The sequence below is a fragment of the Homarus americanus genome, unplaced genomic scaffold (genome assembly GCF_018991925.1).
Source record: "Homarus americanus isolate GMGI-L3 unplaced genomic scaffold, GMGI_Hamer_2.0 scaffold31427, whole genome shotgun sequence".
In the NCBI taxonomy this organism is placed as follows: domain Eukaryota; kingdom Metazoa; phylum Arthropoda; class Malacostraca; order Decapoda; family Nephropidae; genus Homarus; species Homarus americanus.
Window position 1 is genome coordinate 15,324 of NW_024747261.1, and position 72,089 is coordinate 87,412.

At 40.3% G+C, this 72,089-nt stretch overlaps 1 protein-coding gene across 1 annotated transcript; it reads left to right on the forward strand.

The window, feature by feature from the left end:
- The first annotated feature begins 16,563 nt into the window (after positions 1-16,563).
- On the forward strand, positions 16,564-47,385 carry LOC121879537 (PAS domain-containing serine/threonine-protein kinase-like). Its single transcript, XM_042386194.1, has 26 exons — positions 16,564-16,632; positions 22,920-23,017; positions 23,202-23,320; positions 24,363-24,550; positions 26,711-26,944; positions 27,294-27,422; positions 27,770-27,919; positions 28,131-28,262; positions 28,390-28,506; positions 28,811-28,945; positions 29,094-29,212; positions 29,664-29,811; positions 30,213-30,314; positions 30,634-30,802; positions 31,027-31,187; positions 31,451-31,615; positions 32,073-32,201; positions 32,540-32,662; positions 32,943-33,083; positions 33,311-33,510; positions 33,972-34,105; positions 34,695-34,832; positions 35,401-35,563; positions 36,020-36,160; positions 36,599-36,711; positions 41,939-47,385. Exons 3-26 carry the CDS (start codon positions 23,248-23,250, stop codon positions 42,616-42,618), a joined length of 3,984 nt encoding a protein of 1,327 aa, XP_042242128.1. The 5' UTR covers positions 16,564-16,632; positions 22,920-23,017; positions 23,202-23,247; the 3' UTR covers positions 42,619-47,385.
- The last annotated feature ends 24,704 nt before the right edge of the window (positions 47,386-72,089 follow it).

Below are 72,089 nucleotides of genomic sequence, written 5' to 3' on the forward strand. Positions count from 1 at the left end.
GGGCCAGATATTATGTAAATAACATTGATTATGTGTTAAAGGAATATCCTTCCTTCCTTAGGCTTTAGTAAGCCCCTTTATAATATTTATACTGTATATACTTGTCACACTTGCCAGATGCTTCTGGTGTCATTGTACAGGGGTACCTAGTGACAGCACTAGGATCCCGCTTCCTCTATCAAGGAATAAACAATTGAAATTGAGGTTGTAGGTCACCCGGCTAACTCAAGTCATTAGCGGGCGAGGTCAAGTCCCTAGGGTCTTGGGGTGTGTCCACCTGGTATGTTGGGGTACCAGGAGGTCTGTAGTGTACTTGCTGTTATATAAGAACATAAGAAAATAAGGAGTCTGCAATAGACCGGTTGGCCTGTGCATGGCAGCTCCTGTCGAGAGTTACTACCACTCTCTATCATCCATGAATCTATCCAGCCTCCTTTTGAAACTTTCCAACGTTCCCGCACTTACTACAAAGTTGCTAAGCTTGTTCCACTCGTCCACCACCCTATTGGTGAACCAGTTCCTTCCTATCTCCCTCCTAAACCTGTGATGTAATTCTGGGCTGTAAGCTTTGGTCTGATATTCAATCATTACAAAGGACACTGCTACTAGCTCGAGGAGGACATGGGGGTGTGGGACATGTGGGATATTAGGACACGGGAAGAGTGGGACATAGGAAGGAACAATTGGGATATGGGTAGGGTTATTGGACACGGATTGGTAAGGGGAACAAAGACGCAGATTAACGGGACAGAAGAAAGTGTGTGTGTGTGATGTGGACGTCCTTGCTTATCCACCCGTTTGTTGGTTTTGGCGCTGGTGACGAGACCTTCCCCGTTACTGACTTGGTACACACACGCACAGCTCTCTCTCTCTCTCTCGGTACACACACGCACAGCTCTCTCTCTCTCATATGTATTCAGTGCAGCCCTTCATTAAAGAGTCAGTGCCTCTAAACGACCCTGCCTAAACACTCGGTATGAACGCTTCGTATGCAAATTCTTCCTCACTATTACTCTAACACACCATTTAAAGGTTCAATTGCATAGTTCATTTTATGCTTATAGGTGTATGAAGTGCCTTGAGTTTTATATCCTAATTATACCTGTTTATTAATTAAGCTTGTCTCTATACCTGTCAGCTTGAAGGTGTTTATATATGGAAGGTAATGTTATATAATCGTATATAAACACCTGGGGTTATATTAAAGAGCTTTAATATCTCAGGTATGTGTTTTATATATGTATATTAATTAGGCTTAAGTAAATGACTGTAATTACTTCACAGTGAGACATACGTATTACGGGAATTACAGTACAGTATGTCTTGTTTAATTCAGCCATAAATTAGACATTATGCTCTTGTCTAGCTTGTGAATTATTACACACATAGCTAGGGAATTATTACACCTAGCTTGGGAATTATTACACCTAGCTTGGGAATTATTACACGTTTAGCTTGGGAATTATGACACGTTTAGCTTGGGAATTTTAACACCTAGCTTGGGAATTATTATTAAGAGCATAGTGGCTGATTTATGCTCGAGTGTTTATTGACAGTTAGTCGAGGGATAGCCATTCAGAGTGAGAAAATGCTCCAATGTCTGATTTATGAGACATTTTTTCCTGTATGAGAGTTTTAAGAGGGGAAAGGATGGTTTATGGCTGGTTTATAAGACATTAGGTTAGGTTACGAGTTTTAAAGGGGGGAAGGATGGTTTATGGCTGGTTTATGAGACATATTGTAGCCTTACGTGTTTTAAGTTGAAAGAGAAACTGATTTATGTTATTGGTGTCTGATTTATGAGATATTTTTATGATGAATTGCTTTAAATATTTAAGGGTTTTTATTTATTTTTTTTAAGGTTTAAGTAAATGGTTTATGTTTCGGGGTTTAAGTTAATCGTTATTTAGTTATTATTATTGTTGTTTTTATTATTATTATTATTACTATTATTTATTATTATTATTTATTATTATCCATTTTGCTGTCTACCTTAATTCTTCTTTATTGTTTTTCTCTATTCTGTCTATTTATTTATTCTTATTTTATATTTTTATTACCTTTCTATCTTATTTATATTGTCTATATAAATGGAATAAGTGAAAATATCAGGAAGTGATATAGAAATGTTTAATCTTAGCAGTAAATATGTTGTATAATTCAACTAGTAGATGTGGATTAGGAGTAGATGGGTAGTAGGAAGGAGTGTAAAAAGTGGATTGGTGGATGAGTGAGTAAGGAAATGGAGGAGATATATTTCTAGCGTTTGTAAAAGGTAAATTATCTTCTGACAGGGTAAATATATTGCTTGAGTTTTCCCTTTGATTTGTGAAGGCAACAGGGTGTATGTGTGTGTGTGTGTTGTATGTATGTGTGTGTGTGGTGTATGTATGTGGTATGGTGTGTGCGTGTGTGCATCAGACGATTCGGCCACCTGGTACACAGCTCGCGGTCCCACAAGGTCGCTATCCTACCCTGTTTTTTCTCAAGGGTAGAGAGGCGTGGTTTAGGGGGAGCAAGGGGATGGAAGGGGGGCGATTTGATGACCTTTTGATGATATTTGGCCGTGAGAGAGGAGGTGAGGGGAGTTCCTGACCTTTTAAGGATGGGGGAGGGGGAGAGGGTAGTCACCCATCTCGTCTCAGGGTGCGAGTGTGGGACGTAAACGTAATACCAAGACGACTAATTACCTGGCGTAGTAGTTGCGTCAGTCAGCGCTATGTACGGCAACGCTTGACGAACTCACTCACACACACAGACAGACACTCAACAATACCCTGAAATAAAATACGAACGATTAAATAGATTTGGTAATGGCTGAAAGAGAGAAAGTTTTTATGGTGTTTTGTGATATACAGTTTAACTCACCTGTTGAAAAGAGAGGAAGACCCTGTTGGTGGTACTGCTGCTGCTGCTGACGGTGCCACGACGAACAGAAAACTCGGTATTGTCTCTTCAGGGTTTATATACACTGTGGGTAAGGTGTGGGAGGAGTTTGGTGCCTGTGGGGAAGGGGTGTTGTAAGGTCTAGTCAAGGTTTGGGTTTTTGGGAGATATGCTTTTATTTCTCTTTTTTTCTTTTCTTTTTCTTTCTCTCGTCATCAACTATTCCCAGACACTTACAGATACAATAAGGAACCAGTGTAAGGTATTGGAAGTGTATGTATGTATGTATGTCTGTGTATGTCAGGGGGTGAAGGACTCATTAACCACCAGGTGTTATATAAGAGAAGGTGGTTATATGTATTTACCTCGAGATTGATCACCTCTAATTTGTAGGGAACAGGTGTATGGTGGTGGTGGGGGGGGTGTGTTCAGGGATTCTTTGAGGCCATTTGATTTCTGCGACGTAAATTCCTTCTCTTCCCCCCCCCTCCTCCTCCTCCTCCTTGGTCTTCCTCCTCCAATATTGGATAATGAGAGTAATGATGACAATAATTCAACAATTATAGAATCAAATACTAATTGTTTTACGCCCTAATTATATATATTAAATAATTATGAATGAATAAATTTTTTAGTGATAAATGAAAGCTTTAGTGTTCGTGAAAATAACAGTAGTGATGATGATAATGATACTGCTACCACCACAACAGGAATCTCAGGATATGTGTGTAGTGTGTTAGCTCAAGTACTCTTCCATGACTGTACTGGTGTCTCGTTAACCACATTATTATTGCTATTATTATTATTATTATCGGTATTGTTGTTATTAGCCCTCAGAACCTAACCTAACCTAACCATGTGAGGCTCTGGACCACAGGTGTACATCAGGGCTGGTCGTTTCTTGTCTCACAACTGTACCCTGACTTAACGGGACTGCTGGCCGTGGTAACCTCTGTAACATTGTAACTGCGTCTTTGTCCTGGTGGTCGTGGTACATTCTGCAACATTGTAACGACGTCCTATGTCGGGGGTGGGTTTTTTGCTGGTGGTCGTGGTACATTCTACAACATTGTAATGACGTCCTATGGTGGAGGTTAACCGGTAGGAGGTGGGGTGGTGTCATGCTGCCCCCCCCCCCTCCTCCTCCCCCCTCCCCCCCAAAGAACCCGGATTAGTATTCTCAAAGGGTCCTAAAGTTGTTTCAGAACCACCGTAAATTCCTATACTTGTACCGTACTCGTGTTTTTATGATGGTGAGGATAGTGGCTGGTAGTAATGGTTAGGTTAGGTTAGGTGGGGGGGGGGTGGCAGTGGGTACAGTGTAGGGCACCGTACCACAAGGTCATCCCGTGTTGTGTCTGTAGTACCGGTGTTTTTACGTATGGTGACCTTCAACACTCTGGCTGGTTATCTCATGTGTATGTATGAGTGTGTATGTATATATATATATGTTTGTGTATGTATGTATGGATGGATGTATGTATGTATTAAGTAGTCTTATTTATCTGCACCAATGTGTCGAAACTTGGTAAGTGAAGTGTGTGTGTGTGTGTGTGTGTGTGTGTGTGTGTGTGTAAGATCAAGGTATACACATGTCAGGTCATCGTGTGTGCGTGAGACTAGTAATTCCTCATTATTTCACCTGCTGTACTGACCCATTTATGATTGGGCAAGGTGTTTGTTTACTAGTGACGTCACAACCCTTCATATGCCAGCCAAGACCAGCTGATCTTCCTTCCTGGCGTCATGCCATTGATGTGTGTGTGTCTCTCTCTCTCTCTCTCTCTACACACACATATCGTCACACTATAAATTAACCACTGTGGTTACATTGCACCAGCACTTAGCACCCCAGGCCACAAGTTTGTTACCTCACCTGTTTTATGGGGGCAGGTGAGGAATATTTCACAGGTGTTGGGGGTCTTATCTAACCTACAGCCCTAACCTAACTTAACCTACAAACCTAAACTAACCTAACCTACAGACCTAAACTAACCTAACCTACAGCCCTAACCTAACTTAACCTACAGCCCTAACCTAACTTAACCTACAAACCTAAACTAACCTAACCTACAGACCTAAACTAACCTAACCTAACCTACAGACCCAAACTAATTAACCTACAGACCTAACCTAACCAAACCTCCTGTAATCATTGTGTAAAGACTGTAGAAGGTAGTTCAGGTATTTCCGTGGCGTGGTGCTTGAGGTGGCGTGGTACTTCAGGTGTTATCTTGTTATCAGGTTCATTCATCTCTGGGGGCTTTCCATGTGTGTGTGTGTGTGTGTGTGTGTATGGATAAGGATAAGGTAAGATATGCCGCTATATCCTGGTCGACTGATTCTCTCTCTCTCTCTCTCTCTCTCTCTCTCTCTCTCATTTTATTTTACCTTGAGATTAAATATTTAAACATCCTGACGGTAACCTAATTTAAACTGACTTGATCTAACCTAACCTAACATGGGTTAACCTAATCTAATCCTCCCAGGTAGCGTTAGTGTGTTTACTCTTCAGGTTAAGTTCTATTGGTTTAAGTGAAGTGGGTTTAATATTTTTGGCTCCAGAAAGGTAACTCTGAACTCGCCTTAATTATATTTAGCACAACAAGTTAAGTCAAGTTGATCAAATTAGTGGCCAGGGAATGTGATTATTGTAGTGGTGGTGGTGGTAGTAGTGGTGGTGGTGGTAGTAGTAGTAGTGGTGGTGGTAGTGGTGGTGGGCGGTTAGGGGGGTGACACGCACACACACACACACACAGACACACACACACACACACACGAGGTCATCACGTGGGCACTGAGATGAGCTGATGCAACAGGACTCACACCTTGCCTGGATGCAGCTGCTGCTTCTCTCATGGGGCGTTGACACCTTCTACAGTGTTGTTAGAAGGAAGAGTTGTATCGTTGTGCCCTTCGTCAGGTGGTGGGTGGCCCTGAGGTACCCCCAAAACACACACACACCTGTACGTGTCACCATTGCATGACAGTTTCCTCACCAATTATTGTATGACAGTTTCCTGATGACAGCTAACCCTTTGCTGTACTAGGGGGTCGTTGCTCTATTTGGCATCTTTGTGGTGATTTTAATTCTCTCTCTCTCTCTCTCTCTCTCTCTCTCTCATTCATTGTTCCTTGTGCTGTTTGTGAGGGGATAAGGATTCATTTGGTTGATTGGCGTGGGGTGAAGTAATTGAATCAAGATAAAATAAACTGCAGGTGTCTTGATCCTTCCTCAAAAAAATAAATAATAATAATAATAAAAAAAATGTGTCACTGACTAGCTAGCACATGGCAACACACACACACACACGCACACACACCACTTGCCAGGTGCTAGGTAGTTTAAGTTAGTGTGGAGGCAAAACCAACAAAATTACATTGGTGAGGGGAAGGAAGGGGAGGAGGAAGGGGGAGTTTGGGCGAGGAAGGGGAAGGATGGGGAGAGAAAGATGGAAGGAAAAGCTTTTGGAGGAGGGGAGGGGAGAGGAGACACTTGCTCAAAATAACAGTACTGGGTGTAAACTTAGCCTCGACCTTTTGGAAGAACTCACAGCTGACAAATTCAAGGCTGTTGTGTGTTTTGTTCTTGTGATGACTGAACTTTATTATCTCTGCTTTCTCTCCCACACTATCTTTTACCCCTCATTCCTGTCTTTCTCACTACCTTATCTTCCTGTTTCTCACTACTTCATCTTCCTCTTTCTCACTACCTCATATTTCTCTTTCTCATTCTTTCATTCCCAATCTCATCCCACGCTTCTTCATCCCCCTCACCCTCTCACACACATTCCCTAATTAGGTTAAGTTAATAGTGTGTGTGGTTAGATTGAGTTAGGTTAGGTTATGGCCAGGTTAGATTAGACAAGGTTTGGTTAGGTTAGGGTGGTTAATCTTCAGGTGAAATTAATCATCTGGAGAGGCTAATAATCTTCAGGTGATGGTTAATGTTTATATAGGGGGGTACCTCAAGGTTAGGTTGGGTTACCGTAGCTGTTCTGTATATACTTATGGGGAAGAGACGACCTTTCATGATTTGTTATATTATTATTGAGACACACAGACACACACACACACACAGAAAAGACACAAACTAAAAAAAGAGAGAACAGACAGAGAGACAAACAAACAGACAGACAGAAAGACAGACAGGCCAAGCTACAGTATACCAGGTCACTCACCGTGCCAACCAGAGCGGCGTAACTCTCATGGCCCGTTGCGTCAGACAGTTCGGGGAGACACGTGATGACCTCATGCTGCTTGTCTAGTGTGTGTGTGTTGCCTCCTGCCCCCTCCCCCCCCCCTCCCTCTCTCTCTCTCTCTTCCTCTTGTTCCTTCCCTTCTTCCACCTCCTGCTTTTTGTTCTCTCTCCTCTCTCTCTCCTAACGTCAGGACACGGGGCAGGAGGGTAACTTGGGTGTGTGTGAAAGGGCAAGTGTTGACATCAGCTGGGAAAGTTACTCACCGACTTTGTCCTGTGTCTGTCTGTCTGTCTGTCTGTGTGTGTGTGTGTGTGTCTGTCTCTGTGTGTGTGTGCGTCTGTCTGTCTGTGCCTGTCTGGCTGTGTGCGTGTGTGTGTCTGTCACAACCTGTTTCCTTTATTTTGATCAAGGCTTTAGTGCTGAAGGTGATGATTTAGGAGCACTAAGTTTGTACTTTGACATTGATTTAACCCTTTGATATTGGCGATGGTTCAGCCTTTGATGACGGTGAACATGTAACCCCAGTGAGCAGTGGTTTAACCCTTTGATAACGATGGTTTAACCCTTTGATGACGGTGGTTTGACCCTTTGATGACGGTGGTTTAACCCTTTGATGACGATGGTTTAACCCTTTGATGACGATGGTTTAACCCTTTGATGACGGTGGTTTGACCCTTTGATGACGATGGTTTAACCCTTTGATGACGGTGGTTTAACCCTTTGATGACGATGGTTTAACCCCTTGACGACGATGGTTTGACCTTTTCAGGAGAATGGTTTGACCCTTTAGAGCAGGAGTAGGGGGTGGTGGTGGTGAAAGAGGAGGAAGAGGTGGAAGAGGAGGAGGTGGTGGAAGATGGTGAGGGGGGAAATGGGGAGAAGGAGAGGTGGGGGGGATAAGTTGGGTGACAATGTTGTACAATATTTATACCAAAACATTGACCATTGCATCAACAGCGGGGTCAGAGGTCAAGGCTTATATTGTACAGGTGGGGCAGAGGTCAAGGCTTATACTGTACAGGTGGGTCAGAGGTCAAGGCTTATATTGTACAGGTGGGGCAGAGGTCAAGGCTTATACTGTACAGGTGGGGCAGAGGTCAAGGCTTATACTGTACAGGTGGGTCAGAGGTCAAGGCTTATACTGTACAGGTGGGGCAGAGGTCAAGGCTTATACTGTACAGGTGGGGAGCAGTGCTGTGATTGGTGATTATGCTCAGGTGATATGTGTGTAAATATTGCCTCTTGTCATTCTCACTATCGGAAAATACCCATTAATACACACACAGTACATATCTCTTATCTGTCTGTCTGTATACTAAGATTCGTCTCACTATATACGTGTTGGCACAGTCATCACCATCAGCTATAACCCGGATATAGTGTGTGTGTGTGTGAGCTAATGATCACACCTCCAATTTCATTTCAGAGTGAGTGTTTATACAGCCAGGCAGGTGATGTGGTTTGCAAGCTGGCTAATGACTATTGATCCTCAGTGCCGTAGTTGTGATAGTGACGTAGTTATGATAGAGACGTAGTTATGATAGCGACGTAGTTATGATAGCGACGTAGTTTTGATAGCGACGTAGTTTTGATAGCGCCGTAGTTTTGATAGTGCCGTAGTTTTGATAGTGACGTAGTTTTGATAGTGACGTAGTTTTGATAGTGACGTAGTTTTGATAGTGACGTAGTTATGATGGCGACGTAGTTATGATGGCGACGTGGTTTTGATAGTGCCGTGGTTATGATGGCGACGTGGTTTTTGATAGTGACGTGGTTATGATGGCGACGTGGTTATATGATGGCGACGCGTAGTTTTGATAGCGACGTAAGTTATGATAGTGACGTGGTTTGATAGCATTGTATGATTATGATGGCGACGTAGTTATGATAGCGACGTAGTTATGATAGTGTAAGGGTTCTGAAGGTCCCTCCAGGAAGTTTTATATGCTGGGAAGAATTAGAAAACTTTGAAGAAGTTTCATGTCTTGATTTTTTTTTAGAATCGGTGGAGTAGGTTGGATTGGAGTTAAGGTTAGGTTTGGCAGAGATGATGATGAAGGGTGAATTGATCTGAAAAGTATAGGAATTACATAAAGTATAGAATTCATGTGAAAAGTATAGTAGTAAAGTATATACAAGTAGAGAAGGGAGGCAAAGTATAATGTAATAATTTATATATGCAGTCCTGACACCTGTGCTTGGTGGGGGGGGGGAGGAGAACGTGTGGTGATGTTGTTTGGGCATTGTGCCCGAGTTGTACCCTGCTGTTGCCCACGTAGACTCTCTCTCTCTCTCTCTCTCTCTCTCCAGCTTGCATCACCTGAAGATTAATCACCCTAACTTAACGTAACCTAAGAGTGATACGTGTGATGATAAATTTGTCGAAAATAAGACACAAAGAAAGAAATGAAGGAAAGAGAAAGAGAGAGAAGGAAGAAAAAAGAAATGAAAGAAACGTGTGCAAAGGAGAACAGGTGTGATGCAGAGAGAAGACAGGTGTCATGCAGAGAAGAAATTATGAGTCTGCCCAGGTGGTGTGTGTGTGTGTGTGTGTGTGTGATTCGTGGAAGACTAAATGTTGAATTATTTTTTTTTTTACTTGTACTTATTATTATTATTATTGTTAGTTTTGTTATTATTACTATTATTATTTTATTATCGTTACTGTTATTGTTATTATTATTGTTGTATTTCTCTAGCCACGAAGCGGTACTCTGGTCAGGGCTGGTTGTGCGTGGTGAGGCAGGGCTGGTTGTGCGTGGTGAGGCTGGGCTGGTTGTGCGTGGTGAGGCAGGGCTGGTTGTGCGTGGTGAGGCTGGGCTGGTTGTGCGTGGTGAGGCTGGGCTGGTTGTGCGTGGTGAGGCTGGGCTGGTTGTGCGTGGTGAGGCAGGGCTGGTTGTGCGTGGTGAGGCTGGGCTGAATATATATAGAGGCCAACACACGTGCAATTTATATTAGTACATTGGAAACGCAAATTGCCTCAGTGATTGTCCAGTGACGCTCTTATTTGTCCACTGGGAATACTGTACTCTATAGTTCAGGGAGATAGAGATGGATGGAGGGAGAGAGACGGAGAAGAAGAGGGAGTGAAGGAGGAAGGAGGAAGGGAGAGAGAGAGATAATTCTGTTGGCTGGTGATAGAAATAGTGGTTGTGGGGAAGGGGGTGATGGTGGTGAGGACAGGGTGATAATGAAGGTGGGTAAAAGTTTAATAAAAGCATCTCTCTCACCTGGGGGGGAGTAGGAAACGTGCCCTGCCCGTCATACCTATTATATCAAGTGAGCAAATGAAATCATAACACACACACACACCCCCCATCCACCTACCCCATCCACCCACCACCTCGCGCAGTCCCGCCACTATAAAATTCAGCCCATAAGAGCCCGCACCGATAGATATAAGAACAGCACCATCCCATCTATTGTTAAAATAATAAACAACTCCTGATTTATGTACTGTACAGCCCTGTAAATGTATTCAATGCATATTATATCATTATGTCTAAATCAAATGTAAGTCTGTATATTCAGCCACCGGCTACAACTCTGTTAATAAACCGTTTATTATTATTATTATTATTATTATTATTATTATTATTATTATTATTATTACACACACAACATGGGTACCTGTATAAGAGAGACGGTCAAGGATCACCAATATATTTGACAGGCTAGTGTCTGTCTGTCTGTCTGTCTCTTTGTTTGTCTGAGTAATAGATATGTTTTTATTTTATTTTTTAGTTTATCTGTAAGAGTGAAAAGAGGAAGTGTGTGTGTGTGTGTCTGTCTGTGTGTGTGTGTGTTTGTGTCTGTCTGTCTGTCTTGTAGGACTAAGTGAATGAGTCAGGGGGCAGGTCTCGTTACTGCACCTGTCACCTGGGCTGCTGCCTCCTCCTCCCTCACCTGGGATTCAATAATACTAATTGGCTTCACACGAGCTCTGCCTACCTGCCTGGGTCCCTGAGTAACTCTTGCTGCACGTGACGGACACACACACACACACACACACACACACACACACACGCCAGATTGTGTATGTAAGGTCTATTTATATACATACAGTCATACATAACCAAGAGCACTCACTTATACATGCATACATAAGCAAATATGCACATATATATACATACACAAACACACACACACCCTAGATTGTGTATGTGACTATGTGTACGTTTGAATATGTACACAGATGCACACAATCATATGACCACACACACACACACACACACACACACACAAAGAAATAAAGTGAGTGAGAAAGAAAGACGGGGAAGGTGTGAGAGAAAGAGAGAGAGTGAGGTGTTTATTACCATGATAGACCCATGTTCAGTAGAGTACCACGACATCCTGTTATGGTAGCTGAGTACACTATATACCTGCACCTTGACCCCTGTACTCTGTCGGGTCCACCAGGTGTGTAGTTCAGTACCTGTACACCTGGTTATGTTAATTGACTCTTAATTATACCTTATTGTTTTTTTATTAGTATTGTTGTTTTTGTTGATTTTACTCTTGTTTTTGTTGATTTTTTGTTATTACTACAACTACTACCACTATTATTGTTGTAGTTATTAATATTACTACAACTATTACCACTATTATTGTTGTAGTTATTAATATTGTTATTTTTACGATTTTTATTGTTTTTTCTTGGTGGTATTATTATTATCAGCATTATTATTAAACGTGAGACAGGAGGAAGGACACAGTGAGGAGAGGGGGGGGCAGCAAGACACACGCCTCCCTCACAAGATGGTTGACGGCGTGTTATCGTGTTCTTATCATACATACACACTGTACATGAATACATACATACATACTGTACATACGTGTCTGTGTGTGTGTGTGTGCATATATGTGTGTAGTCACGGTGTGTGTGGTGTGTGTATACGTGTAGTCACGGTATGTGTGTGTGTGTGGTGGTGTGTGTATACGTGTAGTCACGGTGTGTGTGTGTGTGTACAAGACGGTCAGGAATCACTTTGGTCGCGTGGGTATTGATTCTGGCTCACACTTGATCAAGGTCGACCTCCAAGATACCATTCGAGTCCCTCTCCCCTACCTCGTCACCCCCTCCTCCCCATCTTCAGCCCTCTCCACCTTCTACCCCTCCCCTCCTCCCCTTCCCCTCCTCTCCCATCCCTTTCCTCTCCCCCCTGTTAATCGGCTGCTGGCCTAGGGGTGCTCAATAGTTCTTTACATGGGATTTCCGTCAACTCAGGGTTTGTGTAGTGGTTTAACCTAACTATTGGGTCGTTAGGTTATGGTGGGCAGCTGTTTTTCTCATTGGTTCTACGTTAACTATGTGGTTAGTTGTTTCCTGTCAACCTAACCTACCCTTAACTTCTCCCGTAGCCTAGCCTTAACTAACGTAACCCCCCCCCCCAGGTATAATCGTCTCCCTCACCTCTCGTGCTTATGGGCAATAATCGTTTCCCGACAGTGATAATCGATTACAGTCCACCCAACACTGCCGGAGATTATCGCTGTATCGTAACTCACTATTGCTGGAGATAATGATAATAATAACAATAATAATAATAATAGTAAAAATAATAACTAGTAGTAGTAATAATAATATGTATGCTTTAATAATAACTTTCCAGTGTTATATTAAATTCCTGCAACAAATTTTTCACCAATTTTTCTGAGAATTGTGTCAACTAACTTAAAAATGTTCCTTTTACTCAAGTTTACTCAATTTGCATAAAGGATTAACTCATATCAATTTGGGGGCCACCAGATGAGCTCTCCTTCCCTTAATCATTATATTCTGGGTGTTACCTGAAGATTAGACACCCCAGCTTGTACCTGTAGATTAGACTGAAAATTAGAAAATTCAGCTTATTTCGCCTGAAAATTAGACACGCCAGCTTATTTTACCTTAAAACTCTCTCTCTCTCTCTCTCCCTCCATTAAAACCAGCTTGGCGATAGTGAGCTAACTTTAACAATTCCGAACAACATTTTGTATGTATCACCAAAGGACACACACACACACACACACACACACCTCTGTTCTACGAAATATCAATGTGGTGTTTCATCTCTTCAAGGAAACTGTCCAGACAAGTTTTATAGTAGGTGACAGAAACGTGGCTTAAGAGGTGTGAGGTGACTGGTGTACCTGTGTGGCCCCAGGTACAAAGACACCAGGTACGGGGACTAATACAGGTGCAACAATACATTAATTAAATCCAATACTAATGACATACAGGTGTTGCAGCGCCATGGTAGACACACACACACACACACCAAACATTCATTACTTTAGGAGTGTTGTTGTGCTTCGTAATTCTGTCTGTTTTGTTGTAGTGACTGTGTGTGTGTGTTTGTGTGTGTGTGTGTGTGTGTGTGTGCGCTACGTGAGCTGGGTAGTAACAAGGTGTTCGTGTTGGTGTGAATGTATGTGCGTGTCTGTGTACGAGTTTTTAGTAGCAACAGATGTGCATGTAGGTTCGTACTTGTCTGTGTATATATGTATATATGTGTGTGTGTGTGTAGGGCTTTTAGTAGCAAGTGTGTGTGTGTGTGTAAGGTCCGTAGATAAGTAGCAACAGGGTAGAGGGGCGTGGCGAGTACTGACGCCCAACATGACAGCCCATTAGTAGGGTGAGAGGCCACGCACACACACACTGTAAGAGGGGGCGGGGTTGAGATAGGGAGAGACACGGACGGAGAAGAGAGACGGGAAGGAGGTAGAGAAAAGGGGGGAAGGATGAGATGAAGGAGGAAGGAAGACAAAGGTAGGGAAGGGAGAGAGGGAGATATGGAGAGAGGAAGGAAAGAGAGAAGCTGAGACAGTAAGAGGAGATAGAGAGGAGGGGACAAACTGGCGGTAAGGTTGTTATGGGACTGGTAATAGTGTGGGAACTACGGTGATTTTTGTTCATTTTACTCAGGGGAAGCATCCAAGGGGGGGGCATGAAGTGAGAGGACTGCTTCTGAGGCAACAAAATCAGCTGGCTCTCTCTCTCACATTGACAGGGGGATTAGGAGGAAGAGGGAGGGTGTGGTAAGGAAGACTTGGTAAGAGGAGGAGGAGAGAGTCAAGACCTTAGGGGGTGAAGTAATTAGCCACTAGTTAAGGAGCAGTTGGTGTGTGTGTACTCCTGAAACACACACACACACACACACACACCCTTCCTCCTGTAGGTGGTCACGCCCTGTCCCATCTCTGTCACCCTTCCATCTATGACCTGCAGGTGTGTGGTAAGGGGGAGGACGTCACCTTTAATTACATTACCTGCCTTGATTACCTGTCTCTTGTACGCCTGTCTCTAGTACACCTGACTCCCTATCACTACCTGTCTCCGTAACACACCTGTCTACCACACCTGTCTCTAGTCTCAGTGCTCTATTGTCGCCATTTTGTTTAATATAGGTACTTTATCTCTTGGTAACTGGTTAGAAATAAGGAAGTCACAGTGTACTTTCGCCGCCATTTTGATTCAACCAGGCATTTACTCTCCCTATAATTTGAACCTTTGAACCATTTTGAGGCTTCGAACATTTGAACCTTTTTGAAGATTCGAACCTTTGAACCATTCCACCGTACACACTTATTCCCTCTGTCTGTCTGTCTGTCTGTCTAAATAATCTTCGCCAGTACAAGCAGAAGGCGAGCGAACGTGCGTGTGGCGAACCTTTCCGAAACTGGTTGGTTATTGCTGGGTGGGATACGATCGCCAGGCGCTATTGAATGCTTCCTCTGGCGCATGTTTATGGGAGGGGCCTGAGAATTGTGGGAGGCTGAGGTAGTCGGGGAGGGGGAAGGGGGATGAATGATGGAGGAGTGAGAGGAGGAGAGAAAGGAGAATGAATAATGAAAGTGTAGAGAGAAAGGAGGAGGAAAGAGAGTGGGGGATGAATTATGAGTGGTGTTGAGAGGAGAGAGAGAGTGGGGGATGAATTATGAGTGGTGTTGAGAGGAGAGAGAGAGGGGGGGGATGAATTATGAGTGGTGTTGAGAGGAGAGGGAGAGAGAGGGGGGAATGGTAAACGGAGAGAGAGTGAGGGAGGTGTTGGTCACAGGTAAGACATGATTCATAATATTTAGGTAAAGTGGGTCACCTGTTAAAGATGTACCCCAGGTGGTGGAGGGCCTTGTTGATTGTATCTGTTCCCTCCTTCCCTTCCCCCTCTCTTCCCCCTCCCTCATTTTCCCCTCTCTTCCCCTCCTTCCGTCTTGGAGTTACGTGACGCGGTTAGTGGGTTTAAAGTGAACTTGTTAATTAGGTTAATGTACAAAGGTGTGTGAGGAGCTTATTATTTTTATTATTATATTATTATTCAAGTTAGTATCTCACTGTCCACCTACTTACCTACTTTGTGAGTCCTGTCCTCTCCTACCACCACCACCACCACCACTACCACCACCACTACCACCACCACCGCCTGACAAACAGCTGACCAATTGAGTGTACAGGTTGAAATGTGTTGCTGAACTTACCTTGTGCACGTATCCTGGTTCACACACAACACACACACACACACCCTATGTGTGTGTGTGTGTGTTGTGTTACATACTGAAGTGAGGAAGGTGAAGATTTACACGGGGTTGGTGGTGGTGATGGTGTAGGAGGGGGAGGGAGGGTGATAGAAGGGAGGGAGGGGGGAAATAGCCAACTAGAGGCAGGCAATATGCAGTTACTTCTTCCGTCTCTCTCTCTCTCTCTCTCTCTCTCTCTCTCTCTCATCTACATGCATTACACCGGCACCTTAACTTTTATTGAATATTAAAATCAGTCGCTGCGTCATGAGGTACACTTGAATAATTAATGTGGTGTTACATATTAAACTTTGTACATATGTAGTGATGTTACATATACTTAGTTTGAGTGAGTGTATGTGCGTATTTATGTGTATGTATGGTTTGTGTGTGTGTGTATCAGACCATCATGTACACACACACTCCCTACATGAAGACGCCACTCGTGACTGTGTGAGCACCGGATGTTTAATGGCGCCAAAACTGTCATATGACAAACCAGTGTCACCAAGCTTGTCAGTGCCCCCCCCCCGTGCTCCTCTCCCTCCCCTCCCCTTATCACCCCCTATTCCTTCTCCCCCTCCTCTCCCCCCCTCCTCCCCCCTCCCAGGTCTTGTACTTTAACACGTGCCTGACCCAAATTATTTAAATCAAATACCTGTGTTACCTGGTGATGACGTGTAGATTAACCTGGTGATGACGTGTAGATTAACCAGGTGATGACGTGTAGATTAACCATAATTAACCACCCTACCGTATCTAAATCCACCGGAAGAGATAATTAGGTATATTTAGCTGAGGTAGAGAGATAGGGAGAGAATATTGTAAGTCTTGAGAGATAGAAGGTTTATTTTAGGGAGATATGTCGTCCATTTGATCTCTTTCTTCAGGTGAGAGATGGTGACTTTATCTCTAGGGCAGGTAGAGAGATGATTAATATCTCGTGTTTGGAGATACTAATGTGTTTTTTATCTCTCACAGGGGGACTGATACTCTCAACGTGAGCTCCCAGTCACCATTCGTCAAGGAGAGACCTCTTCCTACCTTGGTGAGTATCTCTCTCATCTCTCTTTCTCTCTCAACCTAAAATATGAATAAATAAATGATAAAAAAAAGAATGAAATAAACGGATGTATACGTAAATATAAAAAAATAATAGGAACATACACAGGAATGTATGTTTTTAGTCTGGTACACAACACTGGCTGTATATCTCACACACACACACACACACACACTGCAGCAGCTGGTGTGTGTGTGTGTGTGTGTGTTTGGGTATATATTTTTTTGTTCGTAATATGTTTGTTTTTTGTTTAGCTACAAGTTTGTGTTGCTGTAGTGTTTGTGTGGGGGGGGTGGGTGAGGAAGGTTGACGTGTGTGTGTTTTATAGGGAATGTTTTTTTTTGGGCTTGTTGGAAGGAGTTTTGTGTGAGTGTAGCAGGTTAATGATCTTTAACCTGAGAGAATTTTTTTGTGTTTTTGTTGACGTATATACCAGCCAGTCCCCTTCATCCTTCCCCCTCCCCCTCATTCTTCCCCCTCCCCTTCATCCTTCCCCCCTCTCCTCTCCCCTTCCCCTCACCCCTTTCTCTCCCCCCTCCCCTCTCCCTTTCTCCTAACCTAACCCCATCCTTATATATGTACCTGTCTTTGTATACATTATCCTCACCTGTATCTCTACCTGTAATTATATATCTTTACCTGTACCTCTACCTGTAATTATATATCTTTACCTGTACCTCTACCTGTAATCATTATCCCAGTGTCAGTATTATTATTGTGTTACAGAGAGGTTATGTAACGCTACCTGTAACCTGATTCTTATTTCTGAATCTGTAACTCAAAATGGTGGAATAATTTTAGGTGGGTGAGTTTGTTTTGTCTCTGTAATGCAACAAAATCTATGTGGGAGGGAGGGTAGTGGGTCGCGTTGGTCGGTAGTCGTGAACGCGTTGGTCGGATTTCTGAAAGACGGTGGTGTATTTTGTGTGGTCGGGTGAGTATGTGTTTGTATGGCTGTGTGTGTCTGTATGGCTGTGTGTGTGTGTGTGTGTGTGTGTGTGTGTGTGTGTGTGGCCAGGGTGCAGGGAAACATTGCAGTGATATCACATAACACAGTTGGCGCGCCCAAAACACACACACACACACACACACACACCCACCCACCCACCCACCCCAGACTCACCACCACAGGTAACACAATTAGTCTCCTCCCTCACTCCTCTCTTTATCACTTTCACTGACTTGTTCACATCACTAAGAACGGTCAGGTGTGTGTGTGTGTGTGGTGTCGTAATGTGGTGACCTTAATAAGAGATCTTCGTTTTCACCTTGACATTTATAACACACACACACACACACACACAAGGAGAATAGTGTTTATACATCAAGGCACTAGACTGTAAACAAGGTTGGGTCAGAAGAATCAGTTTAGGGAGAACCAAACAACATTCATCTGAAACATTTCCAAATAAAACCAGTGTGTTCTTGTGCTGGACGTCGATAGGTTGTTACAGGGGGAGGGGCGGGGTAGGGGTAGGGAGGAGCTCCTTGAGTCTGCTTCAGGTAAATGTCAGGTAAACAGAGAGCTTACGGGAAACGGCCAGGTAAGGTAACGTTACGGGTCAGACACGAGGGTGGGCCACACATACGAGTTTGTATCCGGTGTTGGTCAGAAAGCTCACCCGCCTTTTGTCTCACACCGGTACCTCCTCCTCCTCCCTGCGGCTGGCCAGACGCTCCTCCTGCTCTACACGCCCACCACACTTCACTCTGCCACCCTGGACGCCACGCCACGCCACTGCTCTATACCGCCCATAAGCTGTTGTTCCCACCACGCCCACACGCTGCTGTTGACGCCACGCCCACACTACCGCCCACCATCTGTAGTGTTGTGGCGACGGTAACTGTCTAACCGCTCACTGTCAGTTCTGTCACGGTCATGAGCGACGGTGTCTCTCTTAGCTCCACACCTGTAGTGACGGACAGGTGTGTGTGTGTGTTTACCTGAGGAGACAGTACTAAGAGGGTGTACTTTTTCCCCTGAAGTAAGTGTTGGTGGTAAAAGAAGTGTTGACTCGTGAAGCAAGTGTAGAAAGTGTTAGTAACAGTTATTGTAAGTGTTCCAAGTGTATAATAAGTGTTTATTTTTGTACCTATTGTTGTATAATTTTGAGGGGACCACTTACACACACACACACTTACAAAACACTTATTTCCAAGCAAGTGTTGTAAGTTGAAGGAGCTATACCACTTGATCTGATTAAAGTGCTGGAAGATTTATAATATCCGACAAGTCATAAAGTGTCAGGAATTAAGGTGAAAGTGGCGACCAAATTACGAGACTGTTAAACACTTTCCCTCAAGCGTTTCAGTGACTTAAACACTTTCTCATGCTTCTAAGTGTTAAGTGTATAATCGTGTGACTCGCAAGTGCCTTTGATGTTATGAGGTGACACTTAATCTATATCCCGACGCCCCAAGTGCTAAAGTGTACAGTTGAAATCTTACTGATGGTCTAAAAAAAAAAGTGTTGGCGCTGTGTCGTGTTGCCGGGTATGACACTTACCTTTTGACACTTTCCTCCCGTAAGTGATTTGACAGGCAGTACCACCACAGTGTTAGTGAACGTGACACTTACTCACACTTGAAGGAGAATTAGACACTTCCTCGTCAGATAAAAGTGTTTCGAGAGACAAAAACACTTTATCTTTACTCAAATATTGACAATAGGAACTTAAACACCTGATCTGGGCACCTGAAAAAACTCTAATTAGATTTGGCAGGTGAGTGTTAGAAAGACTACAGGAACCTTCTTTCTCGCACCTGTTATATATGTGTGTTGGTAAAGCGAGGGAGAGAGAAGGGAGAAGGGAAGAGGAGAGACAAAGACGGAGGAAGGGAGACAAAGACGGGGGAAGGGAGAGAGACAAAGGGAGAGAAAGGGGGAGAGGGGGTGTTAGCTCATCTTAATCACAGCAAAAGTTAGACCAATTGACTGTACTATAATTATATACAGTAATATAATATCTCAAGTTGTCTCATTCTCCCGGAGAGTTTAATGGGGGAGAAGAGCCCAGTGAGGCAAATTAGTCACATCAGGGAGAAGCAAATGAGGCAATGATTGAGCAGATGAAGCAATGGGGGGGGGTGATTTAGGAGTTGAAGCAAATGAGGCAATGATTGAGCAGATGAAGCAATGATTTACAAGTGGGCGTAATGAAGCCACTAATGAGGAAGAAGCAAATGAGGCAATTAATGAGAGTAAGGAGTAAGCCAATTTGGTAATTAGTTCAAAAGTTATATAGTTAAGGTTATTAAGTTGTTTTTTAGGTCATTTCAGGGGTTCAGAGTTTGGTGTTATGAGACTTGGGTTCGTCTTAGGTCATTCAGGGGTTCACTTACAAATTAGGGTTTGGGTTCGTTTTCAGTCACATGTGTCGTGAGGATTAATTAGGACAGGTTGACTGGCATATGACAGTTAAAAGGTAAGTCATGCAGATATATAGACTGTCGTAATGACTGGCTTGGTTCCGTTATCCGCCGTCCAGTCAAATACCGCAACGAGCGTGCTGGCCGGTCTGTCGGAACTGTTACTTGTGTCTGTCGGTACTGTTACTTGAGATCTGTTTGTCACGTGATCCATTCAACCAATCATAAAACATCGCTTCACACGTCACTAATTAATCAACCAATCACAACATCTCCTCCCCACGTCACTAATTAATCAACCAATCACAAACATCTCCTCATCACGTCACTAATTAATCAATCAATCACAACATCATCTCCCCCACGTCACTAATTAATCAACCAATCACAGCTCCCCACGTGACTATTTCGACCAATTACAGCCCATGTGTTGACCAATGAGAGGTAGTGGTCCGTTACTATCATACAGGATGCTTTTAGTGTGATAATGTCACCAGTGTCCTTCACTTACACGTTACTCTCCCCCAACAACTGAATCGTCACCATGATATAATGACTGGTGTTACCGTGATATAATGACTGGTGTTACCGTGATATAATGACTGGCGTTACCGTGATATAATGACTGGGGTTACCGTGATATAATGACTGGTGTTACCGTGATATAATGACTGGCGTTACCGTGATATAATGACTGGGGTTACCGTGATATAATGACTGGTGTTACCGTGATATAATGACTGGGGTTACCGTGATATAATGACTGGCGTTACCGTGATATAATGACTGGGGTTACCGTGATATAATGACTGGTGTTACCCTGGTATAATGACTGGTGTTACCGTGATATAATGACTGGTGTTACCCTGATATAATGACTGGTGTTACCCTGATATAATGACTGGTGTTACCCTGATATAATGACTGGTGTTACCGTGATATAATGACTGGGGTTACCGTGATATAATGACTGGTGTTACCCGTGATATAATGACTGGTGTTACCGTGATATATAAACCTAACCTAACCTTAACTAGCTGACCAAAGAATCATACAATAATATTTACTGGATAAAATACAAAAACTTGTGGTGTATATGAAGTGTATGAAGTCTGTATAGTGGGGAGGGAGGGGGCAGCATACAACAACAGCAGTATACAGCAAGAACAGCATACAACAGCAGCAGTATACAGCAAGAACAGCATACAACAACAGCAGTATACAGCAAGAACAGCATACAACAGCAGCAGTATATAGCAAGAACAGCATACAACAACAGCAGTATACAGCAAGAACAGCATACAACAGCAGCAGTATACAGCAAGAAATAGCATACAACAACAGCAGATACAGCAGTACAGTATACAACAGCAGTAGTATACAGCAAGAACAGCATACAACAGCAGCAGTATACAGCAAGAACAGCATACAACAACAGCAGTATACAGCAAGAACAGCATACAACAGCAGCAGTATACAGCAAGAACAGCATACAACAAGAACAGCATACAACAAGAACAGCATACAACAACAGCAGTATACAGGAGACGGCCCCAACAGAACACCGTGAATAGTTTTATGTTTCTCTGTGAAGATTATGGGTTGAGAACTGTAAGACCTTGGCGCTTATGTGGTTGTGGTTTAACTCTTTTGAGATGTTGGCTTTAATTTTTTTGGGATGATGGTTTAACTTTTTTGGGATGGTGGTTTAACTTTTTTTGGGATGATGGTTTAACTTTTTTGGGATGGTGGTTTAACTTTTTTTGGGATGGTGGTTTAACTTTTTTGGGATGGTGGTTTAACTTTTTTGGGATGATGGTTTTAACTCTTTTGGGATGATGGTTTAACTTTTGGGATGATGGTTTTAACTCTTTTGGAATGGTGGTTTAACTTTTTTGGGATGATGGTTTAACTTTTTTGGGATGGTGGTTTAACTTTTTTGGGATGATGTTGATCTCATTCCACTGTGGTATTCCCGCGTTAATAATACCTACCTGGCTGTCACCTGTCGCTCCACTTAACCCAGCATTAGCCGATCACCAGCACGTGTGATGTAAAAAAATGATTCCCACACTAATACATTAACAATAATTAACGCCATACACGCCTTGTTTATATTACCAACACACGTATCAAGACTAATAAATATACAACAAAAACAACAACAACGAGGAAATACAACAAAATTCGAGATGAAAATAACAACAAAAATAACCTGTAATTAATAACCCGAAACTTTAAATAAATGGCAAAAGAAACATCTACTGTTATTGTTTACATCCTCAAAAACTCCAAGAACATGTGTGTTTATATCATACAGGAAACGTTCATCATGTGTACGTGAGAACATGACCAAATGTTTGTAGGTCACAGGGGGTAGACAAATGGCGAGCTTGTGTTGATAGTTGGTATCCGTTGGCATATTGTGTTAGTAGAGTTGGTATCTTAGTGTGTCTCAGTGTTGTGGTCTGGTATGTGTGTGGGAAAGGTTGGTGTTGTACCTGTAGTAACAAAAATGGGAAACTTGGGTCGTATAATTAGGGATTGGGGGAATATTGGTAAGGGTGCTGTATTAATGGGTAAAAATGGGGGAAGACAAGAGTATGGGGTGGATGATATATTAAACGAGAGAGAGGTGAGAAAGGACTGGTAAACTGACGGAAAATATTTGAGGTGGAGGGCTGTAGTCGCCAACCCTCAGACATGATTTTGGCTGTTTTATTTATTTTTTATATTGTTTTCTATGATATAATTATGACTGTTTTATGTATGATGCGTTTATGGGGTTAAGACGACCATTTTAAAGTTTTGTTGCCATTTATGAATATTGTATGTATGGTAGTGTATATTTGTTTTATGTATAGTGTATGTTTTGTTTTATGTATGTATATCTTCCTCCTCAGGGCCTCCTGCCATGGAAGCGACGCACCACATATTCCCTCGGGGTTAAAAACACAAAATTCGGTAGCCCAGGTTACCCCTCTCCCCTCGACAGGTTCAGGTGAGCACAGCGGGTGGTACAGTACTGTGTTATTACTATTTTGCTATTTGTAACCCCCCCCCCCCCATCATGCTGAAGTGGTGTTTTTAAGTTATTAATAAACCTGAAAAATACATGTGATATAATTTTTTTTAGTTCATTTTAGTTATTTATTTATTTTTTTAATCAGTTTGTCAATTTTCAGAAACGTCAAGGACTCACCACTCGGAGGCAATGCTAGCTTTTCTCACATGCCCCGTTCCTGTTTATCCGAGTCCAGGTTGCAGCATGCGGCCTCAGCTCCTCGCTTGAATGTTATGCCAGGTAGGGTTCTCTCTCCAGATACTGTACAGAGTATTTTGGGTTTAGTCTTGTACTGTACTGTTGTAACTTTGTCTAATGTATCAGATGGGAGCTTCATTGTGTTGTGGGTGTAGTTGTTATGTTACATGTTATACTGTTGTACTTAAGTCTAATTAATATCAGTGTTATGTATTTAGGTGACAAGATAAAACACACATACACCCCCCTCCTCACCCCCACCTCCCCCTCCTCACCCCCCACCTCCCACCTCCCCATTATCTCTAACCCTAATGAGTAATTTTCTTGCTTGTGGTGATGTCTAATTACCTTTGTGTTTTTATTTATAATGCATTATTATTTCAAGAGAGTTATATTTAACATGACGGATATAATTAAGAATGCATTGTCAAACACCTCGCATAGCTGATACCACTCCTACACGTGTGCCTCCGTGACTGTCAGGATTTATTGTGTTTGGTTCTTGTTGTTGTTGTTGTCAAGTCTGATTTATTTACAGTGTTTATATGAGAAAGAAAATAGGCAAATACGGGAAGATTATTTTGTAGTAAAGAATGTACTGTTAAACTTTGTATGATGTGATGAAAGAACAATCTACAGTAAATTACTGTATAGTAAGTTTAGATTGTTCATCACATCTTTGTTTTCATGTTGAAAGTCACCTTCAGCATGTAAGGTCTGATTTTCTATTGGATGACAACACAGGTACATGATGTGTGTTTTCATTGGCTAATCATTATTCTGAGAGTAAACACAGGAATGTGACTCACATTCTCAGTGACTCGGCTTTAGTCAGTCAAAGTATACTGTGAGTCATGGATGGAAAGTGACTTTTTGATAGAGAGACTTGTAGTGTGAAATATTTTACTTGGGAAACAATTAAAAGAAAATGTTCATGGTTTATTGTACTGTTTAGGTAAATACTGTACTGTCGATCATCTTTTTATGGCCTTGTGATGTGTACTATACATTACTCTGCTCAGTCGATGTTGATAAGGTAAATTATTTTTTCCCACGTGTTTAACCCAGTCTCTTGGTCCTTCAGGCAATGGTCTCCACAGCTTCAGCTTCTCTCCGGGGCTGTCCAAGGGGTCATTCGGCACCTCTGAAAACATCCCCTGCGGCCATTGGTTGTTCCGTAACTTTGTGGGTGGTGGGAACTGTGGGACCGTTTTCCCAACCACTATTGTCAATCCAAACAAAGCTGTCCTTACTGTTGATTCCAGTTCAAGGGTAAGTGGCAATTAGCCCCTTCATTTAACACCTCACTCCATTGTAATCTTTAAGGTGCCTCTTATATTTTATTCCCAGGCTTTTTATTTTATTATGTTATATCTTTTAAAACATTATTATTTCCTGTTATAAAGCTGATATTTGTTTGTTATGGCTCACTGTGGTGGGATGGTGTCCTTTTTTTCCCCGGCCGTAAGAGAGATCAGACGTCAAAACTGCCTGGCATCAGACCTGCACCTACTAAGTGTCCTCCCCCCCCCACCCCCGACCATGGTGTCCCTGTCCACCTTTATATTATTATTTTTCCCACGCATCAGTGGTTAAAAGTTCCCGTATATGATGAAAACATTTTACCAGAGAGCTGTCAACCTCCCCTTAACAATAGCTTCTAACTGTCTATGGAATAAAGAAACACAAAAGATTTTCCCCCAAAAAGAAAAACAATTAAACCCTCCCAGGTACTAATGCTTATCCATGTGCCACAAGTAATGTTATTTATTTGCAAGGACTGAATGTTGTCTTTTGTACCCCATGCTTATTGCCCGCTGAAACAGGATCGTGATTCAGGTAATGTATCCTCGTGTCATTCCTACACATGGTTTAGCAATATCGTGAGTCTTCCCCCTATAATAGTACAAACAAAACACTTGAACACAGATCAGAATGTTTCCTGCAGTGTTTCTGTGACATATTTCTTGTTAAGTGTTTTGGCTGTAACTATTAGACACCATAGAATTAGTCCTGTAGAGTTAGTGTCAATCACAGCACCTTGCAGATTGTGGAATATAAATTTCTGCATGGGAGTTTCATGATATCTTGTCCCCTCCGATCATAGTTGTAGCGTCTGTTTGTTGAATTGTTCCTCATCCATATTACTTCAAGTGGTGGGAACAAGTTGGCCATTTTCATTAGACCAGGTGTGAGCTGCCCATTTCACAATAATAACTTCCTCTTGTGACAGGTGAATGATTTCTAATAGACTCCTAAAACGGGTATGATTTTCTTGATGAGAGTCCGAGTAAATATTAGGAACATCTGTAGGATATGACTGCAGCTTCAAGTGTATGATAAGCCTTGTAGCTCCTTCCCATGTAAAGAGGAACATAAACGCACCTTCACAACACATTGGGTATACTGTTTTGAAGTCCACCTGTCATATTGTACAACTTCAGAATTCCTGTCTAATGTTAACCAGTGGTGTCCATAGATGTTTTATTTATATCAGTGGTAATGTAAAAGTTAAAAATCTGTTTAATGGGTTAGATAAAATACTTAATTGGTGGAATTGATAAGAGGGAAGATTGGGGTGTTTGGTTTATGAGGGAAGGGAACCGGACAAGGGAGGGAAAGATGAATGGGTAAGAGCTGGAATGAGAGATAAAGGAAAGAAGATGGACTATGTGTTTGTCTGTTTGTGTGTGTTGTGTTTATATATATATATGTGTGTGTGTGATGCATATACATAAAGTGATAATAAAAATAGGGAAAATGACAAAGCTAAACCAGAGAACGAAGACAAGATCAATTACTTTTGGGGAGAGATCTTGTATAAAAACCTCCAGTGATGAGAAATTGATCAAGGAATTCCAACCATTTGAGACAATGTTCCCAGATTCAGAGACTTGACACATATATAGATACAAGTACAGGTATATTATAATTTTTTTCCAGGTAATGACAGTATTAGGAGCTTGGTGTCTGGTGTTGATTGTGAATGGAAATTAATGAATGTGAACAATTTGTGTAATTGTATAGGAAGACCAAAAGAAAGATTGTATACATATTAGTTGTGAGGTTTAATGATAGAAATGAGGTAATTATTATTTTTTTCTTGGGAATATCACCCAGAATAATTTATTTTTTATCTCACTTGCTTTTGTCTCTCTTGTTATACCATTGATATTATTATTAGATTACCTGTACTTCATCATTTTCTGCCCCCATTAGCTCAATTTATTCCAACCCATTTTTCAGTGTTTTTGATATTGCATTTTGCTTCACATCATCTCGGTGAAGAAAACTGTCATGTGCATGAAAGGATGGATAGTATACTGTACCTCCCAGCCCAGCAGTAGTGTCAGAAACAGTGTGTAATGTTCCCTAGTGCGTGTGGCTGGGCGACGTTTAGGCCCCATATAATTTAACTCTCCATTTTTCCAGATCTTGACAGCAAATGACATGTCATCATTGCTTCTTGGTCACCCAGAAGACGAACTGTGTGGTAAAATGAAGTTGACTGACTTTATTGCAAATCCCAGAACTCAGCAGAAACTCGGCTCCCTGGCGAGTCTGACCCCCAACACGGAATCGGACAGTTCGGAGAGTTCCTTGCGTACCTTGCCGGACCCCGACGTCTTGGACAGTCAAGGCATGGTGCTCTTCAGTGGCAAAGTGGTACGTTGATCTTTGTGGCAATATTAGAAACTCCATCGGTATTTGTCTTTCATCTTGACTCCTCTCCCACTTCTGTATGGGACAAGGGAAGGAGAAGCCTCAAAGAAAGGGTCTGGGGGACAGGTGTGGAAGATGGAGAGGTAGAAGGTGAGAGGAGAAGGCAAGGACAATAAGTAGACATGTGTGTTATATTATTTACTCCTGTGTCCTGTAAGAAAACTTGTAAAAAATTAAGACAAATTAGGTACTTTTCATTGTTTTTGTGGCCTATTTTCTCTCCTTCAGCATGAGATGACCATAGGTTAAGACGCTAGATATTTTACCCAATCAATCAATTCTCTCCTTCAAGGTAAATGTCGACACCCTGGACAATGGCACTCTCCCCTGCTCCCTCTGGTTGAAAGGTCTTCCACAAGAACCAGATGAAGACCAGAGGTGGATTGCCATTCTTGAGCCGGTGAACATCACTGTAGCGAGGGTATGTAGTAGTGTTTGGGTTGTGTGGTGATTGGTGAGTTAAACATGTAGGAAGGATAGTGTTTCCTGCTGTAATATCACTTAGATTCTATAGTAGATGTTTATGTCACTTAAGGATCTCTTGCATTACAGTCATTTATTCATTAATCTTTATGTTATATTCTCAGTTTAGTGTTTGAGTGTTAATTTTGTTTTTTAACTGATTTTTATAATGTATTCTGAAATTAACACACTTGAAAAAGATTATTAAATGTAAGCTATCTCCCTTTTTCTTTTACTATTTTTCTCTCTCACTCTGTCTGTCTGTATATTAACATTGATATAACTAATACAACCATCATCTTTCAGGCCTCAGTAGACGAGACGGGACGTATCTTGAAGCACGACTCTTCTTTTAATGCCTTGTTTGGGTACGACGACAACAGTGAGCTCACCAAATTTAACGTTCGTGACCTCATCCCAGCCCTGCAGGTGCCCAAGTCTCAGGAAATACTTAAGGTACATTGGTTGGTTTAGTTTAATGGTGCTGTACTATTTCTTCTTATTTCTTTTCTTTTTCTCTTTTCTTCCTCTTCTGTTTCTTCCTATTCTTTTCTTTCTTTTTTTTATTTTGCTGCCGCTTCTTCTTCTAGCAGTGCACTTTGACAGCTGTATCAAAGACCATATAATTCTTTTCCATATATAAATTATTTCTTTATTTCCCCAACAGGACGTAGAGAAGCAACAGTGCACCGGGCAGACGGTTGACTGTGCAACATTCCCACTCTGTGTACACTTCTCCTGCAACATGACACCAAATGACAAAGTGTTGAAGAAATTAGTTTTTGACCTTGAAATATGGGTAAGACTTATACCTTGTTGTTTATTTAACTATAGAAGGCGTGTTTTCCTCGTGAAGTAACACAGTAATGCTTTTTGTCTGTAATCTTTCGCATGTCGTGGGTGTTTAATTGTTATTGTTTTTCCAGGTCTTCTCTAACATCAGCGGCTTGGTGGTGCTGGATGGGTGCGGAAAGATCATCGACTACAATTATAACTTCACCCGGCTGTTGTTTGGTTATGGCAAGAAGGAACTGGAAGGGAGGGTGAGGATTAATGTTCCCTCGAAGGTCTTGTGATGAATTGTTGTGTTGTGTTGAGTGTGGGTGGGAAAGGTGTGTCTTGTGTGGTGTATGTGTGTTAGTTGAGTTTGTGAGTGAGTTGTGTGTGTGTGAGAATGAGTGAATTGTATGTGCTTGTGTGTGTATGTACTGTATTAAATGATTAGTTTTATAGTAATATTTTCCACTCTAAACAATTTAATTTCTTTATCATAAATATCCTTCGTACAATCCTAGAATATTATAAGCTAAATCTTCAAGAGTAGAACTTAGTTACTTGTGTTTACAGGACATCACCCATCTCATACCAACGTTCTTCGATGACGTCGCCTTAATCCAGAAAATGAACAATCCGTCCTTCGACTCTGACTCAGAATCGACCATCAGTGATAACGAAGAGGAGAATCAGAAGGAGAACAGCAAAGTAACGTCCGAGATAGTTTACGCAAAAGTCTGTCTGTAGAAAGTAGTTATTATTACCTGTGAATCTTTTATTAACAGTAGTTTGTGATATAAACAATAGCCAGCAATTAAGACTTTTTTTTAATACTTGTGACTTTTTTCATATACAGGATGCAGGTGTTCATAGGAGCCAGATGAAGAAGTCTTTACCCAACGGGGAGATCACGACGCTCATGTCTGACCCTTCATCCATAGCCACGCCCAACAGGGGGTTTATTGCTACAGACAGGTGAGCCTCACTTCACTCTCAGTTATCACAATATTCTAGTCTGGGAATCTAACAAAAGGTCCATATGGAATAAGTTTTAATAGGTCTGTATCTTAATATTAGTCTGAGAATCTAACAAAAGCTATACAGTATATGGAACTAGTTTAGTAAGTCTGTATATTAATATCAAACAGGAGAATAATCTTGTGATTTTGTCTATAACTTGTAATTGTTCCAAATTTAAATTTAAAAAAAAATCTTGATTATTCCTGACAATTATAACTCTTATGATTTCATTAAATTGTCCAACTTTTTTAGGTTCCTCACTTTAATATACCAAATAGAGAGCTGAAGAAAATCTTAATAATTACTTAGTTTTTAGTATAAGAGGAGAAATTAAACACAAATATATTTATTGATTGTGTCATTAGCAGCCATTGGTAGTTGTGGTATTATTTTGTTTCTCTTTCAGTAAACTTCAAGGTTCTCTGTTCGGGTCGACACTTAACTCGACGGGAAATATGACGGGGCCGGTAGACAACAGTCAAAACACCACTCAGTCAAACAACGCCATGAGGGATATTACCAACTCCATCAATGTTCTCAACCTCAGTCAGCAGGTAAGAGTAAGATGTGGTATGTGTGTGTGCAGGTAGTATGATGTGGTGGTGAGTGTGATGTAGCATGATGTGTGTATGAAGTGGTATGTAGTTAGTGTGAGGTGATGTAGAGAGATGATTAAAAGATATAAGATAAATAACAGACAGAGACCTTAAACTATCAGAGCATTAGAAGGATAGTACATCAGAGAGCCAAGAGAGAAGGCTGTGTGAATGTGTCCAGAGAAGACCTCAATAAAGTTTAGATAGAACAGTGGCTTAGTTCTGTTCCCTTCTGGTCTTACCTAGATGGACTAGCCAACAATATTCTTGATTTTTTTTGCTTGGTTTAAGGACTTGATTATTGATTGGGTTTCAGAATTCTTTGCTTGGTTTTTAAAGACATAATTAATGGGTTTCAGAATGGCACAAATCAGACGAGCAACTCGAGCATCCAGAGTAGTCCCAGCAAGGCGAGACAAGTTCAGGACCAGACCAACACATTCAATAGAAGTCTTGCCAAGGTGAGGAGGTCGATAGATACGTACATAGATACAGTACATACATGCATGCATACATACATACATACATACATACATACATACATACATACATACATACATACATACATACATTGATTGTGTATGGGGTTCCCTCTGAGCTGAATAAAATCGTCTGGCATTAGCCGAATAAAACATCGAAAGTGGCGTCCCTGGAGTGAAGGGATCAAGGAGAGGAAAGGATGATGGGGGAGGGAAATGCAACACAAATGTAGAAAATAATAAGTAATTGTAATAACAGATGAATATACTCCAAACATTTCATTTGTCTTTATATTTTTAGATACAAAGTGGAGGCTGCCCAGACCTGACCCAAGAGATGCTGTCTGAAGATATCGTCACGTCAACTCCTGCTTTAGATCGGAATAAACACCAGACTCAGAGTCATGTACCAACCATAGAGGAAGGCAGTTTCTTTGGGGTCGGCAAACATAAAGATGGATCTGATCTCGGTACGTTGTGGAGATTATTTTTGTGACTATTTTATGCCTCTGTTGCTGTAATTATATTTTTATATTTATCATTAATGTTTCTAATAATTATTTTGATGTCTTGTCTAAAAGAAAAATATATACGTATATGATGTATAATTGTTGTGATGAGGTATCTTAACACAATTCTTAATCATTGTACGCTTGAGAATGTTTCCGATGATAAATTTTTGGTCTATTCACAGTAATCATCTACCAGATCCGTCGGGTTGAGCTTAACGGCACACCCCATTACTGTGTGTGGATCTTGCGGGACCCAGAGGAGCCGGGGGAGGGTCTCAGGTCCAACACTAACCTTACTTTAGCGTCTACATTTAGCGAGACGGCAGAAATGTCTCTTGGCCACGTGAGTAAAACAAGTAGAAACTTTGGCCCTTTTTTAAACTTTACTCGGAAATGATTTTGAACTCTTTCACGACTGGAATTACTGTACCTCCCAAAAGATGTTTATTAGTGACATAACATTAAAGAAGATAATATTTTATAGGTCATCTTACAGTATGTCAAAACCTAACACAATACATTAATATTTATCTCAAAACCCACAAAAATACAATAATAAATCATACAATCTATCAAAACCTAAAGACACAAATATTTATCTTACAGGCCATCAAATCCCAAGCCCAGAAGGAGGTCATTGATCTTGATGTGGACTCGGACTCCTCATCAGACGACGACGTAGAAACCAGCCAGACCAGCACCGACGGGAGCTCTGGGGCAGAATACTCCCTCAACCACTCGAGGAGAGGGAACAGGGATACATCATCAAGTGTATGTGTTTTATATACTAATGAGTGGGCTTGTCACTCCCTCTTCCATGCTGTTGAGTACTGGTTCATACTCCTTATGTTGCCCTAAAAAGTGATGGGTCTAGTCTCATTCTTAAAGGTTAAAGTTTAGTACAGGACCTGAAGGTAGATTGACTCATGAATATTTTTGGTTTTCAGACTTGCAGAATATATTTTAGTCATTAATAGAGGACTTCTTCTAATCCAGTTAAATTATGGAGCCTTTAACTGAGCATTGATATTTAACGCCTTGTGTATGGGGTCCCCTGAGCTGAATAAAATCATCTGGAGTTAGCCAAATAAAATATTAGTGTCGGTCCCATAGTAAAAGAGTTTAAATATTAGTTATTGCTGTATATTTGTTTATGAGACCACATGTTGTTCAGTATATTGTAGTTTACTCAGAGATAATTTATACAACTATTGCGTGTTTGTTCTAGTGCCCAGATGAGGGAGAAGAACAGCTCGTGGCGGGAGACTTCTGTGATCACTACACAGTCCTCAGGCAAATTGGCAAAGGAGCATTTGGTTGTGTTAAGATGAGCTACCGTAATAATGATGGTCTTCTGGTAGGTCTTGGGGATAATAATAATGATTCTTCAGTAAAATTGTCATACAGGTTTACAATTGGATGAGCATGTATATAAACTATGTAGTTAAACAGTTCAGCAATAATATAGAGACTGTAGGTATACACTGCATGTAAGACATTGGAGTATACAGTTTCCTATGTACCTAGACAGTGTAGATATACAACAATGGTATATAGTAAGGTGCTTATTTCCGGGGAGTTTCTTTGCCGAGACTTAGGCTTGGTCTCTAAACAGTAATAATATGTCTACAGGAGTAACAGTGAAAGTCTTGGTCATATTGTTTTAATGTAAACTAATGTTCCATTGATTTTCAGGTGGTGACTAAATTTATCAAGAAGGTGAAGGTTTACCAAGACAGCTGGGTTGATGACCTCCTCCTGCGTAGACGAGTGCCTTTGGAAGTTTCACTCCTTATGACTCTTGACCATCCCAATATTGTGAGTTGGTGTGGTGTGTTGACTGGGCTTCAAAGAATTGCTGAAGAGTTTAGATTTCTAACGACTAAGTGAAAATTATACCTGTTACTCATAAGCTTCTCATAGCTCAGTTTGGAGATAATTGGAGGTATTATCAATAGGTTTGTGGTTAATAATTCAGTAGCCAGAAGAACAGGTTTGTTACATTAGTTAAGAGAGAACAAATGACAGTGCACGAAGGGAAGGTTGTGATAATTGTTCCAAGAGGAATGATCATGTGTGTCTGTGGCCTTTCTTGCAGGTGTCTGTGTTTGATATGTTTGAGAATGATGATTACTTCCAACTGGTGATGGAGAAGTGGGGTGCTGGCATGGACCTCTTTGAGTTCATTGACCGCAACCCACTTCTGGATGAAGCTCTGGCTGCCTACATCTTCAGACAGGTCAGTTAGTGTGTCACCTGCGTGCTACCCTGTCTTTGTATATGTGTATAATACTAATGGTACCTGTAACACTATACATAATCTCATACTTTGACTAATTAAGGGAATATTAATCTAAAATCAACCATATGTTTTCTTTTATCATAGTCATGGTGGTGGTCATCTACACCTTGCAGGAGCCTGGTTGATGTGTCACTTAACTCCTGTGTTCTCTCACCTGTCAACAGATTGTCTCGGCTCTGGTGTATCTTCACTCACTGAACATCATCCATCGTGATGTCAAAGATGAGAACGTTATACTGAATAATAAGTTCCAAGTCAAATTAATTGACTTCGGTTCATCAGCTTTTACCAAACCTGGTAAACTGTTCTCTCAGTTTGCTGGTACTGTGGAGTACTGTAGTCCTGAGGTGCTCAAAGGAAACAAGTAAGTTACTGTGTGCATCTTGCTAAGGAGAGTTGAAACTTTCTATGTGAACATGATGCTTTAACTCTCATCAGCATGTATTTGATAACCTTGTTGTACTCAGATGTGAAGTTCTGCTTTAATTATTCAGTGATTCTTGGATGATCTTGGTAGAACATATTGTGCTTTTTGTCAGTTAGATTCTTTGCAACTACAGTAATTGGCACATAGCATTTGGCTCTCCATGCATGAATATTAAACTGACTCTTTCCTCGAGTGTCATATTTCTCCGCCATGTTCATTGGTTTATTACGATTCCTGCGGTGTATAACTCGGGAGGCACCCTGTACTTAGATCATCGCGCCACCAAATGTATTAGAATCTTACTTAAAGATGGCTGGGGTTATAAGCTGTTACGTCGCTGGGTATGTAATTACCACAATCAATCAATTCTATTTCTTGACACATTCTCTCTCCGACAGATATAGCGGGTTTGAGTTAGAGGTTTGGTCGCTGGGAGTCACCCTCTACACCCTGATGTATGGAGAGAACCCCTTCTATGATGTGGATGAAACTATTAAAGGCGACCTAATGTTCCCGATCGTACATTCCCACGGTGAGTCATCAATAGGCGAGTGTGTGTGTGTTTAGTTGTCAACCTACGTACAAATAGACAGATAATGTTGAATGTCTGTTACTTTTCTTCACCTCATAAAGTCATTTGTGTAATCTAAACAAGGTACGGTCTCTATTACTACTTTTCTTCACCTCATAAAGTCATCTGTGTATTCTAAACATCTTTTTCATGGGTCTTGGGTCATTCTCTCTGTCTCCTGTTTGTTGTCTTAATGTCGTTAATCTTTTCTAATCATTATCTCACCTAAACTTGTACAGTACTCCATGAGTTCCTTCCATCTTAATACACTTTTATCTTGTCAACTCTTCAGAGGCTTCTTGATCACTCACACATATTGCCTCTCAAACTATCTATCTTTTCTACTTTCAATCTTCATCTATCACTATTCTAAAACACCTTTCAATCTTCATCAACCACTATCTAAAACACCTTTCAATCTTCATCAACCACTATTCTAAAACTCTTGAATTTTTTAATCCATATGAAAGAATTGGAAGATGAATGTTGATGAAATTTTCCAAGCTCCTGACAAGTCCCTGGTCGTGTTCTAACCGCTCCTCCCCTCCAGACTTGTGTGACCTCCTGACGGGGATGCTTCAGAAGGAGCCCAAATCTCGCACGACCATGGAGGGAGTGGAATCTCATCGTTGGACTCAGATGAACTGCGATATCGAGGATTACGTGTTCCATGAGGTCGTCAGATGTTGTGAGTACTGTGCTGTTGTCTTCAAGTTCCTCCTGTAGTAGTGGTGGCAGTCATCACACTCTCTATCTCTCTCTCTCTCATTCATTTATTTTAGAGAGAGAGAAGAGTAACATAGTTGTCTTTTCTCATATGGAGGAATTTCACTGTCTTGTAGAGATGAGGTGAAATGAATGAATGAATGAAAGTTATGGTGAAACATGTACTGAATGATGAAGGAAGAGTTATTTTCATCCTTTGTTTGGAGATTTTAGTACCAGTTTATATCTACATATAAAGTACAATGTTATAAAATTTGGTTCTTTAAACAATATAGGAATATAAATGTATCAGATAATAATTGAAGGAGGCGAGGTGGATCCCCATATGAGATCGAGAGTTATGGCGTAGATCTGTAGAAGATAAACATTAAAGTCATTCAGAGGAGCAGCTATTGGCCGTGTTGGATCAAGACTCGCTGTGTACGTGGAAATGTTAATGGATGTAAGCCTCTTCAGTGATCAAATGCTTATTGTATGTTTGTGGTTATTATATTGAGATCCTGACTGAAGTATGCTCTCTTACACAACAGCATACGATGAGTGTCACCCCAAGAAGTACATCACCGAGTATAGTGAGAGCGACACCTCTATATCGACAGCCTCACATAGTTTTGTTTATGAGAATGCAATGCAGTGTACCAGACGGTCGCTTTCCTTCACTCCACAGGGCAACAGGAACGACAATGACCATGTGTAAGTGTGGTATATTACAATACAGGTTTTATCTCTTGCGGTGGAAAGTATTTTGCGTTTACTTGTGATCGTACAAAAAATTCTCCCACTAATACAGCCATGGCGTGATCTTGATATCCGAAGAGTACGGAATTATGATATTTTCCCAAGAGTACAGATCATGTAGAAAAAGTTGATAAGTTGCATGGGAAGCTTTTTGGTGTAGGTTATATTTTATTCAAGAATTTGTTATATGATACATTAAAGGTTAAATGGTTTATCAGGTACTATGCCCAACACTTAAAGCAGTATACAGTAGGTTTATGATTTTTTGGGGAAAATATTACAGTATTTCATTGTAGTTGAAGGTTTAATACATGAAAAATCTGAAACTTTTATACATGGAAATATTTCAAGTTTTATACATGGAAATATTTCAAGTTTTATACTGAATAATTAAAAAAAAATAATCTCCAGACGTATGCAGCGATCAGCCACATCCTTAAGCTCTTCGCGGATAACATCGGAGATCCCTGGGGAAGAGGACCAGATCTATGACCAGTCTATATCAACCGGCGCTTCAAGAACTTCCACCTCACAATCCATGTCGTCTATGAGGTAATACACGTCACATAGTTCAGTGCGTGAGGGGATTTGTTTCACGTTTTCTCTTGTAGTTGTGCGAGAAAGACTTTACCATCACAGTTCACCGATATTAAAAGTTTGTTTGTGTACCGATTCCATTAAAACAGGATGAAGAATAGGTAAATGTATACCCACTTGTATCAGTCCTCAAGTACTTTTTTGTGTGAGGTTCCAGTCATAATCTGTATTCTTATACAACTATCCTGGATCTATAAAGTGTTTGTGTGTTATAGTTTGAGGAACACTCACTCACTGATCCTATGTGGCTGATGTGACTCCCAGGGTATGTGAGTAATGACGGTCTTTTCTCTTATGTAATTTAGGAATTTTTAGAGGACTTAAAATTTACTTAAAATATCATCGAGTGTCTGTTTAGTTAGTTCGTATAGTTCATTTGTTCCTCGTCCACAGGAGTACAATAACGGTCGACTCGTCTTCATTTTCGTGCTGTTCACCGTCGTCGGCCTCATCTAAGAGCAGTGACTCGTCAACCCAACTGGAAACAACACCTTCATCTACCTCAGGTGAGAGTTACTATCACTCCCGCCAGTCCCTCTTGGCTACCTTGATACATTTACCCCTGACTGATGATTTAGAACTGATATGCTCTCTATAATTACAATGGATTGGAGTGTGGTTCATGTTTATAATAGAATTAATGGAAAAATTATCAAGTATTTTTTCATTATTTGGCTGGTACATTAACTTCTCATGATGGAGATGCCACTTTTAGGATTTTATTTGGTCAATGTTACACCGTCTTATGCGCAAGGGGCTAAGAAGTAGTGGGTAGAAATACAGAAATATGGAGTAGTAGAAAAGAAAGTGGTAACAGAGAGTGAAGTAGTCTACTCAAGTGTTAAGGGACATGTAAAGAGAATAGGAAGTGAAAGATGGGTGTAAAGAGTGTACAGTACAGCAAGTCAGAGGTAGATGGTAGGAGGAAGTGACAACCAAGGAGAGAGAGTGAGGGATGCAGTGGAGGATAGAAGGAGGGTCATCCAGGATGCATCAGTATGTAGGATTGAGTAGCGATAATGTTGCTGTAGTGACAAAAGAAAATTAATGGGGTGAATATCTTGGTGGGGGAATCTTACTGTGGACGGAGGCAACTAAAGCAGAATACACCGAGGGAGTCAGCCACACAACCCAAACACCCAAATAAGTCTTTGTGGCTCATACCTCCAGCCACCCAATGCCATGTGGGGAAAGAGTATGCAAGAATGGGGAAGATAGTAATGTTTTTTTTAATATTTCTAGCATTTGCAAACTAATGCTTTAATGCAAGATGGCTGGACCCAAAAGTAACACATGCTTGATCTTTGATGTCACGCATTCTCTCTCACCGACATAGCGGATGTATTCAGCTTCTACGGTGTTTTCCTCCCCTAAAGATACCCATCTGGTTTAATTGCCCCCCCCACTTCACACACATCACCGGAATGACCATCTCAATAAGCCACATAGGTAACTGCCTTATTATGATGGTAGACACAGAACAAGCAGGGAAGTGATCCTTAACATAATTCAAGGTATGACTTGGAAAATCCTTGGTAAATGTAACTTGAAGTATCTGTTGGAAGTTTTTACAGTACAGTTCTGCTTTTACTAAGGGAGTGGCATCATGGAAAGAGATAAGTGAGATTTATTGGCCATTGTGAAGGTGGTGGCTATCTAGTTTGAAGATGGCAGTATAGTTAATTAGTGTGAGGATGGTAGTGAGGTGTAGTTAATTAGTATGAAGGTACATTAGTGAGGTGTAGTTAATTAGTATGAAGGGGGTAGTAAGGTATAGTTAATTAGTATGAAGGTACAGTAGTGAGGTGTAGTTAATTAGTATGAAGGGGGTAGTAAGGTGTAGTTAATTAGTATGAAGGTACAGTAGTGAGGTGTAGTTAATTATCATGAAGGGGGTAGTATCATCATCATTAATACGAAGGTCAGTTTCTTGTCATTTCTTCATCGTCTTGGATAAATTTATTTCTCCTAAAGTCATTGAGAAACAGGATCATATATCTGTCAATTGTTTATCTCGGGTGAACCAACACTTTTATACAGATCTTGTAATTATACGGAGGCATAGTCAAACTCCCGAGCCTTATATACGCTATGCCTGTAAATAGCTCGTTCACACGGCAACACACCCTGCTAGTTAGTCACCTCTTAAATTACTCTTGAAACCTTTTGTGACAAGGTGCCATTTGCACGTTTTTATTGTCCATAAACGATGCCCTGATATCAGATGGCAGAAGATATGTCAAGATAGAAGTAGTTTTCCCATTGTACACTTTTACAGTTAATGAGTATATACCAATTTCATAGTAGATTTTAGATTAATATCCCTTTTCCTTATTTATTAATTTTTTTTACATTAATATTTAGAATAGAATTTTAACCAATACAAGTGAATTCATAGATACCTGATATGAGTTTTCTAAATCTTACTCACATAAAGTTATAGAAGATAGAGCAAAGTGTGATGATGTGTGTATGTGTGTGTTCTGCTCTCTCTTTCTCATGTCCTCAGCTTACCTCTTTGTTGGAGTAAGATTTTGAAAATGATCAATCAGTCAGTAGCTTTTAAGACCACAATATTTAATCACCAAATGAGTTTTATGTTTGCATTTTTGACAATACAATAATCTAGTACTATTTTGTATTTTTGGCTTTCAAGAACATAGATTTAGTGTTTTGTTTGTTTTTTCTTACCCTCTTTGAGACATTTGGTGACTAAAAAATTTTAATAGCTCTTCAGAAACCTGCCAATGAACCCTTTATTTTCCCATACGTAGGAGATCTGTAGCCGAGCCCAGGTGCCACTCTAGTGAGGTATGTATGTACTAGATGCATTGTGCTGTAGCCACTGTTTGGGGATCCCACTCGAGTCCACTGTTTGGGGATCCCACTCGAGTCCACTGTCACTGTTTGGGGATCCCACTCGAGTCCACTGTTTGGGATCCCACTCGAGTCTGTCACTGTTTGGGGATCCCACTCGAGTCCACTGTCACTGTTTGGGGATCCCACTCGAGTCCACTGTTTGGAGATCCCACTCGAGTCCCCTGTCACTGTTTGGAGATCCCACTCGAGTCCACTGTCACTGTTTGGGGATCCCACTCGAGTCCACTGTTTATACACTGTACTGAATATCGTGTGGGTGTGCGTGTTTTATTTTTTGTGGGGGGTGGGTGGAGGAACTATTTCTTCTCAGTCAGGATTCCTTTTAACTTCATTTTCTTTTCGGTGTAAAATTTGTGACTTTTCTTGTAGGTAATGATGTCATGATTCTTTCTCTCTTCCTTTCATTCTTCTTCCTTCCTTCCTTCCTTCCTCCTTCCTTCCTTCCTTCCCTCCCTCCCTTCCTCACTATGTACTAAACCCAACCATTGAGGTCATTGTACTCCCCCACAGCCTCGCATAAGACAGGTGAACTCACTAGATAGTATCACCCACTAACCTTGCTTATTACTCTCACTCATTAAACCATTGTGCAAAGGTTCATTTTATCAAGAGGGGAAATTATTTGTCGTGATGGCTGATAGTTAATACTGTAGCATGGTTTGTTAATTAATTTGTTGGATAATTAGATTTGTTTCATAATTAGATTTGTTTTGTAAGTAAATTTGTCTGGTAATTAGATTTGTCTGCTAATTAAATATTCTCTAAGAAATATATAATTGGTTATGACTTCAAGGGAATTAATTAAAGTGTGGTTTAAATAGTGTAGATGTATGGTACTAAATATAACTAAGACAGTTAACATGTATAATAAGGCATACTTGTTGTTGTTGTTTGTCACTTTTTAAGATATAAATAAGTCATCCTCAGACAACCATGTAACTGAAGAATCATTACCAGGTTTTATTATTGTTGTTTACCACTTCGGAACTTTAGGAGGTAGATGGGATATAGAATTTCAAACACATTAGCAGTGTATACAGTAATGTATACACAGGTAAGGGTAGAAGCTTAAGGTATAGCTACAGCCGCGAACAAAATTCTTTTCGGTTTTGCGCTGCTTCACGATTCCCAAGATTCAGACTCGTGAATCCAGAACATTTATGGGCTGAATAATGCATGTGTCTAGTGCTTCGGGTTCACGGGTCTGAATCTCGGGGTTCGTGGGGGAGTGAGAGAAGTGACAGTATTTTTTCTTCATGACTGTATATTAATTCCTGTGTAATAGCAGTATTTTAAAGTTGCAGCCATGACACATGTGAATAGAAATGACTTGAGGGCTAGTGTTAGGTATATACTCCTACTGGGTTACTCACACACACACACACACATGGCTGTTATGGCTGACCATGGGTAGCTTGGAGTTTGGTTTTCTTTTGCCCACTGTACAGTTTTCCAATGGATGGTCTTGTAAATAAAGTTAAGCTGACTTTTTTATCTCTTGCTAGCATGCTGATTGTTATGTTCACTTGCATGTTATTTTGATTTTATATCTGACTTGTGGAGGATTTGTGTTAATGTGAAATGAATTGGGCCGTGGAATTTAACTCCTTCGTTACGGGGACGCCACTTTTAATATTTTATTTGGCTAATGACCGATAATTTCATTCAACGCAGAGGGGATCCCATACACAAGGGGGTAAGATTAAATGTAATTACGGTGTGGCCTTTGTTATGATAATCTTTTGCGATCAACATTTTAATCTATTTTCAGGTAATTTGTGATTTTTCTACAATTTTGACCATATCACTATGTAAGGTGTGTTAAACAGGACTAAGTGAGGAGGCATACCAGACATTACATGGTACAAGATGAATAATATTTGCAGAAAGCTTATAACCTCTCTGAGACCTGGGTTATAGTGTGTAGTGTAGTATAATAGGGAGTAGTCAGAGATCATACAGAATCCCTTACAATACATCTGTGTGGGGAAGATCTTAAGCGACCGGGAGTTTTAGTGATGAAATTGGTATTTACTGGTGGACCTAAATCGAGAGGAAACGTGACATTTCCACCTCCTTTGTGTGAGGGAATATGGTGTGTGTGTGTGGATGGTTTGTGGGTGTGTGTGGATGGTTTGTGGGTGTGTATGGTGTGTGCATGGGTTATGGGTGTGTGAGTGCATGGTTTGTGGGTGGGTATGTGGTGGTGTGTTTAAAATTACAGTCACCTACATTATAACGAGAAGAAGCATGGAAGGAGAATAATCGCACCTTGTGGAAGAACCGAGGCAGGATACATGTGGTAAGGCATCCAGAACATGAATGAGAGAGAGTCTGTGTTGGTCTTGATTTCAGTCACACAGAGATGAACTTGCTGAGAGTGAAACAAATGCTACAGGTATAGATTTTTGGTATAAATATAGGTAATGTGATTCCATGTGGTGGTGTTATTATGTCAGTGAGTCTTTGAAGGTGTTAAGAGATGATTAATGGTTGAGAAGTTTGTGGGGGGGGGAGATGGGGTGTTAGTTATGATTGTGTGTTTTTCAGTTTGGTCTTCGGTAAAGTTAAGGTCTGGGAATGATCTGTAGCTGAAATATTATAAAATTTTGAATCAGTCATGTTCTAGCTTGGATTTGTAACATTTCAGGATTCTAAATAATAGTAGTTAAATATTTAAATGTTTGGGAAGAGTTTACTTGCACTGTACTTCTTTAAATATAGAAAGAATCATTGTGTTGATTGTTTTATAGAATAACGAGCATTACTTTGCTGTTTTGGTAGATCAGATTTTTTACAGAAAATTTAATATAGTCTGTAAATATATCAATAAATATTCACTTTTCCCAACAGTTACATATTATGATAACTTGAGCAGCAGCGACACCCTCTCCGAGCAGAGTTCTGACGGCAGTATCAACTTGTCGTCGGCTTTAGCAAAGTACTGTAGATTTGAGAACTTGGGGGACGTCACCGACTCCGACTACGACAATACGAGGAAATTAGACTCTGAGGAAAGCGAGCATCTTAGTGACTCCAAGTCTGAGAAGATAAATGAATACTATGATTCTGACTATGAAAACACTAAGGAAAATATATATTCTGACTATGAGAACTTGAAGGAAATTATTGACTCCAACAGTGCAGATACAAAGGAGTACCAAGATTCTAACTCAGAGAAGACAAAGGAAGGTGATGGTGCCGGCTCCAAGAAACAGAATATGGTCTCTGATTTTAGAGGAAAACTTGATGCTAGAAATAAAGGAGAAGAAAATCTACAAGGCATAACTGACAGTAGAGATGTGGAATCTGATGAATCTTTGTGTGAGTGGGATGATGTGGCTGAAGGTGAGAGAAAGACTTATAGACCTTTATGGAAAGATACCTCCCTTGACCTAGAACTGAAATATATGAGTATGGAGTTATCCGACTGTGATGATGGAGAGTGGTATGATGATAATGGTGGTGAGGACATAGAGTTAGCCATGCCTGATTCATTTGATTCAATATGGGATGAACTTGATAGTCCATAATTCTGGAACAAAATATGAAACAACCCTCAGGTATTGAATAAGGTACTAGTCTGAATTATTGTTTCTCCAAAGGACACGATTGGTTAACTCTCGTTGCATTGACATCCGAAGGCTTCTTTAGAATTATGCAATCATCCGTTATGCCTTTGATCTATTTGTCAGTACAGTGTATGTAAGGAATATTTTAAGCTCTGTTCTATATTGTGTTCCACTTAGGTGTACAAGGACCTAACACTAGGTTCATGATGGGTTTTAGCTGGTTTTTTAATAGGCATTTAACTTAAGACGATCAACCGGCTGCCTTTCGTTCCCTTCATCTGTTGCGCGTGTAGAAATATGAGTGAACTGAGGGCACTGAAATACTGACCATAAATAACATGAAATCATCTATAAGAGCACTTCACCGTTAATACCGAGGCTTGACACTTTGTGCATACGAAGAGGGGTATAGATTTTTCTTCACTCACTTATTTATTATTAATTGTACAACCTGCTTGATTTTTCCGTCGTGTACAGTCTCTTTAATTCCTCTTTTGTTATGTCAAATGGTCAATGCAATTTTGATCCTATACAGCAACATAAGGTGCTTTGTAATGAAGAATTCTTGTGTAAATAGTATAAGACAGAGAGCTTAGGTGAATATATTCAGGGAATCATGTATGAAAGATTTATAATCATTAATGATCTTGTTTCTTCTGGGACATGGGACTGGTGACATTAGCTTAAGATCTTCACACTGTATTATCCACCTTTCAAAGTTTTACACGGTCTTTTTTTTTTTCTTTCTTTTTTTTTACATGTATGGAGATAATTTTATTTGCACTGATACATTCCAGGTATTTTTATGTTGATCTCAGGAGGTGATAGCAAGAGAGTTCCACATGCTTATGATGTATATGAAATCAATGACTATGCAGAGAAATTTGACCAATGAGACAGAAACATGCCTTCGTGATCACCGACGCTTTTATCAACAGTTAATTTATGTCCAGCTTCTGTAACTAAGGAACATAGGATTTTATTTTTTATATGTGTGGGCTGCAAAGTGGGTTTTGTTTTCAGTAAGGAAGGCTAATGGGAACTGAGTGTTATTATGGAGTTTATCATTAGTTTATAACCCAAACACTGTAGAACTCTCCCCACGTACCAAGACTCAATACATATGAATCAAAATCTTTAATCTTGTTAGTAAATGTCAAGACTCCAGACTACAATATGTTTCTTAAGATGAGAATCAAGGTTAAAGTATTAATTAGTGACATAAGATTATATTTATTAAGAATTTAGAATTATTGTATTGATTCTGGGATGAAGAGAGGGTTGGGGGGGATGGTCGAGTAAGGCTGACAGCCGCGAGTGTCATCTGATTATTGTAGTACTGTACCTAATACAAAGTAGAATGTCAACAACTCCTCACACCACTACCACCAACCAAGTCAACGTACACCGAGCTCCTGTTAATCCAGGTTGGTTGGCACATGTAATATCCTTCACAAAACTCTCAGTTATATAATGTCTTCACTTCTTGTTTTTCTTTTTTTTTTTCTTTTTTTTCATGTATTGAGATCACCTGAATAATCTCCCCCATCCCAGGTTATTTCACTTAAAGAGTAACCATCCTAACACTATTTGGGGGATGAGGTTAGGTTAGGTTTAGGGTGGTTAATATTTAGGTGAAATAAGCTGGGGTGGATATTCTAAAGGTGATACGTGTATTGTATCTAAAATGTCGTCTTATTAACATGTAATAAGTAAGACTATTGTATCAGATGTTTCTCAAGGACTTTAAGAAATATACCAGAATACATTACATGGTATTTACCTTGTATACAATATCAGATAATTTAGTGAAGATTAATAACGTGTGTATAGGTCACACTGCCTTGAGTGTACAGTATAGCTTCTGCTGCCAGGGATCGTAACGAGAGTTTTACTTCTGGTCACCCATCATGTTTGTGGTAAAATTGAACGACAATCATATGGCCGAGGCGATTTTTTTTTATTGGTTTCACAGCTTTAATAGACAAGCTGGGGGGTGGGGTGGGGGGATTATTAGGAACATCTACTTAGCTTTATTCCCATCAGCTTTACTCCCTGCCCAACTTATTAAGGGATGGAAGATGTGCACCAATTCACACACTGATTCATAACACTGAGGCACATTTTATAACACACAGGAGCTACAGTACTACAAAACTCAGCTTCCAGGTCCTATTCAGTCATAAATCACCAATGTCAAAATTCCTCATACAATCAATGCAATTAATCATTGTTTTAACCTTGATCTGAATCTTAATCCTCTGGTTTATTGTTTAAAGTACAAGAATTGATTGTACATAAATATTTTTTAATACAGATTTACAGGTTAGTAAGGTAACTCTGCTGGTGTCAACAAGTATCTACCAGATTTTAGGTTTGTTAATCAGATTTTGAGTTGAGGTGTTACATAGTGGAGATATTATAATTCTGTTCATTATTTTCATGTCCTTTTGGTCTTCTTTTGTTGTGGTGTCATGGTAGCTTTAACAATCAACTGTCTTAAAGAAGAACACATTTTATTTTGAACCTGAGAATCATATTTATTATACAACAGAACAGGAATAATCTAAGGTTCTTTTAAAATGGTTTCCCGCTTTACATAAAAAGATAATTAAGTTTCTGAAGGTGCAATAGTTTACTGACACTAAACTCGTCATTCACGAATTTGAATTATAATGCAAATTTCGTTAAAGTAATTTGTCAGTTTATGCCCGTAATAGTATATTGAACATTTCAGTTTAATATAATTTCACTGACAAACCCTGGGATGTACAGAAGGTTGATAGACTTAAAAGAAGCGATTTTACAGCTGTGGCTCACACGGGCCAACATATCCGGCATCAAGTCAATACGTGATGATGAGGCCCTCGTACCCCTAATGCGAAGCAAACGTAAACATACACTGGAATGTTTGTAACTCATTCGTCGATGCCGAGTAGGTTTTTGCTGTCCATTTCTTCAGAACTATTTTGTCCCCTTGGATCATCAACAAGAACTCCTGAAACACAGTCGTTTATGAAGAGTTTTTGTCCACTGTTCCAGAGTTATGGACAATTGTTGTTAAAACCACCACAGCTGTTTCACTGCCCTGTTTATCACTAGTGTTTTATGGTCAGGTTTTGAGAACTTAAACACTCGAGTATCATGTTTATTTGTGGTAGTAAAGGACTCCAGTTGTTGATGCCTTACCACAGATTAACAGATCATCATTATCATATAACATTAAGTTTTATACATTTTGAAATGATTCACAGTTGTATAGGAGAAATATATTACCTTGACCCTTGCTGGAGCCGACACAAAGTGAGATTTTAGCTGTCTTGGTTCCAATTAGTGAGGGTATAAAATATTTCATAAACAAGTATGTATGGACACACTAGGCTCATTGTGTGTGGGTACTGGATGTGAGGCAGTGAGAACCATATAGTAGTTGTTGGTAATGGTGGTCAGAAGCTCTGTCCACTAATATACCTTATTTTTTATCTTTACTCATCATAAATATAATGTTTCTTCAAATCCTGTCTTCTTGAGTGAATATATTTATATTTTCATGATGCAGCTTTTAAACTCATTTTATAAATAAAATGTTCTTATTAAAACCTTCAATGAAAGACTTTTTATAAATGTGTTTTTCTCTCTAAAAAAAATCAGGAGAGAAGATTTATTTATTTGTCCATTATATAGATCCACTTTAGAAGATTCATAAAACTTAGGTAAGTCCTCTTTCAACATCCTGTTTTAGTTCCTTCATCAGTAATATCAAAATAAATGAGGATATATCATACAATTGGTAAACATTACATAATATATCCCACTGATCAGTTTGTCGTGTGATAAAATAGTGTAAACTAAATTAAGTAATCTTGAATGTTAGTCATATGTTGCCTTGATTTCTACCTACTTTTGACAACATACAAATATTGGCTTGCTATAACATGTAAGATTTGAGTCTTATTTTGTTTCTCCCTATACCTACACCATTATGATTTCCAGATAAAACTTCATATTTCTCCAAATCTTGAGCTTATTTGAATTAATGAATAATACTACCGTACATACAGGTACTGTGAGACGCCGGACATTAATACTAGTCAGTGATGCCTTATACCAAATTATACTTGAGACGAGTTGATAGACCAGTACGTTGTTGTGATGATCTTAACGGTTCTAATGCCCGACACTTAAGGAATATATTGTTAGGTTACCGTACTTAAAGTTTTTAATATGAACATTAATGGTACAAAATATGCAGAGTTGTGATAAACTGCCACTGAACATTGTTTGTTTTCATCCTTCTCTGTGCATAACCTTCAAGGTTTGCATCAAATAATGGGGGTTATCCTCATACAGATCATAAGAATGCTTTTATTTTGATATTATGCTTAAACTTCTTTCACTTCTATTATCATTTGGGTAAAATAGTACTAGAGTATGATATATAAACACACATATATCTATATCCATAAACACAATCATAGAAAATGTTTGTCATTTTAGGGATGACTTTAACCACTGATATACCAAATATAACTATTACAATGTGGAGCACTGGTCAACAGCTGTGATCTACTGAGGCCGGCAGCAACACTCAGTCCCGGTTATAACTCTTTTGAGTGAGGGACATTTGATGTATGGTTCACCGGTGGAGCCGTCACGACAGACTATGCTTGCTGCCGGCCGTCACTTATACTCAAATATGATTGTCGAATTAAAGGAAAGACTAATGAAGTTGTTGTATTTCTCCTCCAACTGTGGTAAAGGTTTCACTCCATCACCCAAGCCTCTGTGCCTGGCTGGGTTCTTTCTCTGATGTACTACTGTATGTCGTGTGGAGTGGCGAGGGGGGGATGGTTGAGTGTGGGAGGAGGTGGTACACTGAAAATTGCTCACCAGAGTGGGAGGGGATTGATGTAAGTTTTTGTTTATTATATCAGGTTTACATGCTTGAAAGAGTAATATATAAGGACCCTCATTTTATGATTATTATAATGTCATCTATTTCCTTATTTAGCATTTTATTCAAGTTCAGGTTTTAAACAGGAGTAATTAGATATTTACACATGTAATTATGTTGATATGAAGAGAAATATTGACTTTAACTATACAGTACTTGTAGTATAACCTCAAGTTTGTGAGTACACTAATGTGATATTAACTTTGAAATAAAACAAAATCTATTAAAATGAAATGTCAGACAATGGAAGTCGGACAGATACTCTTGAGATTCCACTTGAACTTTGAGGACGAGAAGGTCAAACCAGTGCCTTCAAAAGTTAAACCATCATCTCTATAAAGGTTAGACCATTGTACTCAAAGGGTTAGATATGTCCTGAAAAGGTTAAATTGTTATCTTTAAGGGGTTAAGTATTGTCTTCAAAGGGTTAAGCATTCATTGAGAGTATAATGCACAGTTTATCACAATGAAGAAGGCTACAAGAATGTTAATAAAATATCTACAAAAAAACCGAGTCCAAACATTCCTGTTAAGCCTAATTGGTGATGAAATGAAGCCATTATGTCAGTCGTATTATTAAATGAATTGATAAACTTTAACATTATTCAAGTTTTCTTTACATTATTTTGTTGCGATAATATATTAAATTAATTTACACAAAACATTTTTAAGGAGAAACGTTCATTTACATGTGATCTCAATAGAATGATTACAGTATTACCGTGATAGGAATACCACTTGTCATATTGTTTAAGGTCCAGCACTAACACGAATTTTATTTTAAAAATTAACAATCATCATGCTATTATTCATTAACAAACAGTATAATAAATACCTAAGAATATCAACGTAAATCTTGTTAGTGGTCAAGGCTGTAAAAGTGAGGTTAAAACAAATAATGTGGAGTAAGACTTCTAAAACATTCGAACATTTATATATAAAAAAATTTAAGTTACAAAAATAAATTATAAATCCATTGGTTTACTGAACTAATCTCTGAAGGTGATAATGGCCACGAGGTGTGCTGGGATATAATGCAATAAATGCTAGAATCTTATGTATTTGGAATAAGATTGAATACAATAGGGGGTTAAATACCTTCTGAGGTGTAGCTTTGAAACATTAAATACTCTCAAACGATGCGGTTTTGTTATCTCGAATTTCCCAGTGAAGAGATATAATAAACCTTAAGTAATAAATAGAAATAAAGTAAAAAAATATATATAATTTAAAATAATAAATTAAATATCTTACAGAAAATGGGAGACTAGGTTTATAGACTGAGACAAAGGATTTAGGATTGGAAACTATAACAAGATTAAACGAGTCATTCATTTATAATCGGGCGCATTAATGGCGAAGTTCATCATCATCATAGTTGATTATTTTATGGTGTTTAGTGTTTCCTTAATTACTGGTGCCAAGGAGAGTTGTGTAGAGGCCACCACTACTCTCACACTGTGCTTGGGTGACTACAGTGAAGTGATTCGAAATAAAAAGGAATTATTTACTATTTCTGCATGTGGGAAGATGGGATTATCTACGCCAGCCTCCACACGTGTTCCTCCTGCTCAAGGTAAAGGTTTGGTTAGGTTAGGTTAGGTTAGGTTAGGTTAGGTTTGGTTGGGATAGGATAGTGTTAGGTTAGGTTTGGTTGGGATAGGATAGTGTTAGATTAGGTTTGGTTGGGATAAGATAGCTTTGGTTGGGATAAGATAGCTTTGGTTGGGATAAGATAGCTTCAGATTAGGTTTGGTTGGGATAGCAATAAGATACTTGACTATTATTACTTTATTGTGTTAAAAATGTACAAATAACGAAAGTGTATTTATTTTCCATCGACTAATTATACTAATGTTAAAATTGGTCTTATTTTAGCAGACATGAACCAAAATGACAACTCTGTGCTACATCCGTGTTAAATCGGACAGCATAGAGATAGTTTAACATGTTAATTTGGTTGGGCGTGTGGAGGCAGCAGTTCACTTGCCGCCAACCTGCATGACGGAAGCTATTTACGAGGCAGAAAACTTTTTTATTTCACAATTCCAACATGAAGCTGTAAATAAAAGTACACAAAAGAAAGATATAATAATAATAACGGGGTAATAATAATAATAATGATTCCTAACGATGCTTGGATAGTGGTTCCTGTGTTCGTTGAGAGTATCATATGAAGATTAGCACCCCAGTTTATTTCACCTAATTAAACATCTTAACGCTACCTGGGGGGGGTTAGCATTAGGGTGGTTAAGTATAAAGTGGCATAACCTAGGGAATTAATCTTTAAATAAACCAAATTATATACCATTACGTATTGCTGTTGTATTTTTGACAGCCACAGTCATAAACCAGAATGCATTTCCACTTTGAAATATTATGAAAACTCTTGTATAGTTGAATTACTTCATTGTGGCCGGAATCACGAAACTCCAGTCTGGTGTAAAGTTTAATGCGGGTATTTTGTACCATGGAGTTAGTAATGGAATAAATTTGATAGTGTTAACTACTTTCCATCCGTAATGAATTAAGTGGTAGGCTACTGACTGCATGACCCGCTTACCTCCAGTCTATTTTAGAAGATAAACACACGGCTTATCTAACGTATCAGTGAAAATAATTGTACATTTAGATATATAAACTGAATATCAAAGTTCTCAATCAGATTTCTTGTTTTGTTATTTCTCAAAACTCTTAATATATGGTCATTAGTGTTCGCTGTTATCTAATTTCTAAACCGTGTTGCATAATCGGGATTCATTTACTCATTTATCATACAAATTTGGATGATTCGCTGAAGCTAAATCTGCCACGTAACAGAGACTTTTAAATAACCTGATGGCATGTGGGTTGTGGTGTAATGAGATTTGTGTAGCAACGGAATTTTGAAATGGGGAGACGTGGAAATTTATGCTTCTACGGGGACTTATCGGGACTGTTAGCAATACACCCAGCATGTGATGAAGTTTAATGTAATATTTTGTAAACGTGTTAGTATGGTTGAATGTTAGCACAGTACAAAGATTTATTGATTTGAAGAAGGTCTGACTTAACCTAACATGGGGCCAGTGAACCAGGGAATTATTGGAACATTACAAGAAATACCTCACAAAATTTACTGTTATTTGAATACGAAATCCCGGTTTAAGCTTCATTCAGATTTACGTAAAGGACCTGTTATTCTTAGTTAGGTGTTAGCGCTATTAAACTATCCACGGCTATATACAGTAAGGTCGAGTGTTAGTTCCCATGACGACAAATGTGCTTTTAATAGTATGTCGCATGAGCAGTTGGCCATCGTATAAAAATGGGAAGGGACTACCCAACTTCCCCTTAACAACTAGACACATCTTTTCGGAATGGGATGACCAATACGTTGTCAAAAATTCGCCATCAAATCAGAATCGGACATAAAGTTTGGGCGGTGAATGGAGGCAATCACGTAAGGGGGGGGTGGGGCGGGGGGGGCTACTGGACCCTGCCGCCCGTTATTATTTCCCTGCCAGACAAAAAGACCCCGACCTTTTGAGTTGATAACACTAATCTAATCGCAAATAATTTCATACAATTTAACTCTCTATCGAACTCGAAAATACAGTACGAAAATATAGTTATGATAAATGCAGCGTATACGAAGGGTTTCCAGAAATTGGTAATTAGTCCGGGGTAATTATAATCTAACGTAAATCATTTTAATTTAACCCATTCCAGTTTAATTTGTTGCCTCTTGAATTTGTTTTAATACGGCATAAAGTAATCATAAGTTATCAAGTCTTGCCAGGAACCGGAAGTGAGCATAGCGTTATCAACACAACAGACGGAGGTGTGTTGAAGCGTTTACTCCCGCCAGCCGCCATAACGTGTGTGTGTCGCCGCCCGTGTTGCGATAACCAAAAGAGGGCCCCGCCGCCTTACACCTAAACTGCTCTTTATGGGGGACATTTTCAATCAAATTACCACACGATGTGAAAAAGACGCTGTCCTGGAAAATTGTATATGCGGGCACTGTAGCGTGGCATTGTTTCCCTCCCTCCCCCTCCTCTATACCCCATTTCTTGGTGATTTCCTCTTCCTCGCCTGCCTCTTCACCCCCCCATTTCTCCCCTTCGGTCCCTCTCATCTTGCATACTAGATTATATTACAAATTGTCTTCTTTTGTTGCGGTAATCTTTATATTATATTTAATGAAGACGGTTGGTGTCAGCGTACTGGTCTTCTTTTAGACTTATAATGTTGGTGTGTAATGTGAGCCGCTCTGAGGGGCACACACACACACACAGGTGACAGCCCACAGAGATAGCAGGGTGTGGCAGGGTCAGCAGGGGTGACAGAGAACTACTGTAGGAACAATAATGAAGTGATGTCAGTTATGGTTTGTGCGGCGCTTCTGTCCTGTTGTGGGAGCTGAAGGTGGTGCATAACTCACTAGTCATGGGGGGGGTTCACGTCCCTACAGGAAACGTCATCCCCCTACAGGTAATGTTATGCCCCTACAGGAGAATGTTACACCCTTACAGGAGAATGTTACACCCTTACAGGTAGCGTCACATCCTTACAGGTAGCGTCACATCCTTACAGGTAGCGTCACATCCTTACAGGTAGCGTCACATCCTTACAGGTAGCGTCACATCCTTACAGGTAGCGTCACATCCTTACAGGTAGCGTCACATCCTTACAGGTAGCCTCACACCCTTACAGGTAGCGTCACACCAAATAAATTAGTCACGATGAGAATAGAAAACGTCTATTGTGTGTTAAAACAACCGACTTACACAAATACACTCAGAATATACACATACAGATAATACATGTTGATTTGTATTACGCCACAACGTAATACTGTATACACACAAATATACGTCCCTGGAGTATTTATTGATAGTTGTCATGATAATACGTGTTGATTTGTGTGCTGTTTGATCGCCGAGTAAAACACTTTATACTGAAGCTGTGTTATGGTGATTACTCTCTCTCTCTCTCTCTCTCTCTCTCTCTCTCTCTGTATATAATCACATTTTCACACAGGATAATACTTCACTCCCCCTCTCCCTCCCACTCACCCAACAACATACTCCCTCCCCTCACCCACCCTTCCCTCTCACCCCAATTCCTCCCTCCACCTGAGTCCATTCTCCTGAGCCAGTCCATTCAAGTACACATCTGCCTTAATATATATCTGCCCACAGCTGACAGCAAGACTTAATGAATAAACTCACACCACCAGGCCTCCTGGTATGAACCTTCCCAACCCACCTCAAGCCGCCTGCAGAAAACTGCAACCTCATCACAGGGGAGATTAGCCACCCCCGCCCCCTCCTCTAGCTTATTATTTCACCTGATCATTAAACACCCTGACTTTATGTAGGTGGGGGAGAGGGGGTTGTGTTTGGTTGGGTTACGTTAGGTTTGGTTGGGTTACGTTAGGTTAGGTTAGCGTTAGGTGAGGTTAGGGTGTGTTAATCACCAGGTAAATAAAGTGAGGAGGGCTACTCTTCAGGTGATCCCAAACGCACATCAACATTTACAGTTGTTTATTTTTTTAATAACACTTCCTTGTCTCTGGTAAAGTGTTCATATATATACGTGTGGTGGAAATCATCGTCTCTCTCTCTCTCTCTCTCTTTATACTTTATCATTATCAGTGTCTATATCGTACTATCTATTTATCTGTCTCTATCTATCTATCTCTAGGTTTTGTGTGCGTGTGTAGATAGATGTGTGTGTGTGTGTGTGTCCGCTACTGTTACACACCTACAGGTAAATCTTGCAAGTCGTGTCTCCGATTGGGTAAACTTCTGCTGAGGGGAAACGTGCACAAAATTCAACCAGGTGTAATGATGACTCAGTGCCCGCCCTTGCCACACTTACCTGGTCATTTGTACAGGTGTGATGGTCAGTTGTACAGGTGAGATGGTCATTTGTACAGGTGAGATGGTCAGTTGTACAGGTGAGATGGTCATTTGTACAGGTGACATGGTCATTTGTACAGGTGTGATGGTCATTTGTACAGGTGTGATTGGTGGTCATTTGTACAGGTGAGATGGTCATTTGTACAGGTGTGACAGGTGTGATTGATGATCATTTTTACAGGTGTAATGATCATTTAGGAGTTAATGATATATCTTTGTGTTTAACTGGGCATTAACCTTTTTTTTCATGATACAGGTTAATTTACAGTGGATTAATTATTGTGTTTAAGCTTGATTAAGGTACATGGAGGTTAGGTTAGCGTTAGGTTTATGTTAAATTAGGTTAGGTTAATATAATTGGGTTTTTGTTGTTTAATTTTATTTTATTTAATGTTTACAGTATTGTACTCGTGATTCCTCTTGTTTACTAATATAATTCTCTCCATTTAATTACTTCCGTACGTATCGATGTGGCTAGTGTCCTTGTTTTGGTACGTGTTAAAAAGGCGTTAGTTTGTACGTGTTAGTATTTGCGAGGTCAATGAAACAGCAGTAACGTAGATAGATAGATAGATAGAAGATAGATAGAAGATAGATAGATAGAAGATAGATAGATAGATAGATAGATAGATAGATAGATACAGTGAAACCTCTATTCAACGGACAATACGGAGAAGAGAATCCGTTATAGAGAGTGAGTCCATTAGATGTGAAGCCTCTATATAACGAATACATACTCAACGAAGCTTCCATTATTACTATATAAACTGGTTGTTGGTGCTAAATGTATATAGTGTGTAAATATATATCCTCGCCCTCGTAATATTTCCTGTCCACTATGAAGAATAAACAGAAATAGACTGAGAGATTAATTCCGTCTTCGTCTTGTAGTTTGGAGGGAAAATTAAGACAGTATTGTGGTGGTATGTGGCAGTTATTGTGTGTTAGTCTTATTACCGATAGATGGCAGCACCCTCACTCTCTTTTTCCTTCCTTCCTTCCTTCCTTCCTTCCTTCCTTCCTTCCTTCCTTCCTTCCTTCTCTCTCTTCCGTATTGGAGGCCTTTTACTGCCTCACTGATCATGATGTGTGTGTGAGGTAGGTCTTTATTTTATACACACACACCATAGTACAGTACAGCATCTTGTATTTAGTGTTAGATCAATACTCCCCTGAACCTCCCCTCCCCCTGACCCCCTGACCCTCCTAGGCCTCTTAAGGGGTTGATCACGCCAAATGTCAAGTTCCCCCTCCCCCTCCCCCTCCCCCGTTACGCCGTGGTAATTGTCGCCTACACGGCACCTGGTCCTTAATTTGCGGTTTTATGAAACTTTTCGAGTGCAATTAGGTGAGGCATTAATCTTAGGCAGGGAAATGGTGGGTGGGGTGGGGTGGCGGGCGGAGGGTGGCGGGCGGAGGGTGGCGGGCGGAGGGTGGCGGGCGGAGGGTGGCGGGCGCTCTCCTACCAGCTACCACACTCGCTTCCCTCCCTCACCTCACCTCACTATAACAAATTTGTATCGTAAAATATTAATGACTTTTACACCTATTCATATTTCTCTTTAATACAGTACTTCATATAACTTTACACCCAATTAAATTTTCGTTTTAACCTAAGTTTGGATTTTAATTAATTTTCTAAAGTCTCTCATTAAATATTCACCATTTTCTCTCATTATAGAATCTCCAGTAGAGGTAATTGGATATATTTAATTATTTACTCATTGAAATCGCCATACGAGTTTATATCCCTTCAGTATATACATAGAGAGTGTGTATAATATAAACAGCAAGTCGACGAGACCCAGGAGAGATAATCAGTCATATTCTCCATTGTTTGTTTGAGTGGCGTCGCATTGTTGGCTGTGTCGACGCCATGTTTGGATATACAGTCATTTATTTTTTTTATTAATATTACTTCTACGTTTATTTTATAGATGTGAGAATTTTTGTTTTATTATGTTGAAAATTTACCTTAACTAGATACGTTCACTTAATGCCACTTACTCAGTCGATGTTAGGTTAGTTAATATTGAGTTAGGTTTAATTTAGTTTAATATTAAGTTAAGTTGCCTTGGAAAACGACAGACGGGAGGATGTGTGTGTTATGTAAATTAGTTGCATGTCCTTTATGATAGGTGCGTGGGAGATGGGGAAAAAAGCTCGCCCGTGATTGGTGGAACGAGATACATGCAACCTGGGAGACAACTCTAGCTGTGATTGGCTGATCAATACCAGGTAGACCCCCCTCCCCCTCTTCCCCTCTCCCCCTCCCCATCTTATACACACAGGTGAGATGTATATGTGTGTGTGTGATTCTTGATAAGTATTGTATGTCCTAGGTACATTATATCGACACCCTGTATGGTGCAAATGCCGCCATTGTCACCCCCCTCCTCCCCCCCCGCCCCTCAAATAAAATAATGCGGTAAAAATATGCATTATAACCCTAGAAAAACAGACGGGCATAATACAGGTAGTAAATCCTCATAAATTGCTCTATGCTCTCGTTAATTACCGTAAACTCGTCATGAATATTCACCGGATGATATCAATTTATCCTGATTATCATAAAATACCCGTAAATGATCGTCAGTTATCGGTGATCATCGGTTATCGGGGGAAAAATCGGTGCTGAGTGATCGTGTGTTTTGTGGGCAGGTCTGGTGGTGGTGGTGGTGGTGGTGAAGATACGGTAACCTCTTCTACACACACACACTCACAGACACACTCATACACACACACGTCATGTACACAAATACATATACACACACACGTCACGTACACACACACACTCACACGTCACGTACACACACACACTCACACGTCACGTACACACACACTCCTCTTTGTGATCTTTCTTTTATAGGACTGTGGCATAAATTGAGAGAGGGTATTATAATCACTATTTCTGAGTGTGTGTGTGTTGTGGGGGTGAGGGGTGAGAGAGGAGGGGAGTCATTTTTCTCTCCCCTTTCCTCCCTACATCACCTCAACCACCCCCCCCCCAATCACCTCAGTCAAATTACAGGTTATGATTGGGTGGTTAGAGGGGCGAATCGGACAGTGGCATAAAGGGTTCTGGCCTAAGCAGTAACCTATAGTCCATGGGTTCGATTCTCTCTTAACCGAGGATGTAAGAATGGCGGCTATTGGTCCATTGTCCCTCCGGGGTTAGGTTAGGTTGGGTTAGGTTAAGTTAGATTAGGTTAGGTTTAATGCGAGTATTTCAACCTCTAGCACAAGTTTGGCTCTCTCTCTCTCTCTCTCTCTCTCTCTCTCTCTCTCCTACCTCTCTCTCTCTCTCTCTCTCTCTCTCTCTCTCTCTCTCTCTCTCTCTCTCCTCTCCTCCTCTCACCCCACCTTAGTTATTTGTTGTCGACCTCTCGTCTTAATGGTCATTAGAGTCCTAAACGACTGACTCTTGCATTAATTTACCCCAAGCTGAGGTAATGCGTGTGTGTGTGTGTGTGTGTGTGTGCGTGTGTGTGTGTGTGTGTGTGTGTGTGTGTGTGTGTGTGTGTGTGTGTGTGTGTGTCCCTACCCCACCTATCGTCACTTTCCTTCATTACTACAGTATATACCTTTAATTTAGCACCTTTATCACTAATTACCTGAGCATACCTTTACACTCGGTTCTGATCTACCTGTGGAAAACAAAATCTCAATAATAATAATAATAATAAATGTTCTCGTTTATTATTTTGGTGTACGAAGAAATAACTTGAGTAAATCGCACGCACACACACACACACACGCACACACACACACACACACACACACACACACACACACACACATGACCTTCACTCTTAACCTTTTGTCGTCAGAAATAGATCTTGTTTGGATACGTTTTGTATACACCTCAAGCGTTTTCATTTTATAGCAAATTATGATTTTTTGTGAGGGGGGGAGGGATGGGGGGGTGAGGGGGGGTCAGTCAGTCAGTCAGTCAGTTAGTCAGTTAGTCAGTTAGTTACACATACAAACACATTCACAACTATCCCTACAACCTCGTGATTCGGTTAATCCTCACCGTTGTTGTTATTATTGTTATTATTTTTATTATTGCTGTTATTTTTATTATTATAGTTATTATTGTTATTGTTGCTATTATTATTATTATTATTATTATTATTATCATTATTATTATTATCATCTCTATACCTCAGGTGTTGTTTGTACCTGTCATTATTACCTTCATTACCCACAAAGTGTTTGATGCACCAATAAATAAACCACCTGGCGGCGTTATTGTTATTGTCTTCTCATTTGTGTGTAATTTTTCTTTGTGATTTATCGTGATTAAAAACGCCCGAGGGAGTATATAACTGTTTAGTGTAGTAAATGGATTTAAACTATTTACCTGAATTTTTACCTGTAATTAAACGAGGAGGGTAGTTTTTGTTGTTAATCCAAAGGTGAATTTATATTGACGAGTCTATGAGTAAAATATATATATAAATTGTTAATGTATATTGGTATGGGTATATATATATTTAAAGTGCTATTTAATAACTCGTATATAAACTACCTGAATGAGATTGTATATATGGTATGTGTATAAGACAATGTGTATATTGTTGTGTTATATAATGTGTATAGTTTTGTGTTTTAAAAATGTGAACAAAATAAACTAGAAACATTATTTTAACTTGGTATGTGATTAGGATATGTGTGTGTGTTTATCTGTACCCATCTACCCCTCCCCGCCCCTCCCTTCCCCACCTACCCCTCCCCACCCCTCCCTTCTTCGATGTTGAACCACCACCCCTTCCTTCTCCCACCTCTCCCTCCCCCTCCCCACCCACCACCTCCCACCCTCCTCCCCACCACCCCTCCCTCCCTCTTCGTCAGAGTATAAAAGATTAGACTAATTCTTCTCGAACATTCCTCCTCTTGTTTATCTAGAACGAAGCCATACGTTCTGCAGCCAGCCTCTGTTTTACGCCAATATATATTAATTATCAACCGGTATCCTACAGAGCTCCTTTACGTTACATTTTATGGAACCATTAAATCTGTGAAGAACATTATTGGTATGGAGCTTGGTCCATTAACACCATCAAACGGCTTGTCTTGTTTATTATATCTCTTGTTGTTGTTCTTCTTCTTTATCATTATTATTATAGGACATTGGTTGATTTAGGAAGGTAGACGGCTGTACGTTATTAGTTAGTCGTTGGGTGGAGCTAATTTTGGCGGGCTGGGTGAGTCAAGCCCGAGTTTTCCCGCCCAAAAATATTTCCCCGCCATTTCTGTACCATCAATTGGTTTGTTTATTGAAATTTATGGAGTGTAGTCTGTTTACATACTGATATATAGCATCTGATAGTCGGCCACTCTTAAAGCAACTGTACTACACCTTTTACGCTACGAACTACAAAGGACTTTAGGTCATAATGATACGAGGATTAAGGTTCATTGTATCTGACTGTCTATATAAGCCAAGTGTTGTTTTTACTTTAGCTATTCAGTGTTTAAAGTGATGCTGCAGTAAAAGACCTGAATGTGTGTGTGTGTGTGTGTGTGTGTGTGTGTGTGTGTGTGTGTGTGTGTGTGTGTGTTACAGTCCGCTAACCTCTACGGCACTTGGTTTAATGAAGTGTATATGTTATGTTTGTGTGGTGTTGTACTAGTGGTGTGTGGTGATGTACTGGTGTTGTACTGGTGATGTGTGGTGTTGTACTAGTGATGTGTGGTGTTGTACTGGTGATGTGTGGTGTTGTACTGGTGTTGTGTGGTGTTGTACTGGTGATGTGTGGTGTTGTACTGGTATTGTAACAGAGGCTACTACTTGCTACCTCTGACTATTGCTACTACTAATACTATCCGTCTTATAAGTCCACACCTCCTCCTTCCCAACCTCCTCATCCTCTCCTCCTATCCCCCGTCTGCCCCTACATCACCTACAACAACAACAACATCAGTACAACAACAACAACAACACATACAGCCAGTAGTCGCCTTCCTCCGGTTATTAAATTATTATTATTACACAAAATGAGTTAATGAGTTAGTACCATTTGTGTCTTGTGGCCACTGTTGGGTTGGTGTGGTCAAGAAGGTGCTAAACAACACACACACACACACACACACACACACACACACACACACACACACACACACACACTCTCTCTCTCTCTCTCTCTCTCTTTTCCTCTCTCTCTCTCTCTCCTCTCTCCCTCTCTCTCTCTCTCTCTCTCTCTCTCTCTCTCTCTCTCTCTCTCTCTCTCCATCTTGTAATTTTAGGCACCATCTCTATTTTTCCTAACCTAACCTAACCTAATCCAACCAAACACCAACTCAACCCAACTACTGTACACTCAACCTGACCTAACCTAATCAAAATAACTAGAGCCGTAAAAATGGTGTCAGAGAGGAATGCCAAGTAGCTGCAGAAAGTCTATTACATATTGTCATGGCGGAATATAGAACCTGGATATTCAGTTCTGGTGACCCTGAATTACCGAGGGAGATTATTCAACGGTAAACACTGATTATTGTTGTTGTTGTTGTTACTATTATTATTGTTGTTGTTGTTACTATTATTATTGTTGTTGTTATTTTTTTCTTGTTATTGTTGTTGCTATTATTATTGTTATTGTTGTTGTTATTATTGTTGTTATTTTTTTCTTGTTATTGTTGTTGCTATTATTATTGTTATTTTTGTTGTTATTATTGTTGTTATTTTTTTCTTGTTATTGTTGTTGCTATTATTATTGTTATTTTTGTTGTTATTATTGTTGTTATTTTTTTCTTGTTATTGTTGTTGCTATTATTATTGTTATTATTGTTGTTATTGTTATTATTGTTTTTGTTAGTGTTATTATTTTGGTCTCTGCCATGTGGCCATCCCCTCACAGTGTATCATGTGGCCATAAGTCACACCATCTTAGCCACACCCTTCGGGAAAAACCTGGCCACACAGGATAACAACATAGCCTCCTCTCCACCCTGCCCCCCCATCATGAATCTCTCACATAGGCTCCGAGGCTCCACCAAACTCACTCCCCCAAAATCAGAGGCAAAACACAACCCCAGCAACCAGACTGTCTCATATTAATATTGCCTACCGGTGTGTGTGTGTGTGTGTGTGGTCCACTAAGTCAAAGTAACTCGGTGCAATTACCTTAGCAAGTGACGGGGTAATTTCTCTCTCTCTCATGGTCACGTAACATTACTGATCATTACTCCTTGGACACTTGTTATATACTTGTATCTGTCACGCGCTGATGGATCATATAGCTGTATCTACCTGTAATTACTGTACCTGTGTTCTGTACCTGTCAACACACGGCCAATAACTCTACCTGTGCTTTATGATGGCGCGGTACAGTACTGCAGATAAGTAACTACGAGTACCAGACAGATTAATTCGGCCGTGTACTTTAAAATCAATACATCCCTGGCCGTGTGTGTGTGTGTGTGTGTGTGTGTGTGTGTGTGTGTGTGTGTGTGTTATTTTACCTTTTCAGTGACTGTTTTGGGTAGGGAGTGACACGGATTAATTGTTATCGGTATCGGCAAGATGTTTAGTATTATTGGTCACCTTTGTAATTAATGCAGGTGGTAGTTATTGACCAAGAAAAGGATAAAATTGCTTCGAGTTAATGATGATATTTGGTAACTTGTTCCGATGTTTACCTATTTCGCGCCTAAATCTAAATTTGTCTAATTTGAAACCATTGTTACGAGTTTGTTCCTGGTTGGATAATTTGGGTACCTTTGTTATATCACCTTTGTTTAGCTCTGACTTCCATTTATACACCTCTATCATGTCTCCCCTCGCTCTACGTCTCTCGAGGGAGTGCGGATTAAGATGCTTTAACCTGTCTCTGTACTCAAGATTCATAATGCCCGGGATTAGTCTTGTCATTTTCCTCTGAATTATTTCTAGGGATTCTATATCCATTCTGTAGTACGGTGACCAGAACTGAACTGCGTAATCCAAGTGAGGTCTCACAAGCGCAAGATATAGTTTTAAGATGACCTCGCTAGTCTTGTAACTAAGACTCATTTGTATGAACCCAAGTACTTTATTAGCCTTGTTTCTAGTAAATACACATTGTTTACCTGGCTTAAGGTTCCTACACACACACACATGGATTTCTCTATACGTACACACATACACACACCTCACACACACGCTGGTAATTAGTGCATATTATACTGTACAGGTAAACAATGACGTGTTGTAACAAAGCCTATGAGAAGCGGCTGTTTGTTGTGATGCGGTACAAAGGTTGGGGACACGGGGGAGGGGGGAGTGAGAGGGAGGGAGAGGGGGTGTTTTTTGTGGGGGGGAGGGAGGTAGGGAAACTTACCCAGACCCAGTATGAGTCTATCGTTCTATGTTTGTTTACGTGTTGTTATGGTGAATTAAATGTTTGTTTATTGGTGATAAGGAGGAGATATGGGTTTAAAATAGTAAGATAATATATTGAGCTGTGGGTTAGGTTGTGACCACGTGCTTCGCCTTTCAAACTTGCCGCCAATATGGGAGGGAATATTCTCAAGTTATGAGGAGTGTATATTTAGCGAGGGGGGTTATTACGCCCTTCTCCCGCCTGCTGTCGTGTCTGGGTCGCCTCGGGTGGATCGTGAGGTAAAATATGTTGATGTTTGTGAAATGGGATAAAGTTTCCATAGAGAAAAACATAATAAAAAGGAGCCACTTGTTGATCTACTGTCTCCTGGGAGAGGCGGGCTGGGAGTGGATGCTTTGAATGAATCGGCCGTCGGTGGGCGAGTGCGCCGAGAGGAGGACGCTGATTGGCTCATGCCTCGACTCAGCTGCCGTATCGACCAATGACGACCTCACTCTCAAACAGGTGACTCCAGTTTGAAACGTCGAGGCTCGAAGGGAGAGCACAAGTTAGTGTGTATCGTGACATCGCTGTGAGAAGGTGGTTGTTGTCTCTTGGTGTTTAATATATTTGGTGTCGCTCATAAAGTGAAGATTACCACAGGTGATGCAACATGGCTACCAGTTCAACAGATGCGTTCAACACCCAGCTGGGCAACAGTATCCCTCTCTACAGTAATTATTCCGTGGTTTCCGTCACTACCGGAGCTAACTTTTGGCCAACAGAAGCCACCTCGGACTCCACCTCCCCAGCCTCGGAAAATAACTGGGATGTGGACGAGGAAGAAGCCATTAAGAGGAGGATCTATGAACTCAAGAGGCAGTTCCACAACGGCAGATATCTCATCGTCCGCCATCTGCCTCGCGACGCTACTGAACAGGTAAATACGACAAAGGAATTCACTCTTACAACTTTACCGCTACGAGCCGCCCCTTGCACTGGTACACACAAACACACACACACACACACACACACACACTCACTCCTCTTGTCAGATATATAAACATTAGCGTGTGTATATTAACGTCACACTCTTCCATACCTTCTGAACAAATGTTAACTTATGGTGATTTAATTGAATGAATATCTGTCTATCTTTATGTATCTAATGGTGAAAACAATAATTCAATCTCAATCATCAACCCAAGTGAGTGGAAAAGTGTTAAGTGATACTCAATTAAATATACATTGAAGTTACATGACAGACATACAGACAGTTAATTGACCCAACTACTGCCGGGAAAAGCCGTAGAGTAAATTACTTCATTAAAAGATTTTACTCATGTAGGAATGAGTGAGAGAGGAAAAAACAAAAGATAATCAATTACTTTAAATATAATAACTAATAGAACAATACTTTTAGAGAGGAAAGTTAAATAAAAAGTTTGTGATGCTTTTTTGTAGAAGAGAGGCGGCGTATAGCAAAGACACTGGTTATGTATCGTGTTGAGCAAAGACACTGGTTATGTATCGTGTTGTCCGAGGAAGATACAGTCCGAGGAATGGTATACTGTGTAGGAGAGGGTAGAGGAGGGGGTGGTGGAGGGTGTTAAGTTGCAGCTGCCTTGTTACAGTGTGGTGGTGGTGGTGGGTGATTCATGGTGAGTCGTCTTCATTAATTGTGCTGTTATTTTCAACCTTTTTTTTTATTATTATTTAGTTTAAGTGGGTGATACTGTGTTAGACATTTCTTTTTACTCTCTCTCTCTCTCTCTCTCTCTCTCTCTCTCTCTCTCTCTCTCTAAACAGTTACGCGAGTCATATTTACGCTGTTGATTTAAGCCTGACGCATGACTCACTACGTTGTGTCAAGTTTATATACACAGTACTAACGTTCATACACACCCGGTTGACAATACAGAAATACAGCCCCCGGAGGAAAATTGGTTCAGCTATACACCTCGCTGGAACAAGTACAGTGTATTGTATACTCCAATGGAACAATGTATATTATACACCCATTGGTATAAACACGGCTTTTTAACTCGTGGTGTAATTATGGTACGAAACCTCTCTTGGTATGTGGAACAAAAGTGGTATATATATATGCGAGTGTTATGTAAGTAGAGAAGGAAACACACACAGACACACACACACGCACACGGGTTAATAAAGAGTATACAGTATTTCAATAGAGGATAATATACGGACATACACTCGGTGAAACACTCTTGTTATACACCCAAGTTGAATAATAGTCGTTAAATATACCCGAGGCCATTCCTGTTCTTAGAATCCGCAAGCAGAAGTAATGTTTCTCATGGAGGGAATACCGGTGAGTGGCTTAGGGCTTTTAGAGGTGGCTTTATGTCCATCCGTCTTAGGTAGCTAGGTTGGGTTTGTTCAGTGGCTTCAGCTGATAAACATTCCTGCTGGGTTTGGGGTGGTGGGTTGGTTCATTGACTGACAGCTGGCTTTATTAGGGTAGATAGATGGCTTGCTGACTTCCTTAATTGGCACTGATAGCTGGTTCTCTTGACACTGAGCTGGCTTTCTTCCTTGACTGACAGCTGGTTTTCTTCCTTGACTGACAGCTGGTTTACTTGTCATAAATACCAAGTCCTTCGTTTTGTTAAGCTTTGTTGCCCGCATCACACACACACACACACACACACACACACACACACACACACAGAGTCTCCCCATCAGTGCGTTTTTACATCAAGGCGGCGAAGGGAGTAAACGCAAGACTGACAGATTGAGAAGTAATGCCCGAATATCCCGTAAAAAAGAAGAGCTAAGTGCAGGTGGGTGTTTCCAATAGGAGAGAAGAAGGGAGAGAGGATAAAAATGCGGCAAGTGGTGGCAGAGAGTAATGAATGTGTAGAGATAGAGAGAGAGAGGAAGAGAGTATTGGATTGCTGTGTAAACTGGAAATAACCCAACCCATCAGAACCAAGACTACCCCCTCTTAAAAAAAATAATATATTGTCTTAAGGATTAATATTTTTGTGACTCACTTTCATTGTATATTAACACTGTAAATCATGTTAAATAAAGATGAATTTATTTAGACGTTCCTGGAAATATATGTGGGTCAAGTGGATATATATATGCTGATGTGGGTAGATCGAGTTAGTGAAGGGTAATTTATGGTGAAAATGGGATTAGGTGATAGGGTAGGTGATTAGTGTTACGTTAGGTGATAGGGTTAAGTTAGGTTTGGGAGAGAAATTAGTTATATATAGAGTATGGTTTGGTTAGGTTATTTTATCAAAAGATAAAGCTTTGAATTGATTAGAGATTACCTGAAGATTAGACCCTTGCTTATTTCACCTTAAGATTAGGTAACTACTCTAATCTAACCTAAGCCTTACCAGTTAGGGTGTTTAGTTAGTATGTGAGATAAACTAGGGGGCGTTATTCTTCAGGTGATCCATTGATAGCAGTGACTGGTGTAAAAGCTATTTAACCCAGTACTGTACATATAGGTTATTGACTTTTCCACCAGTATCATCTTGTCAGGGTTTAACCAGGGGTCCAGCTTGTAGTTATTCCCACGTGTTGACAGTATCATGAAACGTTGCCGCAGTGTGAGACAAGATCCAACCCAGAACGTAACACAGAGGAGCGTGACCAGGTCGAGACGAGGCGCACCCTACACGCTAACCTGTTTCGGGGGTGTTGTGTCCTTGGTGTATGGGGGGGGTGAGGGGGTGTGTGTGGAGGGGGTGAGGGGGTGTGTGTTGTGGAGGGGGTGATGGAGTGTGTATAAATATCAAAATACTCCCAAGAGAAGGACGATTTTTGCTTTAAATGTGGTTATAATGTTATTGGAGGTGGATATCGTGTTATTCTAGGGTTTAATAATCAAGGAAAAGATATCCAAGTTTATATCAAGATTTTATAGAAGTCATCCTAGTCGTTTGATAGTTTAATTAATGTAACAAACTAATGTAAGAACGATCCCTAATCTGGCGTGAATCTCTCTTGTTGGGTTCTCCTCCGTATCCACCATAAAACCTACCCGATCCATCTATCTATCCGCCTCGTGGATTTTATACGTCCAGTAGCTAATTTAATCACCAGGGGGGGGCTGTTTGAGGGCAGCTGTTCTTTATAAAACGCCTTTTGTTCTCTCTCTCTCTCTCTCTCTCTCTCTCTCTCTCTCTCTCTCTCTCTCTCTCTCTCTCTCTCTCTTACTGTATGTCCCGCCGCTGGTCAATAGCGCTGACGTAAATAGCATCTTGTGATTAAACTACCCGCAAAGAGGCGATGTTGGCTAAAAAGCGGTATTAGTGGCTAGTAGGTGGGGGGGGGTAGGGGTTGAATAAAAGAGTATGTCAATATAGTGATGAAAGGAAGGCAGACTGGAGGGTGGTAATATATTTTGAGTTGGTCTTGTGAAAGGGAGGGAAAAATTACAACGCAGAATTTTTAGTTTGTAAAGTTCTAAAAAATGTGGGAGGGTGGATGAGCCTTGGGGGGGGCGTGCGTGTGTGGGTTAGGTAGGGGGGGGGCGTGTGTGTGACGTAGGTACAGGGTCGCCCAATAAAAAAAATAATACTAATGCCTTAATTTTAATATATAACCATTAAAAATCTGAGTGGTATTTTTTTTTCTGGGTGACACTGTATACAAAGTGTCCCAGAAAGATGTCCTTCCCTCCCAACTCACAGTGTCTCAGGGAACAACCAGGGACATTTTTCTGTGACAGGGAAGACGCAGGGAAGAGAGTCACATAGAATGGTGTTGTGATACTCTGCAGCTGTGGTGTTGACCTTGAAAATTACAAAACCTAAGATACATTACTCGGTGACGTGGTCTTGTACACACCATCATCCTGACCACCACCACCACGAGGCCAAGGTCTCCTCACACACCATGAGTCTTCACTATCGCGGTCATCAAATCCTTCAAATTAATGTATTTTTTCCGTGCCATTTGTCTATATTCTCAATCTATTTATTTCGGATATATTTTTAGATTTTAACTTACGGTAATAGTTTATGGGTGTTCTTAACCTATTAATTTTAGTATATATATTACCCTATTAATTTTTAACTGGGTAGAATCATATTATTTTTGTTCTTACTCGTGTCTGTACTGTATGTCCTTAGCTAGTTAATTACAAGGTGCTAGTGGTAAGTAAATGACTATAATAATTACTAGTTTATCCAAACACCCAACCCAACCCTCATACCACTCCGCCGCCCTCATACCACCCCGCCGCCCTCATACCACTCCGCCGCCCTCATACCACCCCGCCGCCCTCATTCCCAGTCACGTCAAGGCCACCCCGAGTGTTTTCCTGGCCCGTTCCTGCCAGTAGCATATTAAATAGGCCGTATTGTATAGTTCCATCAACCCCACCCCACCCCACCCCCACCCCACCCCAGAAAATTACTAATACTGCCAACAGACTGAACGGCGAGATTTTTTTTTTTAAGTTCTCGTGATGTGAGGAATGTGTGTGAGGGGTGAGGAATGTGCGTGAGGGGTGAGGTGTGTGTGTGTGAGGGGTGAGGTGTGTGTGTGTGTGAGGGGTGAGGAATCAGTGAAACAAGAGGCAGACAGGAAGGGATTTTGATAGGTGATGTTTGGAGGGATTTTGTTATTTATTGAAGATAAACTAAAAAGAATGCATATTTTTTTTTCTCACTATTTTCCTTCGTTTCTCAGTTTATTGACAGCGATTGAACAGTAATTAAATAAACGTTGATGTAAATTAAGAGAAAATTAATTATGTGAAATGAAAGGTATATCTTTTCTGTTTTGATAAGGATGTAAAAAAAAAAAATTCCTGCTATTTATTTTGTCGAGAAAAAAATCATTCTTTCTCCCACGTTGCCGCCAAATGCCGCAGAAACGAGGTATTTTTTTCCCACTTCCCCCACGGCTGCTATTTATGCTATTTACCGTTGAATTTAATTAAGATAGTAGACTAAATGTACGTGGTTGAGTGACACGTGGTTTATTATTGCCCCCAACCACTCTTAGTTAAAGGGGGTGGGGTGGTAGTGTTGTCACGCTTATCTGTTTATGTTGACAAGCTGAAATATGGTGGGGAGATGTATTTATTAACTGGGAATGTGTCGGGAATACTGGGAATGGATTGAAATTTGGTTGGAATACGTCGGAAATTGAGAGAAATATTCGGTTAGCGGCGATAGCTTGTCCGTATACCGTAGATCATTGTACGGTTACTCTCGTATTTAAAGTACCATTAGTTTTTGATGTCTTGTAGTTACTTGTGTTTTATCTGGTCTGGTATTTTCCCTGTCTTAGGTACACAGAAGTTTGTTTAGGTGAGAATCTGGGGAAGAAATTTGGGGGGAAAGGTGTGAGTGATGTGTCCGGCAGTTACTGTATGTCTCTTTTGGATAATGGCGACACGACGTTTGTTACCAGTTCGTTGTGAGAGTTATCTGTCTGTCTGTCTTCTTGTCTGTCTGTCTGTGTTAGGAAAATGACAGGAGACGTGATTTACTGGGATACACACTCACACACACATACTCTTTCTCTTACACACGCACATATCATCATCATCACTGGCTATTTCGTTACTCATATCCGGTTGTATCCTTGAAAGATGTGAATAGTTACGAAATTACCTGTCTGTGTATTTGTTGGTTGTTACCTGCCGTTTACCTGAGGGGATGCAACCCATTTGTAGCTTGATTACCATCCACCTGTATATTATGATTGTAAGCTGTGCTGTAAACTACGTCATTCAACACGTTACCATTGTTAAGAGGATCCGGGAAGTAACTTTGGCGTTTTATAGGTATATTTGCAGTGTAATAGTTACCTCACACACACATACACACACACACACAAGAGCACATCTTGGAGAATCTAACCACTGTTTTTCTTTTGACGTCACAACAAACCCTTAGCAACGCCCGTGTTTACATTGCGAGTATATAAACAGTGGCATTTGGCTCACAATACGTAACACGATACTTGAAGTTTACATCAGCCGCAGCACATAATCACGGGAGCGGTTCCTGGGGTCTTACAGGTAACATGAACGAAGTATCAGTGTTAATTAATCAAGGTGTGTGTGTGTTGTTACCTGTTTATGAACTTAACTCCAGTATATAAATTAAGATGTATATATTTTCTTTTTTACGGTTTATATAAATGTATATAGTGTTATTTTATAAACTATTGGTATATAAATTAAGATGATGTATATAGTTATTTGAAGAGATATATTTAAGTATTGTATATGTATATATAAATTAAGCAACAGGTTAATTTACTCTTTTTCACGTAAGAATCGTTACTATTTTGGACATACTATTAAACTGCTTCACATAATGCTTGAAAATTTAATTAACATCGAATCACATCAAGATTACCCCTCCTCCCCCCCCCCCTCCTCAGCTTATTCCACCTGGGGGGGTAGATTAGCTTTGGGGGTGGTTAATGTTAAGGTGAAGTAAGCTGGGGTGGTTAATCTTAAGGTGAAGTAAGCTGGGTTGGTTAATCTTAAGGTGAAGTAAGCTGGGGTGGTTAATCTTCATGTGAGCCTAAAGGTCTTCCATACTGTGTTGTGGTATTTTGGTTGAGATGGGGAATTAAGTGTTCTTGTGTCGTGGGAAATAAGAGAGTAACATGGTAATAAATAAGTGGTGAGGGTAACAAGGGAAAAAAATAAGTATTGCTTTTGGCTTCGATTATAAATATGTGTAACTATATATGTACTAGTTTTAATTATTAATATATATGTGTAGTTACAATAGACAGATATATTTAATTACTTTCTTATGTGAATTGAATCTGGTTGAAGGTTTAAAGATCTATCGTTGAAGGGGATTGAGTGTGTATAGACTAGTAAGTTGACTGGTCTGTTGTTGAGGTGAGTCGTAATGGTTGAAATAATGTCACAGGGTTAAAACACTCACAACCTTTCCGAGAATTGGTGAATACCAGACTTAATTAACACGAGTCACGAGGTGTGTGTGTGTGTGGAGACCCGACACTATACTGTAGCGGCGGAAGGAATTTTTATACACTTGTGGTTCCTCAGTGACTCTGATTTTTTTGCGCGGGAAAATACGATAAACTGTCTTCTGACTTTTTTCCTGTAAACAAATGATAAAGAAAGATTAGATAATTGACGTTGTTAAATATGTCCACTGAGGCGTGTTTACCTTGCCACAGCCTGTTGGTGTTTGAACGGATGGGAACGTTTGTATAACAGAGGTACGTGTGTTAGTCGTATGGAAACTCCCTCGGGATTTAAAATTATTGTTTTGAATTTATCTTTTTTTTATCATTTTTGGTTATGTAAATATTGACTGTTATTATTTTGGTGATGTGTCTAGGTATTAGAGATGTGCCGATACCGATACTTCAGCACATCTCCACTGTCCGTAATCTGTGATGTGAGTGTTGTGTGTATGTCGGGACGATCATGTTAATTAGAATCGTAGATAATCATTGAAAAACTGTTAAGTACTTAGCATTATTACAAACCCAACCTAACTTAATGTGCCTCAGTCTGCTGTTATTAGGGCTTTGTGTTTGTTCTTTGTTGTTGGGTTAGGTTTGGTTAGGTTAGGTTTGGTTTTATTTTTTTGCAATTCGTATTCATTAATTTAATTGTTATGAAATTATTGTAAGTATTATTATTATTATTGTTGTTGTTGTTGTTAAAAATCCAGCGTTTGTTTTAAAATAATTAGATGGGAACGTATGTGTATGGAGGGGAAACACTAGCTGGCCCCACTCAGGTTGACGGGCTGGCCAGGGGAAACTATAGGTTGGGTTATAACACGGTGCCTTACTCTCTCCACGCTGTTTCGGGTAGAGGATCTTTATTTCTGGCCTGGTTGTCGTGGTGTGGTAGGCCTGGTTGTGGTGTGGTAGGTAGGCGTGGGTGTGGTATGTAGGCCTGTGTGTCTTGTGGTAGGCCTGGTTGTGGTGTGGTAGGTAGGCCTGTGTGTCTTGTGGTGTGGTGTGGTAGGTTCCTTGGTATCGTACTTAAGTGGGTTAAGCTTATCGTACTCAAGGATTAAGTCATCGTACTCTTGGATCAGGATATTGTACTCATGGGGATAAATTTGGTATTTTTTTCAAGTATTTGCTACATGTTATTAGAAGTTAATGCCACTGTGTAGAATTTATCATTAACCACAAGAGATGGAATTTGATTACACACACACACACACACACACACACACACACACACACACACACACAAAAGAAATATATTTGGAAGTGTTGGAAAAAAAGTGAGAGTTTTGGAGCCACGCTTAAGTGAATCAACCAATCAGATTACCAGAATAACAAATTTCAGTCGCGGGCCAATCACAACTCAGTATCAGTATAAACAAAGAAATCGGCCAATCACATTCCAACTTTTCGCTGACGTAGGTGTTGGTCCATTAGTTTTATATTGTGGACCAGAAAGGAAAAAACTTACACCAATCACAGCCGAGTAAACAATGGCACTGACCAATCATGGCACAACAAACACAAGCGGCGACCAATCACCGCACAATGAACGAGAGCTGGGACCAATCACAACACAGTAAAGAGAGGAATGGTCCAATCACAACACAACAAGGGTTCTTCGATGCTCTCATTGTCACGTGACCGCTTTCCAAAGACGTTAGAGGTTGGTCATTGTTGTTGTGGTGGAGGGGGGTGGTAGGAGGGTCGTGGAGGGAGGAGAGAAAGGGGGGAGGGTGTATTTTCTCACGTACCATGGTCTGTGAGGGTGTGCACTACCCCTCTCTCTCTCTCTCTCTCTCTCGTTCACTTACTCACTGGCTGGCTGGCTAGGGAGGACACTGTCAAAAGGCTTTGTGCTGGTTGTAGAAAAGTCAGTAACTCCGGCTTGTGTCGTGCGTGGAGGGAGGAAATCTGTCAGGTATTTGCATGATTTAGCGCCAACTGGGGACACCGATTCAACTCCGGGTGAGGTTAGGTTAGGTTTGTCCCGTGGTCACAACTACACTATGATTTTTGGACAACAGACGAGAGGTGATGTGATTTTCCAGGTCTTAGTGGAGTGGTTTTAATTACTGTCCAGGTAGCTGTGTTGGTCTGGGTGTCATGTTTAAATCTTGGGTCACCTGAAGATTAACCCTACAGCTTATTTCACCCGATTAACCATCCTCACATTACCTCAGATTTAGCGTTAGGTTATGGTTAATGTTAGGTTAAATTGTGGTTGATCTTAGGTTAGGTTAAATTGTGGTTAATGGTAAGGTGATTCAACCCCTTCCTTCCCTCCCCTCTCCT

Excerpts from the sequence above, each read along its gene's own strand:
- LOC121879537 (XM_042386194.1), top strand. The coding sequence starts at position 23,248 with ATGCCCCGTTCCTGTTTATCCGAGTCCAGGTTGCAGCATGCGGCCTCA. Across the intron at positions 27,423-27,769 it reads TGAACATCACTGTAGCGAGG|GCCTCAGTAGACGAGACGGG; the intron begins GTATGTAGTAGT and ends ATCATCTTTCAG. Across the intron at positions 28,263-28,389 it reads TTTTTGACCTTGAAATATGG|GTCTTCTCTAACATCAGCGG; the intron begins GTAAGACTTATA and ends TTGTTTTTCCAG.